Source organism: Euphorbia lathyris, chromosome 8, assembly GCF_963576675.1.
Source record: "Euphorbia lathyris chromosome 8, ddEupLath1.1, whole genome shotgun sequence".
In the NCBI taxonomy this organism is placed as follows: Eukaryota; Viridiplantae; Streptophyta; class Magnoliopsida; order Malpighiales; family Euphorbiaceae; genus Euphorbia; species Euphorbia lathyris.
In genome coordinates, this window is record NC_088917.1 from 68,181,187 (window position 1) to 68,253,275 (window position 72,089).

At 36.8% G+C, this 72,089-nt stretch overlaps 2 protein-coding genes across 3 annotated transcripts; one reads left to right on the plus strand and one right to left on the minus strand.

The window, feature by feature from the left end:
• Nucleotides 1-4,453: 4,453 nt before the first annotated feature.
• Nucleotides 4,454-6,457, plus strand: LOC136202176 (pentatricopeptide repeat-containing protein At3g14330). Of its 2 annotated transcripts, XM_065992678.1 has the most exons (2): nt 4,454-4,991; nt 5,220-6,457. In XM_065992678.1, the coding sequence occupies exons 1-2, from the start codon at nt 4,481-4,483 to the stop codon at nt 6,422-6,424; spliced, it is 1,716 nt and encodes a 571-aa protein (XP_065848750.1). In that variant the 5' UTR covers nt 4,454-4,480; the 3' UTR covers nt 6,425-6,457. The 2 variants fall into 2 exon arrangements, with proteins under 2 accessions (XP_065848750.1, XP_065848749.1); XM_065992677.1 differs by having other exon boundaries at nt 4,454-6,457.
• Nucleotides 6,458-12,497: 6,040 nt separating this feature from the next.
• On the minus strand, nt 12,498-19,233 carry LOC136203053 (plasma membrane ATPase 4). The gene is made up of 16 exons (XM_065994091.1): nt 18,998-19,233; nt 16,758-16,877; nt 16,420-16,656; nt 15,542-16,303; nt 15,337-15,459; nt 15,141-15,245; nt 14,904-15,048; nt 14,659-14,823; nt 14,319-14,557; nt 14,191-14,223; nt 14,011-14,092; nt 13,763-13,923; nt 13,507-13,680; nt 13,230-13,412; nt 12,948-13,132; nt 12,498-12,865 (listed from the first exon to the last, which is right to left on the minus strand). Exons 1-16 carry the CDS (start codon nt 19,049-19,051, stop codon nt 12,769-12,771), a joined length of 2,865 nt encoding a protein of 954 aa, XP_065850163.1. The 5' UTR covers nt 19,052-19,233; the 3' UTR covers nt 12,498-12,768.
• Nucleotides 19,234-72,089: the final 52,856 nt, after the last annotated feature.

A 72,089-nucleotide genomic window follows, 5' to 3' on the forward strand; every position in this document is an offset into this window, starting at 1 on the left:
ACTCAGTTTTGCTCAGAGCTCTCGGCCAATCAGATTTGAGTATCTTCTATCCTCGGTCAGTGTTGAGTAGCTTTTAGTCAGCTCGGCAGAATGTCTCTCCATTTATGGTAAGGTCAACTAGACAGTGTTCTGTGTCTTCTAAACTTTACCCAAAGTGGAATTACTTTGTCTGAAAGTTGTTCTTGCTCAGCTGTTGTCTCGTACTCTTTGTCGATTCAACTCAGCGGCTTCACTCCGAAGTTGTTCAACAAAGGTCTTCTAGATCCTTCTCTTGCTGAGTTGCGTTTTGATCATAACGACAGCGTTTTGTGCACGCGGGCCGAGTTGTCTTGATCTGTTTGACTTGGGCTTTGACTTCCGTATTGGGCTTTGGCCTTTTACTCTTTATGTCTTATAAATAATTTTAACTCAACATTGAACAAACACATTAGTATAATAAATCAAAGCATTTAAACTTAGTGTGTTTAGAATATATTTAATTTTACTTAAATAATTTTGTCAAATCAAAATCATGTGGAAAGGTGTTTCAACAAAAGAGAACTCAGTATTTGTATTAGCAACAATCGAAGACAACGGCTATCAAAGACAAGCTGAGTGATCTTCAGGACAGCGCGAATGATCCGTTTGCTAAAAGACAAGATCCGACAACTGTCTGCACCAATAATAGAAACCTTGGAATTACGCAAAAGCCAATTTCAAGATGCATGGGTCAACTGCTCTTTTGTTAAAAGACAAACTGGCACAAAAAGATGAAACCTCCGAGAAGAAGACAAACCTGACGCCTGCGAAATTCAGACGACAGGATTGGCCTGCAAATCTGAAGCTGACCAGAGTCTTGTCGCAAAAAGGAGCCGTTTGGATTCAACGGATAAATCCAGAATTCAAATGAACAAGTCTTCAGAATACAACTATAAAAGGACAAGTATACTTCTTGGATCTTTTGCCGATCAACGAAATACAAGAGAACAAAAAGCATACATACAAAGCACACTAAAACAAGAAAAAGATCTTACAAATGCTAGAGTGATTTTCTTTGTAATCATCTAAAGTGTTCTTTGTCTGAAAAAGAACAATCTTGTATCAATCATAGTATTGAGAGAGTGTGCTGAGTACTCGGTTTGGTACTCAGTGGTAGAGAAAATCTAAGTGCTGGGTTGTAGCGCTTAGTGGAGTTGAGTAGACGAATAGAGGACGATACTCTTGCATATTCAACTGCCTTGTAAACGGTTTGTGCTCTACCTTTAAAGAGCTCAGTATTGGATTTAAAAAGTCCGGAGGGATTCTGGGGACTGGACGTAGGCGAAGAGGCCGAACCAGGATAAGTCGTGCTGAGTAATCTCTAACTCTCTTTCAATATATATATCTGTATGAGTTGCTTGCTATATTTACTCAGCATATAAATTGCTTAAGCTGACACTGAGTAAATCAGAGTGCTGAGTTGGAAGCTGACTACAAAAGTGTCATTTTCCCAACTCACAAGTAAAACAGTTCTAGTCAGTATCTGACTAAAGCCGTCTTACGCCTCACTCGGCCACACTGACCAAAACTGAGTTGCGAAACTCAAAGAATTAAATTAAGTCAGCACAATTAAAGAGAAAAAGTTACATTAGTTCCTACCCCCCCTTTGGAACTAATCACAAGGGACCAACAATCTCATCCACAAATTTTTGTTGATTCTCCCCTTGCAGTTTCCACCACTTAATCTTAGTCTCCACTTGTGGTGTTCGTTTTCTCATACATCTCCTACTTCAAAAATCAAGCACCACTACTATATGTTGGGTTGTCGTACTCTCACCAAGGATCACCTTACAATTAATATAACTCTTTCTCCAAGCACTTCTTACTAGGAAAAAGTCAATTTGGCTCGCATTACCGCCACTCCGATAAGTCACTAAGTGAGATGTTCTTTTCATAAACCATGTGTTTATGATACTCAAGTCATAGGTTGATGCGAATTCCAAGATATCATTTCATGCTTCATTTTTATCTCCAAAACCATACCCTCTATGAACACTCTCAAACCCATCTCGCCTAGAATCTACGTGTCCATTGAGATCACCACCTAGTACCATATTTTCATCGCTAGGAACCTGTTGCACCACTTCCTCCAAGTCCTCCCAAAAAGCTTATCTAATAGAGACATCTAATCCTATTTGTGGCGCATATGCACTTATGACATTCACAACCCCATCTCCTATCACAAGCTTAACACTCATAATCCTATCGCTCTTCCTAGACACCGCTACTACATCATCAATATACTCCCTATCAATAATAGGGATGGAAACTGGTAGGGTACCCGCGGGTAATGCCATTCCCAAACCCTTACCCTTTTATTTTTTAATTACCCGTACCCGTCCCATTACCCTAACGGGTATACTTTTTGCATCCCATACCCTTCCCATTTAATTCGCGGGTATCCGCGGGTACCCTTACCCATTAAGAATCAATAAATAAATAAAAAAATATTACAAATTTAACATACTATAAATTTAATAAATCATCAATCTTAAAAATTGAATAAATTGAACCTTAATTAATAAGAATAAAGTAGCTTAGTGGTATCACTCAATTGTTGAAAAATAAATGGTTGGGGTTTAAATTTCATGTCTTACATCTAAAAAACAATGATATTTATTAATATAATTTTTTTATGACGGGTAACGGGTACCGGGTACCCTAAGGTTTATTCCCATACCCGTCCCATTACCCTAACGGGTAATGATTTTGATCCCATACCCGTCTCATACCCTTTTATACAGGGTACGGGTAGTCCCATTAGGGTCGGGTAGTGCCGGGTACCCGCGGGTACACTACCCGTTGCCATCCCTAATCAATAAGAATACCTACTCCATTTCTACCATTATCTTTTCCTGAGTACCACAGTTTATAACCCCAATGAGTTATCTCTCTAGCCTTAGCTCCAACCCACTTGGTTTCTTGTAGGCACATTATATTTATTCTCCTCCTCTTCATAACATCTACAATTTCAGCTAATTTTCATGTCAAAGAGCCTATGTTCCATGTCCCAAAGCATAATCTATTACCCCTACCCCTACCATTACCATGGACTAGCTTATTTACCTGCAACCTTTGCATATTTGACACCACCCCCGGGTCTTGGGATGGCGCGCCGCTTCGAGGCGACGACCTAGCAACCCTTGCATATTTTTCACTACACCCGGGTCTAAGAAGTGCAGCGCGTCGCTGAGTAGGGAACGCCCCCACGATATTCATATTATGGTTCATGTCATAAGACGTGGCTAAGTTTTACGCTGGCCACCACAAACCTACCGCAACCCTCCTCCTTTGTCCGGGCTTGGGACCGGCTGTAAATGCCACCAAGTGACCCTCACAGGCGGAGTTTATTTTTTTTTTATTGATCGGCTTGAGGTTTTTTTTTTTTTTTTGACAAAGGATCAGTTTGAGTTTGTTAATGTATTTTTAAGATCATCTCCAATGTAAAGTGTTTGGAATGGTGTTTGATGGCATGAAGAGTGCTTAAAAGCGCGCCTTGCATTGGAGTAACAAATGTTGCTTAAATGATTATGATAACATTGCTAATTTTTGATACCCCTTTGACACTTATTTTTTTTAATATAAAAAAAATGATTTTAGTTGCCTATTATTGGTTTAATTTTATGATAATATTTATTATTAAAATATTAATAATCAGCAACGTCTTTTTAGTAGTTGAAGCAGTGTCAAGTTTAGTAGGCAACCGTCGGAATCAATAAGTACCCTCAGTTAGAACTGTCGGGCTCAGAAAGTTTGTATGATCGTAGGGTTAGTGTCCAAATTCAAACGTGATTTCCTTTTTCTTATGGGTGAAATGTAATCGAAAAATAGTTGAAATGGTAAAAAGGAGAATTGGTTACTCTGGTGTGTTTTTTTTGTTGAGCATGTTAATCTAAGGGGAACCTGTTTTTTAGCAACACGATAACTTACTTGAGTAAATGGAAGCAGACTTAAGCTTCGCTCTTGGTTTCTAGCTTCGTGGATGCCCCCATTAAGTGAAAGCCCCACCGTCGAACATGTTGAAGTTAAACATCGACGTAATAACCTTCGACGAATTGGGCTGGTTTCAGAATGGTGATTAGGAACTCGTCTGATGAGTTAGTATCTGATAGAAACGGCTTGATCCCTCATGGTAGGAGCACTTAGCTGTCGAAAAGCGTTGAGCTGACTGAAAACATCTGATCTCTCCAATGTTCAATTGAAATCAGATTCACAACTTCTAATTTTTGCACTTAATAGTACTAATATATCGGTCTCCTTTTATCATTTTTGTGGATGATTGTAAAACTCGTCTAAAAAATCAGTATTATTCTCTAATTTTAGGAAATATTTTCGTGTAAAAGAAACTACTCAAAGTAAATATACCCCGAATATTCTCCAAATTTAAGTCAACTTTATAGCCATTTTCAATTTTAACCGTGCGGGACTAGGAGAAGCCAAAACAGAAGTTGAGAAGAAGATAATGATTCCCGCCATTTCCCTTTTAACCAACAAAACCCGCCCAATCGAAGCAACGGCTATTTCCTCCAATCAAATTCCTAAACCCCAAAAGCTTCACCTCAATCAAACTCTCAAATCTCTCTCCAAATCGGGCAAACTCGAAGAAGCGATTCGTTTGATCGAATCCTCACCCCCCAATTTCATATATCCCGATTCTTACGCCACTCTTCTACATTCTTGTATTTCTCATAAATCATTAGATCATGGCAAGAGAATCTATCAGAAACTTCTCCATGAGAACCAACAAGGTCACAACCTAATTCAACATCCCACTTTAAAGAGCAAGCTAATTACTCTTTTCTCCATTTGTGGTCGTCTGCAAGAGGCCCGCCGAATTTTCGAAGAAGGACTTCAAATTGATGCCGGAATTGAGTCCGTCTGGGTGGCAATGGCGATTGGATACTCCAAACATCAGTGCTTTAGAGAGGCTATGCTTGTTTACATTCAAATGTTGTGGCATTATATTCTACCGGGTAATTACTCGTTTTCAGTGGCTCTGAAATCGTGCATAAATTTGAATGATTCTAGGTTAGGTAGAGGTGTTCATGGACAAGTGGTGAAGTCTAGTGAAGAGGCTGATCAAGTAGTGAATAATGCTCTCTTATCGTTTTATGCGCAATGCGGATGTTTTAGTGAAGTGTTAAAGATGTTCGATGAAATGCCTCAGAGAAATATTGTTTCTTGGAACACTTTGATTGCAGGTTTTTCTAAGCAAGATCAAATGCTTGAGGCATTGAATGTATTTCGGAAGATGCAGAGTGAAGAAGGAGTGGAATTTAGTTGGATTACAATCACAACAATTTTGCCAATTTGTGCACGGTTGACTGCACTTGCTAATGGAAAAGAGGTACATGCTCAAATTATTAAATCAGAGAAAACTCCTGATGTTTTTGTGCTTAACTCACTCATTGATATGTACATGAAATGTGGAGTGTTTGATTACGGGAGCAGACTATTTCGTTCGATGATAATTAAGAACTTGACATCTTGGAATACTATGTTGAATGGATTTGCAATTAATGGGTTAATGGGAAAAGCAATGGAGTTATTTGATGAAATGGTTTTATGTGGTGTGAGGCCAGATAAAGTTACCTTCATTGCATTGTTATCAGGTTGTAGCCATGCTGGGTTAACCGAGGATGGGAAAACGCTGTTCGATAACATGGAAACACATTTCGGAGTCTCGCCTTGTTTAGAACATTATGCTTGCTTAGTAGATATTATGGGTAGAGCTGGAAGAATTGAAGAAGCAATGGAGATAGTTAAGAACATGCCTATGAAGCCAAGTGCTAGCATTTGGGGTTCATTGCTTAATTCGTGTCACCTTCGTGGCGACGTCTCTATTGCAGAGGCGGCGGCAGAAAAATTGTTCGAGCTTGAGCCGAATAATCCTGGGAATTATGTGCTACTCTCGAATATCTACGCGAATGCAGGAATGTGGGAGTCTGTGAATAAGGTTCGAGAGAGGATGCAAGTAAGAGGGATTAAGAAAAATGTTGGTTGTAGTTGGGTACAATTAAAGAACAAAGTTCACTCTTTCGTGGCGAGCGGGGGTTCTCAGTTTCGAAATTCTGCTGAGTATAAAAAGATGTGGAGTGAATTAACACGGGCTATGGAAGAAAATGGTTATGTCCCTAACACAAGCGTTGTTCTCCATGATGTAAATGATGAAATGAAGGCAATGTGGGTATGTGGGCATAGCGAGCGGTTAGCAACTATGTTTTCTCTCATAAATACAAGCAGTGGAATGCCGATACGAATTACGAAGAATCTTCGTGTTTGCAGAGATTGTCACAGTTGGATAAAGGTTGTATCAAGAGTAACAGGAAGAATGATTGTTGTAAGAGATACAAATCGCTTCCACCACTTCAACGACGGTGAATGCTCTTGTAAGGATTACTGGTAAATTTTATGTACAATTCATCATTTTTTGAACCTCTGTTATCTGTTGCTATGCATTTTCATCATTTTGTTAGAATCTTACATGAAATAATGATGGTCAATTTAAGAAGAAACAAGAAACCAGCTAGGTGTCACGGGTCAGACTTGAGCTATGCCAAAGTCCGGGAGTGTCACCGTAGGCCTTCGTATTGATATCGAGGAGATTTCTCCCCTATAAACATGCCGTTAAGTCCTACTTCTAGAGTATAGCCGAATCTAAGCCAATACTTATAAGTCACTTCTGAATAATGTCCCACAAGAATCCCATGTGTATCCAATCTCAACTCTCGTAGGAGTGGCACTATGGGCCCAATAGCCAACTGATACCGAGGAGATTTTTTCTAGAGTATATTCGAATCTAAGCCAATACTTGCACACTTTCGAATACTGACCCACGAGAATCCTATGTGTATCAAACCTCAACTCTCATAGGAGTGTGCACTATAGGTCCGATAGTCCTATAGTGTCCATAGGGCTCCTTCTCTGTGGAGACATCTGCCTATCTTTCCTAAGGTTGGATGGACTCCCAGTGGCGGAGCCAGCCCAGGGCTCGGGAGGGCTTTGGCCCCCGGCCCCCAGCTCCACCCTTGAATAAAATCGGTTCGATAGTTGATAGTCCCCCTAATTTTAGTATATTAAGACGTGTTTGTAGCATTATTTCAAGATGTTAAGATGGTTGGGTTGGTTAAGAGGTATGTTTTGTTGTAAAAGGTTATGGGTTCAAAGTACAAAAGTAAAATTAGCCCTCCCAAGTCTCAAATCCTGGCTCCGCCACTGTGGATGCCTCCTAGTTCCCGATGGATTAGAGTGAATCACTTAGTTTAGTGTATGTTCACTAGTACAGAGGTGGCGAAGATCCTAGACTGCGGAGTCTCTGTCCTCTATAATAATGTTTATACCAATTCGTTTTGAAAGATACAACCATTGATATGTTACATTGTTCAATGCTTGAGGCTAGTTTACCTATGAGCTTACTGCCTCCCCTTACACTAAGCTGGTTGATTTGAAGGACAGGAAGGAACACAATACCAATATCATTATGTGGTCAAGTGAATACATTGAAGGGTATCTTTGACATTTTTACAAACGCAACCCTGTGGTTTGCAAAATTTTCATTTTTTTATTGACCTTGTTACTATGGAACCACATTTTTTATTTTTCAAAAGCATCATTTTTGGAGTTTTCTCTCTCTAAACATTAACTTTCTCTCTCGTAAAAAAACAACACCTAAATGACCTCAAACCTAAAAAGTTGAAAAATTAAAGTTGCTTAAAATATCATTTAACTCTTGAAATTTTTTATTTTGAGGTTGTTATCGGTCAAATTTGGCAAAGTCAACAAAAAATGAAAATTTTGCAAGCCAAAGGATTGCGTTTGTAACGAAAAATACCACGGGTACCCATCTGCAAATCCATGAAACCACATAGCATCTATTTGTAATTAACCCTACATTAAATAAGTGTTAGAGAATAATATAAATGTTATTATTGAAGTTTAACTATCAACTTAACTTAAGCTTTTGACTTAAATGGTTCTTTAACATGTTATCGCAGCCTCTTACCAAGTGATCAAGGGATCGAATCCTAACAACCCTAATTTAATAATGGAATTCCAACACATGATAAGATGGGTCTTTATTATAAGCGTTGATAAAAAAACAAAAGAAGATTGAAACTACCAAACAATAGTCTATTAGATTGAAGAACTCAAAGAACTATCACACTGCTAATGAAATGAAAGACAAAGATAGAATAATGAATTGAGCCTAATCTCAATCCCCACATGAAGACATTCTTCTCTCCCTACTGAAAGACCAGAGCCTAACTCAAATGAGCCAAACAACATGATTTTGCATACCCTTTCCTTCTCTCTCTACTGCTATATATAGATACCAACTACCACTCTCTCTCTCTTCACTAATCAGACCCTAAACCATGTGTCCCTCAATAGTCAATTCCCATATTACCCTTATGCCTATCAGCATATTCTCTATCACGCGCTTCAATCCCAGAAGGTATTCATGTGCGGGAATGTATCATCAGCTATTATTGGATCTTATTTATCAGTTTAACGTCTTGCTTTTACTGCTATATCGGGAGTTGCTCCACGTATTGCTTGACATAAAATTGATAGTGGATTTGTTTCTATCTTTTGTTGAATCTTTTTCATGGCTCCATAGATAATTTGATAAGCCAATGATTTTTTTCGTGTTTCAAAATACTGTTAACCAACATGTTAACTAATCGATTACGATAAATTGGATCGGAATTTGCAGTTTAAGCTTTTTGATTTAAATGGTTTGTGCACATGAGATGAGATTAAGAAAACCTTTTTTTGACTAGATAGCCATGTGAAGCCATGTGGCTCCTTCAAATAGGGTAATCCAATAATGTGCATGTGAATCTGTTAATATTTGTTCTTTGGTAGGGCTAATACCCTATAATTGCCTAATTTGCTTCAAATTTCAAATTGTTTATCCAAATGGTATCAGGTGTTTCACTTAAGTACAATTAAGCTCCTTGTTCTTTTCTGGACAACAGAATTTAGATATCCATACTTTTCTGCTTGTCTCCTGATTGCTTTGTTTATTATTCCCTTTTCACCCTTTTGGAGTTTTGTAATAATTTTATTATAATTTTATCCTCCTTCTGTGCCAATTTTACTTGTACGGACCTTTATTTGTTGCACGAAAAGTGGGATGATAGTAGATGACAAAGGGGGGGAGGATGATAATTGAGTTAAAAGAAGAGACAAAATGTGAGACATAGGTGCTTATTCTTAGGCACCAGTAGTGATTTTATATGGGCATGAGAACATGTGCTTTGCTCATCTCAATCATATGGTCACAGATTGTTCGTACCATTTTGATGATTTGAAAGGTTGGTATAGTTGCCAAGTTGTACACTCCTTTATTCTGAGCTCTCTGGTCCGGGCCGGGACCATCTTATCGAGAGATGACACTGTCACTCGATTATAAGTCTATGAGCATGTTCGTAAGCAAGTTTAATTTGATTTTTTTTTTTTAATAATAGTATCTTTATAAAAGGGAAAATGTAAAATTACGTAGTTTTGTGTGGAATTTTAATTTTGTAGATTTTAAAATTATGTATTTTGTATTAAAAAAATTTCAAATGGATATGATTAATGAGTTGTTCGGGAGCAAAATCCATGAATATAATTAATGAGATGTTCATGTTGTGAACAAATATTTGGATTTATTAGTAGCTTTAATGAGAAGTAATACATTATTAGTTTAAATGTATATACGGTCCTCCAACTTTTTGATTATAACATAACACATAATCATTTAATTAGGTTATACGGTCTTTCAACTTATCGATTACAACATAACATGTGTTATTGTTAAGCTTAAGCTTAAGGACCGACAATATGTGTCATTATTAACTCATAAAGTAAAGAAAATTGATTTTGGTTGAACTGCAATTTTAATGTGTATAAACCCATAATAATAATAATAATAATAATAATAATAATAATAATAATAATAATAATAATAAGTGATATGGGAGAAAATTGATAAGTGTCATGTAAATACATAATAAAATTCTAAATTAAGAAATAAAAAAATATAGAATATTAGTTTATAAAGTTGTGATTATTATTCTACCAAAAAAAATAAAGTTGTGATTATTTTTGTTAAACAAAATTTAACGTCAGTTTTCTTGACAAATTGTGACAAAGCTTTTTTTTAGTGAATCTACTTTCAAAGATTTTTTAGTTTACTTATTTATATGAGTGAGAATTTTTTAATCCTATGTTCTTGAAATATGTATGAATGAGATTTTAGTATAAGATTTGAGTGTTAAAGACTTGGATAAATAATAATATTTTTTTATTATTATACTAATTTGCCGAATACTAATTGATGAAGTATTTGGACCCAAAGCCCAACCATGACATGTTGGCCGCACAAACCCATGGTGCCAAGGCACAAAAAGGGGCCTCCGCAGTCGCCCTGGAAAACCACCTTAGGGACTTTTTAAACCGGTAGAAACTAAGAGTAAAAAGGTCATTTAGGTCTGAACCAACATGTTTACTAACTTGATCATCGAAAATTATTCCAGAGACAGTTCTCGACATAAATAAACAGTACCTGAAAAAAAAAACATTTCAGTTCTCTTTACCCAAAATTAATTGACCCACCTAAAATTTTTGTTTATATGGTTAAATATCTAGTTTTACTAGGATGGATTCGTATATAAAACTTGAATGTTGGTGCATAAAACAAAGGGACATCATCATTAAGAAAGATAGTTGTAGTTGGTGTCAATCTTATAAATGTAGCATCAATAAATTATAAATCATTCAACTTTCTCTTTCTCACAGTTAGATTAACTAAATCATAGTTTGTTCCATTCTAGTCCTAGATTCTAATTTTAAGGTCAAAAGCACAACTTTTTCCCCCTATTTTGAGCCAAATGGTAGATACAAAAATAAAGAAATAAATAAATAATGATTGCAGCATCCATGAGAAGTACTGCGTACTTTATCATTTGTTACATGTGAATACAACTTCCGCCATATTTTGACTATGGATGGTTCCTATTTTAACTTCTTAATTTGTTTATTAGCTTGATTGCTTTTTAAAAAAAAAAAATATTCATAATAAACCAGCAAGTAAAACCCATTCGATATGTCTGCAGTTTGCTGTTAGAAAAGTAGAGATTCTATGAATAAAAAGTAAACAGTAGTTCTCCAACCAAACATTTAAAGATGACGAGAAAACAGAGTAAACAAACACTTCCCTCAATGTAATTATGTAGGGCCTATTTGATGTTTATTATTACTGTTTGCTGTTTGTAAAAAAGCTATTTTTCATGTATAAAAGGTAAACATGAGATTGTTAACCAAACATCTAAAACTCGCTAAAGGCAAACAAGAAGAGAAAATAGGTAAACAAACACCTCCGTAATACTATATAGATATTGTCATTTTTTACTTAAGGCCCTGTTTGGGAATTAGCTGTTAGCTGATTACATTAGCTGTTAGCTGATTACATTAGCTGATTTGACTAGCTGATTTGATTAGCTGTTTGTGTAGACCTGTTTGGTAAAAATTAGCTGATTGATAATAGCGGTTTGTGCAAAAAGACGAATAAGGGCATTAATTTTGGCGCAGGAGAAGAGAGAGTCTATCTATTAGGGTTAAAGAATTCCATTAATTTTAATATTGCAAAACGCTAATTGAAAAAGCGCATTTTAAGAGCTTTTTCTAAATTAGCGTTTTCATCCCAAAACTCTCTCACAAACCTCTCTCCACCAAACACTCCAATTAGCGGTTTCAGTGGTCAAACCTCTAAAATTGGTCAAAACCGCTCTTTTTATCCCAAAACGCTCTTTACCAAACAGGGCCTAAGTTTCATTCTTTAGATTTCACGGTTTTAAAACGTATCAATATATTAGAAATACACCTTATTAATATACACCAGTTACTCTGTCTCCATTTCCAATATGAAATTCAATTCATTTTTGCCCTTGCCGTCTTAGAACCGCTCATTTTTCGAGCATTCCACCTCTACTAATCATCTTAGGACCGCTCATTTTTCGGGCATTCCACCTCTACGTCACCCCTTTAGGATCAGTTTGTTACACACCCACCAACTTTCGCCTAGTTCCTTCTTCACCTTCGCCTAATTCCTTCTTGAACCAACACATTGTACATAGCAAATCAGCTCCGATACTATTATCATAATAATCTAGTCTAATATCATATTGGTATTGTCCACTTTAGCTGAAGTCTCATTCCTTAAATATACAACTTTAAAACTCATCTACGTGTATTTAAAACACATCTTACGAATATAATACACTCATTGTTTTCTTTTTCGATATGAAATTAATTCATTTCTACTACCATCTCATCCTTTAGAATCGCTTCTTGCTTAAACCCTCCACCATGACACCATCCTTAAGATCGGGTGGTTACAAATTAGTTTTTAAATGGTTTAGAGATTAAATTCATTCACATATGCATTCATTAGGAATAAGAATCAAGAATAGAAACAAACACCAAGCAAGTAACAAAAAAAAGAAGTAACATTAAAACTTGAAAATTTGTTGCAAAGTTACATCAATTGCTCTGTAAGAGCAAGCTGGGTGAAATGCAGACCCTTTTTTTCTTCCACCAGTCAAACTTTAAAATTTAAGGATAAAAGAAAAATAGATTAGGAGAAGTATTAGGATAAACATTGATGATTGTCCCTATATAGGGACCCTTTTTTCTTCTTAAACTAATTCTAAACTTTTCTTCATTCTCTTGCTCATACTTTTGTATTAATCAACTTCCTTCTCACACTGTGTAATGCTGCTGAATTGTCTCAATGTCCAACCCCTTTAGCTTCACCACCGACTCGACGTGCCCCTTCAGTGTGTGAAGCTCTCGAAGCCTACAAGATCAAACGACAAAAATGTCAAAATACGCTCTAGTTTACTCTCGAAAATAGGGTGGAGAGAACGATAACCGCATACCTTGCAACCTCCGCTCGTCTCTTTGCCTGCTCAGCAATCTCAGTCAGCTCCCTGTAGCTGCTCTTTTCGTTGAAGATACCACCGGTAGGCTCTGGTGGTTGAAGTCCATGTAATGTCCTTTGAGCAAGAGCCCATTGAGCCTCTCGCTCTTCTTTTCCGTAATCTTTCTTCGTTGTGAATGCAGTCTGTTACAAACAAAAGATAAGCAGATTTGAGTTCTTCTGATACTCAACAAGTACTAACAAGTTCAACGTTGACATGTATCGAAAACACTTTTCTTACCCTGTTATCGAGCATGCTGAGCCACGCCTTTCCACTCAAAACGTAACGAATGGCGAATTTGAGCAAGTCAAGTGGGATGTAGAATACTATACTGTAAAGCCAGATAACACCGGCCCAACCCCAGCCGATTCCCTTGATCCTTGCGAAGCCCCAGTTGGCATATACAGCCACAAGTGTTGCAACCTGAAAATTTATAACCCGAATTTAGCGACATAATCTTCGTTTGTCTGTCGATATTTACATAAAGATGAGGATATGTAGGATAGGAAATGCATACCAGTTGTGCAATAAAGAAAGCAGTAATCAACAGCAGACCCGGGCGTTCCACAAAAGACCAGCTGCGAGAACGTGTCACGAAAATGAGAGCTTGGCTTACAATACTGACTTGAAGGTATAATGCAGCCATCAATTCATCTTCGTTGCCCCTTATAGATCTTACGCTGAACTTGTCCTGCATTTGCGGAAAGCAGAATATCAAAACGCAATCAAATCTTTCGGTAAGTCACCGAAGCAAAATGTAGTGATGTTCTTACTGAAAAGAAGTCGGTATCATGTATGACCCAGAAAAATATAACAGTCATCAATGCCAAGTAACCACCAAGCACAACTCCGGTGGCGAATATCTCTTTTAGTTTCCAGCTGTCAGGTAATGGCGACGGCTTCACTCTATCCTTTGAGATTGTCATAATCGTTCCTACGAAACACGAGTTACAGTCAGACCAGTATTCAAGCTGTGGAAGACTATTAAAAGCATCAACAGTGACGGGATTCGAAAACTCACCATCATTTAGGATGGCAATAATCAAAACCATGAAAGGAGAGAAGTCGAACTTCCATATTAGCGCAATAAACAAGAAACCGAACTGCAAAATTGGCAGAAGATCGAAAGCATATTGGTATATAGTTTGAAATCACAAAATAATATCATCACATTGCATGAATGGATCCACCGTTTACTCACCACAATACGGATAGTGATGGAAACTGCATAGATCTGGAAGAAAGAAAAGCATTGAATTCATTAGTTTCAATCACGAAAACATAATAGAATTCGATGCAAGTAAACGATATGAAGAAAATGCAACTAACTGTGTAGTTCTTCATCCTTTGGAAAATAGCTCTGCTAGTCAGCACGGCACTGATAATAACACTCAAACCAGGTTCAGTTAGAACAATGTCAGATGCACTTCGTGCAGCATCCGTAGCATCAGCAACAGCAATACCAATATCTGCCTTCTTCAAAGCAGGCGCATCATTAACACCATCACCGGTCATTCCAACAATGTGCTTGCTTTCCTGCAACTTCTTAACAATTTCGTATTTGTGTTCTGCAGAAAAAAGGTGAATAGGCGTTAGAGAGAACAGCTCAGGCAACCGAATCAAGATACATAAGCACATGTTTCTTGTTTGAAAAAAATCACCGACTGACCTGGGAAAACGCCAGCGAAACCATCTGCCTTCTCAATCAACTCTTCGATGGGAAGGGCAGCAATGCTTTCATCCTTGTGTTGGCCAAGTAAAGAAGCGGATGGGTACATGTTAGTTCCCATTCCAAGTCTTCTCCCGGTCTCCTTTGCAATGGCAAGTTGGTCACCTGAACAACATAATAACAGTAAAGTAAGCAACAAACTCAATAGGCCGAAAGGGAAGTCTACGCGTGAATGAGTAAGTTACCAGTAATCATCTTGACATTGACACCAAGGTTGAGAGCCCTGCGGATGGTTTCAGCACTATCGTGCCTAGGAGGATCGAAGAGATTCAACAAACCGACAAATTCCCATGGACCACCAGGACTATCCTTGTTTTTCTCTGGCACAACCTGTAAAGATAGAACAGCAACAGAGGTGAATTGTTTTTCCATTGAAATAAAATCGAAGAGACGGCATTCTATGTCAAGTTTCAGAATCAAACCTGTCTAGCAACACCCAATGACCTTAGCCCACGCTCGGCAAACTTATCGATAACAGAATGAACTTTCCTCTTAAGATCTTCCCTTGCATTGCACAAAATCAAGATCTATTCACAAAATATGACAATCAAGTTAGCAACCATTCAAGTCGTATATGTTATATTGATTGGTGCGAGGAAATATAGACCCAAAGGTTACCTGCTCAGGGGCACCTTTGCTAGCTCGGTGCCAGTTGCCATCAGTATCAATGTAAGTCAAAGCAGTTCTCTTGTCAACGGGATTAAATGGCAAGAAGTGCACCTCTCTTATACCAGCTCTTGCCTGCATTTACATGAATGAACTCTAAGTTAAGAGCACATTCGGTGCTTTCCTGTCGCAGAATGCTCAAGGAAGATGATTTTACCTCTTTCGGGTCAGCAAGCATTCCAACCATGGCAGCATCAATTGCGTCTTGATTTTCAACTCTAGAGGCTCTAGCAGCAAGCAGGATCACATGATCTTTCTCTACGCCTTTAGGGAACACCTCGATCAAGGCTTTGTCGATACTCAGCTTATTGAGGGTCAAGGTTCCGGTTTTATCACTGCAGAGAACATCCATACCTGCCATTTCTTCAATGGCAGTCATACGTTTCGTGATAGCTCCTTGTTGAGACAGCTTGTGAGACCCAATAGCCATTGTCACGGACAAGACCGTTGGCATAGCAATCGGGATACCACCGATCAAGAGAACCAAAAGATTGTCAATTCCATCTCTATACTTGCGGTGTTGAATCGGGTACATCACTATGATTTCAACCAACATACCGACTGCTATGGAACAGATACAGAAGTTCCCAATTGCTGTTAGCACCTTCTGGAAGTGACCAACTTGGTTTGTGCTATCGACAAGATGCGCAGCCTTTCCGAAGAAAGTGTGAACACCAGTAGCTATAACAACAGCCTCAATTTCTCCTTGTTTGCAAGTTGAACCAGAGAAAACTTCATCCCCAGGATGCTTGGTTACCGGGAGTGATTCACCAGTGAGGGCAGATTGATCAATCTTTAAAGGATCACCCTCGAGAAGACGAGCATCAGCAGGGACGATGTCTCCCAATTTGATACTGATGATATCTCCTGGCACCAAAATTGAAGCTTCCTCCTCACACCATTTACCGTCCCTTAGAACCTACACATATTGTGAAAAATCAAAACATTAACAACTTCTACCTTTATTCAAGGACCTTAATCATTTCCTGGCGTCTGTTTCCGTGCAACATACACATAACAAAGATATTAGATTACCTTGGTTTTAGGCGCCAGACCAGCCATAAGAGCTGCAGCAGCGTTACCGGCATTGTTTTCTTCGATGAAACTGATAGTAGAGTTGATAACCAGCAAGCAAATAATACCAACGAAATCCTGCCAATCCGGGGGCTTTCCATCACCGTTAGCCAAGGCAATTGCCATGATAGCTGCAGCTTCCATAACCCATGATAGAGGATTCCACATGAACCCCAAAAACTTGAGAAACTTGCTCTCCTGTCAATTACAAAAACAAGGTAGAACACAAAATAAGAACATAACAGAAAAAACAGAATCAATTTGATGAAAATAAGAGTATTAGTCCTTAAAGAAAGAACCTTTTTCTCTTCTAGTTTGTTGGGGCCAAAGATTTGAAGCCTGTTGGCTCCTTCTTCCCCACTTAAACCTTCTCTGGTACATTTCAGTTGCTCAAACACTTCATCAATGGGAATTCGTTCCTACAAACAAATCATGTCATTAGAAACTTTAGTGCCCGTTCGTTTCCATTCTCCGAAAGTGCTTTTCAACTACTTAGCAGAAAAAACATTTAATATATACTCCTGTCACCAACAACAACAACTAACAGCAAACAGTAACCAGTGAAACACTGACTTTTAGCGTAAATTAAAATTAATTTTTAATTTTCATGTCTTTCATCTTTGTTCTTATTAAATTTTCATAATTTGTATAACATCTGATTATATGTTCTTAACAAGACTCAAACTTTGCCTTCCATAAGAAAGTAATTAACTAATTAAATTCCAACCTTGACCTTCCATGCAGTGTGAGATCAAATTACATAAATTCATTAGTAAACATGGCAAAAAAAAAAAAAAAAAGATCCGAGTGAGCCCTGGTGACTCGGCGGTAACTCGGACAGAGAAGCTGTCAGGAAAGAGCCAATCAGAATAAGCGTTGACTAAAACTACATGACAGAAAAAAGTTGCTGTGTCACATGTGATATTACCCCCCACACACAGACCCACCCATGTGATTATCGCGTGCATTAAACGCTCCAAACAGTTGATTATAAGAAAGTAATATTAAAATAAAACCATTTACTATAAATAAATAATTATATAAATTTTTTTAATTGTTTATATAAATATTATAAATAATTTATAATAATATTTTTAACTATTATTTTTTTTTTAATTACGTAAAGGCTAAGGGTGCAGTATTAATTACGGAAAGAAAGTAAAGAAAAAAATAAAATAAAAAATTAATTGGGGGAAGAGGTGCGAATTTCAAGAAATGAAGGGGCAATATAGTAAAAAAGTACAAAACAGTTTGATGAATCCGAGAAATTGAAAATACTAAATCAATATAAATCAGTGTGTCAGTACCGTTGAATGTGAGCGTTACTAGAAAGGAAACGGTTAAAACCAAAATTTTAAAAAAAACCCATTCTTTTATGCAAGCAAAAAAGCTTAAAGTACCACGGAATTGTACCCAAAATTCCAAATACAAAAAGCATATTTATATTTACAACATTTTATTTAATCAATATTTTTATTATCATTAAAAAAATTCTTTTTTTTCTAAAACAATTTCTTAACAAGTATCTTAATAGGGGATTTTTTTTATCCGCCGAACAATACAGCAATAACAAACAGTAATTAAACCAATCGGGTCTATAACTAAACTTGGAAAAAAAATCCACTATATATTATATTATTATTTATATATAAATGAATTAAATAAATTAAATCTGAAATATAACATGCAATTAATGACAAACTAATTTAAGTAATTTGTTTCTAAATACTTCTGTATTTAGCATCACAAATTATACAAACAGATACCAAATACCATATCTGTAAATTAAAATTAACTTAAAATTATAAATATCCTACTAACTTAACATAAATATAATTAAAATTATAATTATAATAAATTAATATTCACCCTAGTAAATTAAATAGAGATAAATTAAAAAAAATTTACTGTATTTATTAAACTAAGTAAAAAATAGTAAAGAGATATGTTATACATAAGAGATAAGGTTAGGTAAATACAAGATATCTATCTATTAACATCAAAATTTACTCTCTCAATAAATGATTAGTTAGATAGGATTTTTCAGATTTACAAATATCAATATCGTTTTAAATGTTTTTTTTTTCTTTTTCTTTTTCAAGAAAAAAAAAAAGATGAGGTAAGCATAGATTTTTTTTTAATTGAGGAAAAAGATTGAAACTTTAGCCAACTCTTCTTCTCTCTCTCTGTAACACTTTCTCTCTCTTACCTCTTCAACACATGCAAAGATCCATTTTGCTAACTATTGGTCTGTCAGGCTGTTTGGCTAGCGAGAAAGTGGGATAGAAAATTATTTTTGAATTTTCTATTCTCAATCAATCAATCAGAAAAGGGGGAAATGGGTTGGTGAAGAAAGCACATAAAAAGCTCAAAATTAGGGTAAATGACATTAAAAAGATGTAAATGAAAAAGCAATGATTTTTAATGAATCTAAAGCAAACCCAGTAATGAAAATAAGGTAAATCTGAGAGAGACCCATTTGGGGGAATTAAAGAAAGATCTGAAATTGAATTGAAGAAATTAAAGATTGAGAAAATACCAGATCAACAGTTTCATTCTTGATCTCTTCAAGAGTGATATTGGATTTAGCCATGGTTGAGAAAAATGGAGAAGATGACAGAGTTTTTTTGTTGTTGTTGTTGTGTGCTTTACTGGATATGAAAAATGAAGAGAGATTTCTAGAGAGGTGCCATTAAATGAGATATTGTATATCCCAAGAAAAGGCACAGAGGAAGGAGAAGAAGAAGAGGATTCTTTGAAAAGGGAAGGGAATGGTTCAGCTTTTTATATATAGAAGAAGGAAGAAGGGTTGTAGTAGTAGTAGGAGAGAGGCTGGGTTACATGTCCCCGCCGTTCACTATGTTGGGTCCTACTTTGTTTTTTATTTACACTTTTGACACTCTTTTTAATATGGATTTTTTATTTATTTGATAAAATGGATAACTCTTTTTTACATTTTATTTTGAAATTTTGAGTTTTGTTTCTTCAAGGAATCAAAGGATAAGGTAAAACATCTTTACCATTGACATTAGTGTCTGTTGTTTGTTTGATAAAATTTCAAAAATCAACTAACATCTATTACCAATCAGTAATAATAAATAGTTAATAACAACAACGAAACAATAAATAGGAATAGGTAAACTAAACGGGCCTAAAGGCCCGTTTATTTTATATGTTTCTGTTTATTGTTGTTGTTAGCTATTTGCTGTTGCTGATTGATAGTAGATATTAGTTGGATTTTTTATACTAAAAACAGTTGTTTTGATATTTTACCAAACATTATTTTATCTTCTGTTCAGAATTAAAAGACAACATATAGATTTGAGAAATGGAAAAAATAGACATTTAACATAACAAATTGTATATTTATACTTTTAACAATGACAAGTTAGATTAATTTTGTTCCTAAAGAAAGTTAAGACAATTCTTAGTCATTATTAACGAACACTCTGTACAGTTATAAATCTCATTGCTTTTATTTTATCTACGTGCCATTTTATCACTCGTTGATAATAAACCGAAAACACGTTGTAATTTTTTTAAATATTATGCGTATTATCTGCTCAAGTTTATAGATATGTGTACCCAACATATTTTTTTATTTTTTAAATATTTTCCACATAGACACATGTACTTTGGGTCAGTTATTGAGGAGTGATAATGTCGCGCACAAATGATGTGAGATAACGAGATTCATAATTGTATAGAATATAATTATAATTAGGGGTAAATTGGTCCAGCTTGTAAACGTTAAAGATATAATTGTATCATTTATAATGTCATGAGTAAAATTGTTCTTGACTGTCAATTCGAAATGTTTTTTCCACCTTACCCAATAACACGAAAAAACATTTGAAGATGCTTAATCATTTTGATTTTAATAAATTGAAGTCTTGATCTTTCATTTCTTGTATTAAGATATTGATCTTTTATTTTTTATCACATTAAAATCCATGGTAACAAGAGAAGTCGGATTTGACATAAAAATCAATTAACATAGTGTTATTTCTTTCACTTAAATTTAAAATTTACATTTTTAAAAGTTTAAAAACGGTTTAATATGGCATGTTTTAAATTAATCGATAAAAAATTATAAAAAAATATATAATACAAAAATTAATAAAAATAATTTATATAACTAAATAATAATGTATTGAATGAAATAAAAAAAATTATTCTTTCAACAATTGTATTATAAAGATCATCGACCTTTCCTTTTACCTAAGCGTTACTCTTTTTGAGCCTTTTCCAAACCTCCTCATTTACTACATATAGCTCAGGAAGAAGTTCTAAGGGATACTTTTATGAGTTAGCTGCCAAAGTGATAGAGTACGAGTGATTTGTTGATGGAAGAGAGTCAGAGAAAGAAAAGTGTCATAGGAACCTATTATCAAGAAAATCATAAGGTGGCAGTGGCATATCTTAGAAAGTACTAGGGTTCATGTTTGCGCTTTATTATCTCCTCCCATCGAAGGACATGAGACATCAGAGAGATCTCTTAATGATCCTCAATTCAGCTTTGTTGTGTTCAAGACTGATGCTCTCTTTGATTTTATCATAAAGGAAAAGTTTATTACTTTGCATGTAGGTCATATATTACCAATAAAGGAGGAAGAAAAAGGAAAGACATACTATAGATACCATGATTCGTGGAATCATTCAACCAACAAGGGCTTCAAGAATATTGTCTATGATAGGATCAACAAATGAATCCTCATATTCCTAGAGAAACAGAATAAATGCTAGTAGATGAAGGTCATTTTTCCCCTGTGGTAACTATGAACATGGTGGCTATAGATATGTGATAGGTCATCAACCAAAGGAAAAAGAATCTATATGTGAAGCTTATAGAGTCCAAGAATGAGAAGGGTAGAAGTTATCATACCTAGATCCCCAAGGATTACTTGAGAGGTCCCAAGGAACCTTAACCCAAGAATAATAGGCAAGGGAGGAAGACACCAAACATCCTAACAGAGGTAACAAACATCAAAAGAAATCATAGTGAAATGAGAGTTCATGTAGGGGCTAAATGCCTCTAACATTTGAAGTTCATAAAACTGTAGGGAAGGTTTCTTCAACATCCCACAAAAGAAGGCCCTAATTGTTTATCCCTCCATCATGTAGCACGTAATGACATGCAGTACGTCATAAAATTTTTTCCTAGTCTCTTACTAGAACATAGAGAATAAGGAATTGAGGAAAAAAAGCAACGATGGGATGTCAGGTCGAGGGAGAAGTGGGAGGAGAAGCTAGAGGAAAACTTGAGCCAAAAAAGAATATCAAAGTAAAAGTAATCAAAGTGGATGATCTTAGAGGTTGATGAGCATTCCTCCAATTGAGGAAATGATATATTAGCATGAAAGTGTCAAAAGGTTGACTCCATTTGAGTCATTTAAAGAAATATCTTCTGACACCTATAAAAGATGGTACCTCGAGTTTGGAAGAATCAAGCATGAAATTTTACATTCTTTAAATTCATGTTTGAGGGGGGAAATTGGTTGCACCAAAAATAGAGTTCTCTTTATGCACTCCCTGGTGTATATCTTTTCATGGGAGAAACTTTTTATGCGGGAACGTTTAGGAAATATATTTATAGAATAACTTTTTAGGAAACTTTTTTGGATGTTTTCCTGGTGTTCCGCCTTTCTTTCTCGATGAACTTCACGTTCATTATTTTATCTTTCTTATTGCATCTCTCACTTAGAATTTTCTAGAGTGAACCTCACCTTCACCTAAGGAACCCATGGGGAGACCTGAGGAAACCCATTTGAGAGAGATTTGAGGAAAACCTCTTGAGGCTAATAGGGGAAACCGATAAAAGACATGAAGTGAACCTAGGGGAAAATAATCTTTCATGAGGCCATTTAATTCTTAACACGTTTTTCATGAGCCAATTAAGAAGTAGATAAGTCAAAGATGTCGGAATCAATTCATCGTGGAGATCATGTGAACCACATGGTGGAGCAATTACTGAAGGCATGGTCGGTGGAGAACGTAACTTAATGGAAATTAGGGAATTACCTCCAACATCTATAAAATACAAACATCACGGAAAAAAAGTCTCTACTCACACTCATATCCAAAGATGGACAAATCTAGCAATTTGGACTTCAACAAAATATTCTGTAGTTTCAACATCCATCGTTCTTTAATTCCAGTTTATTTGTCTTTACCATTTACTTCAAAACTTTGTAGATATTCACTTGAATTCAATCAAGTACTTCATTTTTCCTTCAACCTCGGTGCAATTTATTTATTTTGTTTTTCGAATATTTCTTTAACACTAGTATCATTTTGATACTTAGAGCCTTTGAAATGGTAGGTCCTCTTTTATTCCTTACAATTGTTTTTATTTATTTCAGAAGTTAGTAGGTACATTTTAAGTTCACAGTTCGACAATACTAAAATTCTCAGCGAGGTTCACATTTTCATTAAAAGAGACCAAACAAAATACAAAACTTACTTAAGTCCACCATAACTACTATATATATATATATAACGGATAATACATAACACAATTACTAAAAACACATTTAATCTTATTTTACTCTTAATTCATATTATTTTCCTTTCACAAATAAGAAAGTACATGGTCAGAAAGGAAGTATATGGTCAGAGGGAGTGGGAACCAAATCGTAACACCCTAAAACAAAATCTATTTGCTGAGACAAGCATTGAATAAGTTTTTATAATGATTCAATATAGATTGCTCCGACTCCTCCTTTATATAAAACACCATGTGAGAGAGATTTAACTTGACCGGAATTTTCCTACCATGAAATATGTCCTCAACATAACACATATTGATTTTTTAACACTACCGCGTGAATTTTTTGATTAATTTAATAAAAATAATATCAAATTTAAAAACTAAATTAATGCTCAATATTTTTCTTAAAAAATAATTGATTTTAAAGAGTAAATTAATTTCACAGTGAGAACCAAATTCTGATACCAAATCCTAACACTTTAGAACAAATCTATTTGCCGAAACAAGCATTGGATAAATTTTCAGAATGATTCAGTCTAGACTGCTCTGGCTCCTCCTTCATTAAAAAAAACCCTTATGAGAGAGATTTAGGTTTACCGGAACTTTCCTATCATGAAATATGTCCTCAGCATAACATATTGATTTTTAATACTATCATGTGAATTTTTGCATTAATTTAATAAAGAAAATGCTATTTAATAACTAAATTAGTACTCAATATTTTTTTTTTGTTTAAAAGAAATTGATTCTAAAGCATTAATTGATTTCATAAATAAGGAAGTATATGATTGCGGGGGTGAGAACCAAATCCTAACATCTTAAAACAAAATCTATTTGCTAAAACAAGCACTGGATAATAAGTTCTTAAAACGATTGAGTTTAAATTGTTTGGGCTCCTCTTTTATTTAAAACACCATATATATAAGAGAGATTTAACTTGATCGGAACTTTCTTATCATGAAATATGTCCTCAACACATGTTTTTTTAATACTACCACGTGAATTTTTAGATTAATTTAATAAAATTAATGCTAAATTTTCAAAACTAATTTAATACTTAATATATTTTTTTTAAAAACTATTGATTCTCAAGAGTCAATTGATTTCACAAATAAGGAAATATATTGTTAGAGGGAGTGTGAATCAAATCCTAATACCCTAAAATAAAATCTATTTGCTGAGACAAGCATTGAATAAATTTTCAGAACGGTTCGGTTTAGATCGCTTCAACTCCTTCATTTAAAAACACCTTGTGAAAGAGATTTAGCTTGATCAGAACTTTTCTATCATGAAATATATCTTCGACATAATATATTGATTTTTAATACTACCATGTGAATTTTTGGATTAATTTAATAAAAATAATGTTAAATTTAAATTAATACGTAATATTTTTTTAAAAAAGTAATTGATTCTAAAGAGTTAATTGATTTCACAAAGCATATGAGAGAGTGAGAATTAAATCCCGACACTTTAAAACAAAAACTTTCAAATTCGAATTCTAATTTACCTCTCCTTAGGTGGGAGGATTAGCAGTTAGGGGGAGCCAATCGTTTGACATGATTGATTGCTGCATTAGGATCGACAACGAAGGTAGGTCTTATCGCTCACTTCGATACGGAGATCTTAGTTCCGACCGACTAACTCTTTGAGAACTCTTAGTTTAGATTTACACTAAGATGGGAGATTGCCCATTTCTTTTCTGAATCTTTTTTGGGACTCCAACCCTTATTACTCGAATTGGAACTGAAACTGGCTCGCTTGTAGAAGGAATGGCCAAGTACTCACTAGAAGGAAGAAAGATACGAAGTTCGCGTCATAGCCTTCCCCACTAAGACTAAGTATAATATCTTTCCTGGGCTAATCAGGGTTATTATGCTCTGCTATGAAAGAAAATGTTAGCTTCCTATTTCCTCCCCAACAGCATAGAGCTTGGGAAGCTCGGACCTGGGCAAGATCCGAACAACAAGGAACACTCAACTATTGCTAAAATAAGCATCGAATAAACTTTTAGAAGGATTCAATTTAGATTGCTTCGACTCTTCCTCCATTTAAAAACACTTTATCAGAGAGATTTAGCTTGACCGGAACTTCCATGAAATATGTCCTCAATATAATATATATTAATTTTTAGAGTTAATTACAAATAGATGTCACATGGTTTCGCCGATTTACAGAAAAGTATCTGAGATTTTTTTTTTTTTTTTTTTTTGCAAATGTAACATTGTGGTTTGCAAAATTTTACATTTAAACTCATATTGTTAGAATTTGACTAATGACGACTTCAAAATAAAAAATTTCAAGAGTGTTTATGATATTATTAAATCAACTATCCATAACCTAACACCAATTAGCCACCTCCCTTCTCCTCTTCCATCTCTTCCACACAGAACCCTGAAAGAGTTGAGACACTTGCTCAGTTTGTGAATCGATGGACCAAGGGGAGAAGCAAGAGTTGCCTTTCATAAAGACATAATCTCTTTGGCAGTGCATTGAGTCGCTTGAAGCAGGGCCGATCCTGAGATTTTAGAGGCCCAGGGGCGAGTTACCAAGTAAGACCCTAATAAACGATCTAATAAAAACATTACATATGAAAAAACATTTTATATTGCTTTAAATACTCAATTTATTATACAAAATGATGTCTGATCATTTCTAGATGCAAAATTCTCAAATTTAATAAATTATGAAATAGTTCTAATAGATTTTATGCTCTTCCGGACACAAAGTATGATAACATAAAAATGAAAAACCAAATTTGGAAATCATCTCACTTAACGGGCTTTAGGGGCTAAGTTCTTTGGAATTTGAAGATTTTGATGCGTTTCTCCCAAATTGTCTCTGAAGATCAAGTAAATCAGAATTTGATAGAATTTTTCAAAGACAAAAAAATGCTAATAGCAATTGGAAGTTTCACAATGAGGTGATTAGAGAACAAAATTGATTATATAGCTAATGAATTGAATATGAACTAAAGATGAAAGATAATTCGTTGGGATTGGAGTGTGAAGGGGAAGATAAATTAGAAATTTTGTTATGATTGATGAGTGAGAGAGATAAATATGGAAAGACTTTGAGATAAATTAGAGAATTGATGTTCAATATTATTATTAGGAAATTTGGAAAGAATTTGAGCTAAATTAGAAAATTTGGTATTTTTTTTTTGAAACTTAAAATTTGGTAATTGATGCCCATGTTTTTAATCAAGTATACTTTTTTTTTTGAATTTAATCTAATGCCAACGTTTTTAATTTGGAAAGAATCTGATAATAATATTTTTAATCAAAATATTTTTTTTAATTTAATCAAGTATAGTTTAAAACTCCTAGTCCTATATATTACTATAATTGGGCCCTCTCTCGTCCCTGGGCCCTGGGCAAACGCCCCTCCTGCCCATGCTCAGGGACGGGCCTGGCTAGAAGCTTTCAAATTCCCACCACAAAAACCACACTTTATGTTAAGGCAATTGTAGCCCGAATTAACAATTTATTGTCTCTCAAAATTAGGGAAGAATTAGCAATTTATTGTCTGTCAAAATTAGGGAAGAATTAGCAATTTATTGTCTATCAAAATCAGGAAAGAAGAGGTGAAGAACAAAAAATTGGAGGAAGAAGTTAGAAATGCAAGTGGAGAAAAAAGGGACAAAAGTTTCTGAAAGTTGGAAAAAAAAAGAAGAAAATAAGAAATTCTCGCTTTTGACGAGGGATACATGTTTTTTTGTGCGATATCGCGGTTAGGGTTGCTGCCATACCTGCGATCGCCACTCTCCCCTGTGGATTTTTTTATTGCGATATTGTGCTTCCATCCCTACGCTTATTGTTCTTGCCTTTTTAGTTTTTTTGCGGTGGTTGTTTCATTCGAATTGCGTGATGGATTTGGAAGAGGCTTTTGTTCATGCGGTCACAATTGAGGAAGAGAACCAGAGTCGGCTTGAGGTTCCAGATGATATGCCAGCAGTGGTAACAGGTTCACCTCGGTGGAGTTTTATTGGCAGATTTTACACGAATCGGCCGTTTAGGGCTCCAATTATGAAAAATACACTCGCTGAGTTATGGAGACCTGTCAGGGGCTTGTGCATTGTGGATATTGCTCCCAGCCTATTTCGATTTGATTTTTTCCACCCCTTAGAGCGTGACAGAGTTATCAGAGGGGGACCGTGGACTTTTGACCAACACTTGCTTCTTATGGAATGTATTCCCCCTGACCAGGATCCTCTTCTGGTTCCGCTTCGATTTACGGATTTTTGGGTTCAGGTATTCGACCTTCCCCCGGGCTTCATGTCTGAAAGGGTTGCTGTTAGTGTTGGTAATTTCCTGGGATCGTTTATGGAGGTTGATCCTAATAATTTTACTGGTGAATTGAGGTCCTATATGAGGGTCAGGGTTAGAATTGATGTTAAGAATCCTCTTAAGAGGAAGATGCAAATTGGTAAGACAGGATGGGCTTTCTCATGGATACTATTTCTCTATGAAAGGCTCCCAAGCTTCTGTTTTTTCTGTGGATGTATTGAACACCCTGAAAGGTTCTGATTTAAGTTGGCCGGAACTTTCTTATCATGAAATATGTCCTCAACACATGTTTTTTTAATACTACCACGTGAATTTTTAGATTAATTTAATAAAATTAATGCTAAATTTTCAAAACTAATTTAATACTTAATATTTTTTTAAAAAAAACTATTGATTCTCGATAGTCAATTGAGTTCACAAATAAGGAAATATATTGTTAGAGGGAGTGTGAATCAAATCCTAATACCCTAAAATAAAATCTATTTGCTGAGACAAGCATTGAATAAATTTTCAGAACGGTTCGGTTTAGATCGCTTCAACTCCTTCATTTAAAAACACCTTGTGAAAGAGATTTAGCTTGATCAGAACTTTTCTATCATGAAATATATCTTCGACATAATATATTGATTTTTAATACTACCATGTGAATTTTTGGATTAATTTAATAAAAATAATGTTAAATTTAAATTAATACGTAATATTTTTTTAAAAAAGTAATTGATTCTAAAGAGTTAATTGATTTCACAAAGCATATGAGAGAGTGAGAATTAAATCCCGACACTTTAAAACAAAAACTTTCAAATTCGAATTCTAATTTACCTCTCCTAACGTGGGAGGATTAGCAGTTAGGGGGAGCCAATCGTTTGACATGATTGATTGCTGCATTAGGATCACCAATGAAGGTAGGTCTTATCGCTCACTTCGATACAGAGATCTTGGCTCCGACCGACTAACTCTTCGAGAACTCTTAGTTTAGATTTACACTAAGATGGGAGATTGCCCATTTCTTTTCTGAATCTTTTTGGGACTCCAACCCTTATTACTCGAATTGGAACTGAAACTGGCTCGCTTATAGAAGGAATGGCCAAGTACTCACTAGAAGGAAGAAAGATGCGAAGTTCGCGTCATAGCCTTCCCCAGTAAGACTAAGTATAATATCTTTCCTGGGCTAATCAGGGTTATTCTGCTTTGCTATGAAAGAAAATGTTAGCTTCCTATTTCCTCCCCAACAGCATAGAGCTTGGGAAGCTCGGACCTGGGCAAGATCCGAACAACAAGGAGCACTCAACTATTGCTAAAATAAGCATCGAATAAACTTTTAGAAGGATTCAATTTAGATTGCTTCGACTCTTCCTCCATTTAAAAAGACTTTATAAGAGAGATTTAGCTTGACCGGAACTTCCATGAAATATGTCCTCAATATAATATATATTAATTTTTAGAGTTAATTACAAATTGATGTCACATGGTTTCACCGATTTACAGAAAAGTATCTGAGATTTTTTTTTTTTGCAAATGTAACATTGTGGTTTGCAAAATTTTACATTTAAACTCATATTGTTAGAATTTGACTAATGAGGACTTCAAAATAAAAAATTTCAAGAGTGTTTATGATATTATTAAATCAACTATCCATAACCTAACACCAATTAGCCACCTCCCTTCTCCTCTTCCATCTCTTCCACACAGAACCCTGAAAGAGTTGAGACACTTGCTCAGTTTGTGAATCGATGGACCAAGGGGAGAAGCAAGAGTTGCCTTTCATAAAGACATCATCTCTTTGGCAGTGCATTGGGTCGCTAGAAGCTTTCAAATTCCCGCCACAAAAACCACACTTTATGTTAAGGCAATTGTAGCCCGAATTAACAATTTATTGTCTCTCAAAATTAGGGAAGAATTAGCAATTTATTGTCTGTCAAAATTAGGGAAGAATTAGCAATTTATTGTCTGTCAAAATCAGGAAAGACGAGGTGAAGAACAAAAAATTGGAGGAAGAAGTTAGAAATGCAAGTGGAGAAAAAAGGGACCAAAGTTTCTGAAAGTTGGAAAAAAAGAAGAAAATAAGAAATTCTCGCTTTTGACGAGGGATACATGTTTTTTTGTGCGATATCGCGGTTAGGGTTGCTGCCATACATGCGATCGCCACTCTCCCCTGTGGATTTTTTGATTGCGATATTGTGCTTCCATCCCTGCGCTTATTGTTCTTGCCTTTTTAGTTTTTTTGCGGTGGTTGTTTCATTCGAATTGCGTGATGGATTTGGAAGAGGCTTTTGTTCATGAGGTCACAATTGAGGAAGAGAACCAGAGTCGGCTTGAGATTCCGGATGATACGCCAGCAGTGGTAACAGGTTCGCCTCGGTGGAGTTTTATTGGCAGATTTTACACGAATCGACCGTTTAGGGCTCCAATTATGAAAAATACACTCGCTGAGTTATGGAGACCTATCAGGGGCTTGTGCATTGTGGATATTTCTCCCAGCCTGTTTCGATTTGATTTTTTCCACCCCTTGGAGCGTGACAGGGTTATCAGAGGGGGGCCGTGGACTTTTGACCAACACTTGCTTCTTATGGAATGTATTCCCCCTGACCAAGATCCTCTTCTGGTTCCCCTTCGATTTACAGATTTTTGGGTTCAGGTATTCGACCTTCCCCCGGGCTTCATGTCTGAAAGGGTTGCTGTTAGTGTTGGTAATTTCCTGGGATCGTTTATGGAGGCTGATCCTAATAATTTTACTGGTGAATTGAGGTCATATATGAGGGTCAGGGTTAGATTGATGTTACGAATCCTCTTAAGAGGAAGATGCAAATTGGTAAGACATGATGGGCTTTCTCATGGATACTATTTCTCTATGAAAGGCTCCCAACCTTCTGTTTTTTCTGTGGATGTATTGAACACCCTGAAAGGTTCTGATTTAAGTTGGCCGGAACTTTCTTATCATGAAATATGTCCTCAACACATGTTTTTTTAATACTACCACGTGAATTTTTAGATTAATTTAATAAAATTAATGCTAAATTTTCAAAACTAATTTAATACTTAATATTTTTTAAAAAAAAACTATTGATTCTCGATAGTCAATTGAGTTCACAAATAAGGAAATATATTGTTAGAGGGAGTGTGAATCAAATCCTAATACCCTAAAATAAAATCTATTTGCTGAGACAAGCATTGAATAAATTTTCAGAACGGTTCGGTTTAGATCGCTTCAACTCCTTCATTTAAAAACACCTTGTGAAAGAGATTTAGCTTGATCAGAACTTTTCTATCATGAAATATATCTTCGACATAATATATTGATTTTTAATACTACCATGTGAATTTTTGGATTAATTTAATAAAAATAATGTTAAATTTAAATTAATACGTAATATTTTTTTAAAAATTAATTGATTCTAAAGAGTTAATTGATTTCACAAAGCATATGAGAGAGTAAGAATTAAATCCCGACACTTTAAAACAAAAACTTTCAAATTCGAATTCTAATTTACCTCTCCTAAGGTGGGAGGATTAGCAGTTAGGGGGAGCCAATCGTTTGACATGATTGATGCTGCATTAGGTTCACCAATGAAGGTAGGTCTTATCGCTCACTTCGATACAGAGATCTTGGCTCCGACCCACTAACTCTTCGATAACTCTTAGTTTAGATTTACACTAAGATGGGAGATTGCCCATTTCTTTTCTGAATCTTTTTTGGGACTCCAACCCTTATTACTCGAATTGGAACTGAAACTGGCTCGCTTGTAGAAGGAATGGCCAAGTACTCACTAGAAGGAAGAAAGATGCAAAGTTTGCGTCATAGCCTTCCCCACTAAGACTAAGTATAATATCTTTCATGGGCTAATCAGGGTTATTCTGCTCTGCTATGAAAGAAAATGTTAGCTTCCTATTTCCTCCCCAACAGCATAGAGCTTGGGAAGCTCAGACCTGGGCAAGATCCGAACAACAAGGAGCACTCAACTATTGCTAAAATAAGCATCGAATAAACTTTTAGAAGGATTCAATTTAGATTGCTTCGACTCTTCCTCCATTTAAAAACACTTTATCAGAGAGATTTAGCTTGACCGGAACTTCCATGAAATATGTCCTCAATATAATATATATTAATTTTTAGAGTTAATTACAAATAGATGTCACATGGTTTCGCCGATTTACAGAAAAGTATCTGAGATTTTTTTTTTTTGCAAATGTAACATTGTGGTTTGCAAAATTTTACATTTAAACTCATATTGTTAGAATTTGACTAATGACGACTTCAAAATAAAAAATTTCAAAAGTGTTTATGATATTATTAAATCAACTATCCATAACCTAACACCAATTAGCCACCTCCCTTCTCCTCTTCCATCTCTTCCACACAGAACCCCGAAAGAGTTGAGACACTTGCTCAGTTTGTGAATCGATGGACCAAGGGGAGAAGCAAGAGTTGCCTTTCATAAAGACATCCTCTCTTTGGCAGTGCATTGAGTCGCTAGAAGCTTTCAAATTCCCGCCACAAAAACCACACTTTATGTTAAGGCAATTGTAGCCCGAATTAACAATTTATTGTCTCTCAAAATTAGGGAAGAATTAGCAATTTATTGTCTGTCAAAATTAGGGAAGAATTAGCAATTTATTGTCTGTCAAAATCAGGAAAGACGAGGTGAAGAACAAAAAATTGGAGGAAGAAGTTAGAAATGCAAGTGGAGAAAAAAGGGACCAAAGTTTCTGAAAGTTGGAAAAAAAGAAGAAAATAAGAAATTCTCGCTTTTGACGAGGGATACATGTTTTTTTGTGCGATATCGCGGTTAGGGTTGCTGCCATACATGCGATCGCCACTCTCCCCTGTGGATTTTTTGATTGCGATATTGTGCTTCCATCCCTGCGCTTATTGTTCTTGCCTTTTTAGTTTTTTTGCGGTGGTTGTTTCATTCGAATTGCGTGATGGATTTGGAAGAGGCTTTTGTTTATGCGGTCACAATTGAGGAAGAGAACCAGAGTCGGCTTGAGATTCCGGATGATACGTCAGCAGTGGTAACAGGTTCGCCTCGGTGGAGTTTTATTGGCAGATTTTACACGAATCGACCGTTTAGGGCTCCAATAATGAAAAATACACTCGCTGAGTTATGGAGACCTATCAGGGGCTTGTGCATTGTGGATATTTCTCCCAGCCTGTTTCGATTTGATTTTTTCCACCCCTTGGAGCGTGACAGGGTTATCAGAGGGGGGCCGTGGACTTTTGACCAACACTTGCTTCTTATGGAATGTATTCCCCCTGACCAAGATCCTCTTCTGGTTCCGCTTCGATTTACAGATTTTTGGGTTCAGGTATTCGACCTTCCCCCGGGCTTCATGTCTGAAAGGGTTGCTGTTAGTGTTGGTAATTTCCTGGGATCGTTTATGGAGGCTGATCCTAATAATTTTACTGGTGAATTGAGGTCATATATGAGGGTCAGGGTTAGATTGATGTTACGAATCCTCTTAAGAGGAAGATGCAAATTGGTAAGACATGATGGGCTTTCTCATGGATACTATTTCTCTATGAAAGGCTCCCAACCTTCTGTTTTTTCTGTGGATGTATTGAACACCCTGAAAGGTTCTGATTTAAGTTGACCGGAACTTTCTTATCATGAAATATGTCCTCAACACATGTTTTTTTAATACTACCACGTGAATTTTTAGATTAATTTAATAAAATTAATGCTAAATTTTCAAAACTAATTTAATACTTAATATTTTTTTAAAAAATACTATTGATTCTCGATAGTCAATTGAGTTCACAAATAAGGAAATATATTGTTAGAGGGAGTGTGAATCAAATCCTAATACCCTAAAATAAAATCTATTTGCTGAGACAAGCATTGAATAAATTTTCAGAACGGTTCGGTTTAGATCGCTTCAACTCCTTCATTTAAAAACACCTTGTGAAAGAGATTTAGCTTGATCAGAACTTTTCTATCATGAAATATATCTTCGACATAATATATTGATTTTTAATACTACCATGTGAATTTTTGGATTAATTTAATAAAAATAATGTTAAATTTAAATTAATACGTAATATTTTTTTTAAAAAGTAATTGATTCTAAAGAGTTAATTGATTTCACAAAGCATATGAGAGAGTGAGAATTAAATCCCGACACTTTAAAACAAAAACTTTCGAATTCTAATTTACCTCTCCTAAGGTGGGAGGATTAGCAGTTAGGGGGAGCCAATCGTTTGACATGATTGATTGCTGCATTAGGATCACCAATGAAGGTAGGTCTTATCGCTCACTTCGATACAGAGATCTTGGCTCCGACCCACTAACTCTTTGAGAACTCTTAGTTTAGATTTACACTAAGATGGGAGATTGCCCATTTCTTTTCTGAATCTTTTTTGGGACTCCAACCCATATTACTCGAATTGGAACTGAAACTGGCTCGCTTGTAGAAGGAATGGACAAGTACTCACTAGAAGGAAGAAAGATGCGAAGTTCGCGTCATAGCCTTCCCCACTAAGACTAAGTATAATATCTTTCCTGGGCTAATCAGGGTTATTCTGCTCTGCTATGAAAGAAAATGTTAGCTTCCTATTTCCTCCCCAACAGCATAGAGCTTGGGAAGCTCGGACCTGGGCAAGATCCGAACAACAAGGAGCACTCAACTATTGCTAAAATAAGCATCGAATAAACTTTTAGAAGGATTCAATTTAGATTGCTTCGACTCTTCCTCCATTTAAAAACACTTTATCAGAGAGATTTAGCTTGACCGGAACTTCCATAAAATATGTCCTCAATATAATATATATTAATTTTTAGAGTTAATTACAAATAGATGTCACATGGTTTCGCCGATTTACAGAAAAGTATCTGAGATTTTTTTTTTTTTTGCAAATGTAACATTGTGGTTTGCAAAATTTTACATTTAAACTCATATTGTTAGAATTTGACTAATGACGACTTCAAAATAAAAAATTTCAAAAGTGTTTATGATATTATTAAATCAACTATCCATAACCTAACACCAATTAGCCACCTCCCTTCTCCTCTTCCATCTCTTCCACACAGAACCCTGAAAGAGTTGAGACACTTGCTCAGTTTGTGAATCGATGGACCAAGGGGAGAAGCAAGAGTTGCCTTTCATAAAGACATCATCTCTCTGGCAGTGCATTGGGTCGCTAGAAGCTTTCAAATTCCCGCCACAAAAACCACACTTTATGTTAAGGCAATTGTAGCCCGAATTAACAATTTATTGTCTCTCAAAATTAGGGAAGAATTAGCAATTTATTGTCTGTCAAAATTAGGGAAGAATTAGCAATTTATTGTCTGTCAAAATCAGGAAAGACGAGGTGAAGAACAAAAAATTGGAGGAAGAAGTTAGAAATGCAAGTGGAGAAAAAAGGGACCAAAGTTTCTGAAAGTTGGAAAAAAAGAAGAAAATAAGAAATTCTCGCTTTTGACGAGGGATACATGTTTTTTTGTGCGATATCGCGGTTAGGGTTGCTGCCATACCTGCGATCGCCACTCTCCCCTGTGGATTTTTTGATTGCGATATTGTGCTTCCATCCATGCGCTTATTGTTCTTGCCTTTTTAGTTTTTTTGAGGTGGTTGTTTCATTCGAATTGCGTGATGGATTTGGAAGAGGCTTTTGTTCATGCGGTCACAATTGAGGAAGAGAACCAGAGTCGGCTTGAGGTTCCGGATGATACGCCAGCAGTGGTAACAGGTTCGCCTCGGTGGAGTTTTATTGGTAGATTTTACACGAATCGACCGTTTAGGGCTCCAATTATGAAAAATACACTCGCTGAGTTATGGAGACCTATCAGGGGCTTGTGCATTGTGGATATTTCTCCTAGCCTGTTTCGATTTGATTTTTTCCACCCCTTGGAGCGTGACAGGGTTATCAGAGGGGGACCGTGGACTTTTGACCAACACTTGCTTCTTATGGAATGTATTCCCCCTGACCAGGATCCTCTTCTGGTTCCGCTTCGATTTACAGATTTTTGGGTTCAGGTATTCGACCTTCCCCCGGGCTTCATGTCTGAAAGGGTTGCTGTTAGTGTTGGTAATTTCCTGGGATCGTTTATGGAGGCTGATCCTAATAATTTTACTGGTGAATTGAGGTCCTATATGAGGGTCAGGGTTAGAATTGATGTTACGAATCCTCTTAAGAGGAAGATGCAAATTGGTAAGACAGGATGGGCTTTTTCATGGATACTATTTCTCTATGAAAGGCTCCCAACCTTCTGTTTTTTCTGTGGATGTATTGAACACCCTGAAAGGTTCTGATTTAACTTGACCGGAACTTTCTTATCATGAAATATGTCCTCAACACATGTTTTTTTAATACTACCATGTGAATTTTTAGATTAATTTAATAAAATTAATGCTAAATTTTCAAAACTAATTTAATACTTAATAATTTTTTTTAAAAAAACTATTGATTCTCGAGAGTCAATTGATTTCACAAATAAGGAAATATATTGTTAGAGGGAGTGTGAATCAAATCCTAATACCATAAAATAAAATTTATTTGCTGAGACAAGCATTGAATAAATTTTCAGAACGGTTCGGTTTAGATCGCTTTAACTCCTTCATTTAAAAACACCTTGTGAAAGAGATTTAGCTTGATCAGAACTTTGCTATCATGAAATATATCTTCGACATAATATATTGATTTTTAATACTACCATGTGAATTTTTGGATTAATTTAATAAAAATAATGTTAAATTTAAATTAATACGTAATATTTTTTTAAAAATTAATTGATTCTAAAGAGTTAATTGATTTCACAAAGCATATGAGAGAGTAAGAATTAAATCCCGACACTTTAAAACAAAAACTTTCAAATTCGAATTCTAATTTACCTCTCCTAAGGTGGGAGGATTAGCAGTTAGGGGGAGCCAATCGTTTGACATGATTGATGCTGCATTAGGTTCACCAATGAAGGTAGGTCTTATCGCTCACTTCGATACAGAGATCTTGGCTCCGACCCACTAACTCTTCGATAACTCTTAGTTTAGATTTACACTAAGATGGGAGATTGCCCATTTCTTTTCTGAATCTTTTTTGGGACTCCAACCCTTATTACTCGAATTGGAACTGAAACTGGCTCGCTTGTAGAAGGAATGGCCAAGTACTCACTAGAAGGAAGAAAGATGCAAAGTTTGCGTCATAGCCTTCCCCACTAAGACTAAGTATAATATCTTTCATGGGCTAATCAGGGTTATTCTGCTCTGCTATGAAAGAAAATGTTAGCTTCCTATTTCCTCCCCAACAGCATAGAGCTTGGGAAGCTCAGACCTGGGCAAGATCCGAACAACAAGGAGCACTCAACTATTGCTAAAATAAGCATCGAATAAACTTTTAGAAGGATTCAATTTAGATTGCTTCGACTCTTCCTCCATTTAAAAACACTTTATCAGAGAGATTTAGCTTGACCGGAACTTCCATGAAATATGTCCTCAATATAATATATATTAATTTTTAGAGTTAATTACAAATAGATGTCACATGGTTTCGCCGATTTACAGAAAAGTATCTGAGATTTTTTTTTTTGCAAATGTAACATTGTGGTTTGCAAAATTTTACATTTAAACTCATATTGTTAGAATTTGACTAATGACGACTTCAAAATAAAAAATTTCAAAAGTGTTTATGATATTATTAAATCAACTATCCATAACCTAACACCAATTAGCCACCTCCCTTCTCCTCTTCCATCTCTTCCACACAGAACCCCGAAAGAGTTGAGACACTTGCTCAGTTTGTGAATCGATGGACCAAGGGGAGAAGCAAGAGTTGCCTTTCATAAAGACATCATCTCTTTGGCAGTGCATTGAGTCGCTAGAAGCTTTCAAATTCCCGCCACAAAAACCACACTTTATGTTAAGGCAATTGTAGCCCGAATTAACAATTTATTGTCTCTCAAAATTAGGGAAGAATTAGCAATTTATTGTCTGTCAAAATTAGGGAAGAATTAGCAATTTATTGTCTGTCAAAATCAGGAAAGACGAGGTGAAGAACAAAAAATTGGAGGAAGAAGTTAGAAATGCAAGTGGAGAAAAAAGGGACCAAAGTTTCTGAAAGTTGGAAAAAAAGAAGAAAATAAGAAATTCTCGCTTTTGACGAGGGATACATGTTTTTCTGTGCAATATCGCGGTTAGGGTTGCTGCCATACCTGCGATCGCCACTCTCCCCTGTGGATTTTTTGATTGCGATATTGTGCTTCCATCCCTGCGCTTATTGTTCTTGCCTTTTTAGTTTTTTTGAGGTGGTTGTTTCATTCGAATTGCGTGATGGATTTGGAAGAGGCTTTTGTTCATGCGGTCACAATTGAGGAAGAGAACCAGAGTCGGCTTGAGGTTCCGGATGATACGCCAGCAGTGGTAACAGGTTCGCCTCGGTGGAGTTTTATTGGCAGATTTTACACGAATCGAGCGTTTAGGGCTCCAATTATGAAAAATACACTCGCTGAGTTATGGAGACCTATCAGGGGCTTGTGCATTGTGGATATTTCTCCTAGCCTATTTCGATTTGATTTTTTCCACCCCTTGGAGCGTGACAGGGTTATCAGAGGGGGACCGTGGACTTTTGACCAACACTTGCATCTTATGGAATGTATTCCCCTTGACCAGGATCCTCTTCTGGTTCCGCTTCGATTTACAGATTTTTGGGTTCAGGTATTCGACCTTCCCCCGGGCTTCATGTCTGAAAGGGTTGCTGTTAGTGTTGGTAATTTCCTGGGATCGTTTATGGAGGCTGATCCTAATAATTTTACTGGTGAATTGAGGTCCTATATGAGGGTCAGGGTTAGAATTGATGTTACGAATCCTCTTAAGAGGAAGATGCAAATTGGTAAGACAGGATGGGCTTTCTCATGGATACTATTTCTCTATGAAAGGCTCCCAACCTTCTGTTTTTTCTGTGGATGTATTGAACACCCTGAAAGGTTCTGATTTAACTTGACCGGAACTTTCTTATCATGAAATATGTCCTCAACACATGTTTTTTTAATACTACCACGTGAATTTTTAGATTAATTTAATAAAATTAATGCTAAATTTTCAAAACTAATTTAATACTTAATATTTTTTTTTTAAAAAACTATTGATTCTCGAGAGTCAATTGATTTCACAAATAAGGAAATATATTGTTAGAAGGAGTGTGAATCAAATCCTAATACCCTAAAATAAAATCTATTTGCTGAGACAAGCATTGAATAAATTTTCAGAACGGTTCGGTTTAGATCGCTTCAACTCCTTCATTTAAAAACACCTTGTGAAAGAGATTTAGCTTGATCAGAACTTTTCTATCATGAAATATATCTTCGACATAATATATTGATTTTTAATACTACCATGTGAATTTTTGGATTAATTTAATAAAAATAATGTTAAATTTAAATTAATACGTAATATTTTTTTTTTAAAAGTAATTGATTCTAAAGAGTTAATTGATTTCACAAAGCATATGAGAGAGTGAGAATTAAATCCCGACACTTTAAAACAAAAACTTTCAAATTCGAATTCTAATTTACCTCTCCTAAGGTGGGAGGATTAGCAGTTAGGGGGAGCCAATCGTTTGACATGATTGATTGTTGCATTAGGATCACCAATGAAGGTAGGTCTTATCGCTCACTTCGATACAGAGATCTTGGCTCCGACCCACTAACTCTTCGAGAACTCTTAGTTTAGATTTACACTAAGATGGGAGATTGCCCATTTCTTTTCTGAATCTTTTTTGGGACTCCAACCCTTATTACTCGAATTGGAATTGAAACTGGCTCGCTTGTAGAAGGAATGGCCAAGTACTCACTAGAAGGAAGAAAGATGCGAAGTTCGCGTCATAGCCTTCCCCACTAAGACTAAGTATAATATCTTTCCTGGGCTAATCAGGGTTATTCTGCTCTGCTATGAAAGAAAATGTTAGCTTCCTATTTCCTCCCCAACAGCATAGAGCTTGGGAAGCTCGGACCTGGGCAAGATCCGAACAACAAGGAGCACTCAACTATTGCTAAAATAAGCATCGAATAAACTTTTAGAAGGATTCAATTTAGATTGCTTCGACTCTTCCTCCATTTAAAAACACTTTATCAGAGAGATTTAGCTTGACCGGAACTTCCATGAAATATGTCCTCAATATAATATATATTAATTTTCAGAGTTAATTACAAATAGATGTCACATGGTTTCGCCGATTTACAGAAAAGTATCTAAGATTTTTTTTTTTTTTTTTTTTTTGCAAATGTAACATTGTGGTTTGCAAAATTTTACATTTAAACTCATATTGTTAGAATTTGACTAATGACGACTTCAAAATAAAAAATTTCAAAAGTGTTTATGATATTATTAAATCAACTATCCATAACCTAACACCAATTAGCCACCTCCCTTCTCCTCTTCCATCTCTTCCACACAGAACCCCGAAAGAGTTGAGACACTTGCTCAGTTTGTGAATCGATGGACCAAGGGGAGAAGCAAGAGTTGCCTTTCATAAAGACATCATCTCTTTGGCAGTGCATTGAGTCGCTAGAAGCTTTCAAATTCCCGCCACAAAAACCACACTTTATGTTAAGGCAATTGTAGCCCGAATTAACAATTTATTGTCTCTCAAAATTATGGAAGAATTAGCAATTTATTGTCTGTCAAAATTAGGGAAGAATTAGCAATTTATTGTCTGTCAAAATCAGGAAAGAAGAGGTGAAGAACAAAAAATTGGAGGAAGAAGTTAGAAATGCAAGTGGAGAAAAAAGGGACCAAAGTTTCTGAAAGTTGGAAAAAAGAAGAAAATAAGAAATTCTCGCTTTTGACGAGGGATACATGTTTTTCTGTGCAATATCATGGTTAGGGTTGCTGCCATACCTGCGATCGCCACTCTCCCCTGTGGATTTTTTGTTTGCGATATTGTGCTTCCATCCCTGCGCTTATTGTTCTTGCCTTTTTAGTTTTTTTGCGGTGGTTGTTTCATTCGAATTGCGTGATGGATTTGGAAGAGGCTTTTGTTCATGCGGTCACAATTGAGGAAGAGAACTAGAGTCGGCTTGAGGTTCCGGATGATACGCCAGCAGTGGTAACAGGTTCACCTCGGTGGAGTTTTATTGGCAGATTTTACACGAATCGGCCGTTTAGGGCTCCAATTATGAAAAATACACTCGATGAGTTATGGAGACCTGTCAGTGGCTTGTGCATTGTGGATATTGCTCCCAGCCTGTTTCGATTTGATTTTTTCCACCCCTTGGAGCGTGACAGGGTTATCAGAGGGGGACCGTGGACTTTTGACCAACATTTGCTTCTTATGGAATGTATTCCCCCTGACCAGGATCCTCTTCTGGTTCCTCTTCGATTTACAGATTTTTGGGTTCAGGTATTCGACCTTCCCCCGGGCTTCATGTCTGAAAGGGTTGCTGTTAGTGTTGGTAATTTCCTGGGATCGTTTATAGAGGCTGATCCTAACAATTTTACTGGTGAATTGAGGTCCTATATGAGGGTCAGGGTTAGAATTGATGTTATGAATCCTCTTAAGAGGAAGATGCAAATTGGTAAGACAGGATGGGCTTTCTCATGGATACTATTTCTCTATGAAAGGCTCCCAACCTTCTGTTTTTTCTGTGGATGTATTGGACACCCTGAAAGGTTTTGTGATAAGTTGCTTGAAGTCTCGGACCTTGCTAGTGTTGTCCGGCTCTATGGGAGTTGGTTGAGGGCCTCTACTCGGAGATCGTAGAACCTACCACAATCGCGCTTCTTGTTGACTTCTCCTCCTGATAAGGCCCTTCAGGTTCAGCAGATGATACTGAACTCTCAAACACCTGAGGCTATTGGTGTAGGCGCTAATCAAGGTATGATGGTTAGGGGTGTCACGGGGATGCCGAGTACAGATAATGAGAATTTATAGGGCATGGGGAATATGAATTCTGAGGATTCATTGACAGTAATCTCTGAGGTCAAATGCAGAAAGAAGGAAGTTCAGGGTGATACATAGGGGATGGAGTCGGGTAATACATCAATGGAGAATTCTGATATCCTGTTTCACACTAAATAAGCGGGCTCTGAGGTTCAGACCAGCGGAGGGCCATGAGGCTTCTCAGTTGGAACTGCCGGGGTATGGGCAATCCCCGGACAGTTCGTATGTTACTAGACCTGGTGTCTAGATTTCACCCTGACTTTATTTTTCTGATGGAGGTGAAGTGCAACCAAACTAAAATGGAGGTGTTAAGAAGAAAGATGTCATTTGATGGGTTGTTTTACATGGCTCCAGTCAATTGTGGGGGGGGGGGGGGGGGGGTCTGGCCCTCTTTTGGCGGGAGGGGTGCTGCTAAGCTGTTGCATTTTTCCTCAAATTTCATTGATATTTCTGTGTCTCTACAAGGTTTGTCGGAGTATCGATTAACCGGTTTTTATGGCTTTCCTGAACATCACCGTCGTCGGGAGTCGTGGAGTCTTCTACGATATTTGAAAAATGCTAGCTCATTTCCTTGGATCATTGTTGGGGACTTTAATGATATGATGATAGTTGCTGATAAAATTGGGGGTAATCCTCACCCTCAGGCCCTTCTAAGTGGTTTTGTGCAAACCATTAATCAGTGTGAACTCTTTGAGGTAAAGACTAGAGGTCACCGCTTCACGTGGGAAAGAGGTAGAGGTATGACTAGGAGTATGGAGGAGAAGCTTGATTGGATGTTTGCATCTTCTGATTGGCTGGCTCTGTTTCCTGCGGCTGTGGCTGTCCACGAGGACGCTAGTGCTTCTGATCATATGGTGTTGGCTCTAATGGTTCGTGATCAGTGAGGTTTTCATCATAGAAGCTTTAGATTTGAAAATGCTTGGTTGCTTGAGAGGGATTTACAGGATAGAGTGAGTGTTGCTTGGGAGAATATGGCAGGAACTGATGTTGTAGAAACTCAAAAGAAATGTGGTTTTGCTCTGTTTGAGTGGGGCGAACAGCTGCGTCATCGATTTTGGGGGGAGATTCGCAGTTGTCAAGAGGAAATTCGTAGGTTGAAGATGGCTCAGAATTCTAGTTCACAGGGTAGAGTGCAGGTGGTAAGAGAACGTCTTGAGACATTGCTGCTGCAACGGGAGGCGTTCTGGCGCCAGCGCTCGCAACAGACATGGCTTAGGGCGGGTGATTTGAACGCGTGGTTTTTTCATGCATCTACTTCTAGCCGGCGCAAAAAGAATTCTATTCAGCGGCTGAGGGATGAGTCTGGTGTTTGGTTTGACTGGAATTCGGGACTAGCAGACCATATACTTGGTTATTTTCAATCGATTATCACTTCATCTGGATCGTCGGCTAATTTTGTACTACAGTATGTTAGTACTAAGGTGAGTAAAGAGGTGGCAGATGATATGGATAGATTGTTTGTGGCGGATGAGGTTAGAGCTGTCGTTTTTAGCATGCATCCGGATAAGAGCCCTGGGCTGGATGGGTTTAATCTGGGGTTCTATCAAAAGTTTTGGGGAATTGTTGGTACGTCAGTCACTGAGGCTTGCCTTGGATGGTTAAATTCGGGGCAACTTCCAGAAAATATACATGACACAACTTTTGTACTCATTCCTAAAGTATCTAAACCAGAAAGGGTGGCGGATCTTCGTCCCATTGCTCTTTGTAATGTCATTTACAAGATTGTCTCCAAAGTCATTGCTAATCGACTTAAGGAGGCCATACCCCTTATTATATCCCAAAATCAGAGCGCTTTTGTTCCGGGGCGGTTAATTTCTGATAATGTTATGCTAGCATTTGAGGTTAATCATTACTTGAATAGAAAGACACAAGGAATGGATGGTTATGTGGCTCTAAAACTTGACATGGCTAAGGCGTATGATAGGGTTGAATGGGGTTTTTTGGAAGGGATGATGCAGAAATTAGGATTTAAGGAGAAAACGATCGCACTTAGTGTGTGTCTAAAGCTAGTTACTTCATTATTAATGGAAAGCACAAAATTGGACCAATCATTCCACAAAGAGGTCTTCGCCAAGGTGATCCGATTTCTCCATATCTTTTTCTTCTCTATGCGGAGGGTATGTCGGCCATGCTTTCTAATATGGAGAGTCAAGGGAGGATCCATGGGTGTCGTATTGCCAGGTCAGCACCCCCGATTTCTCATTTATTTTTTGCCGATGATAGCTATCTTTTCTTCAAAGCCTCCCAGTCTGAAATGTGTACTGTAAAGGAGTGTTTGCACTTCTATGAGCTTGCATCTGGTCAGAAGATCAACTTTGAGAAATCATCAATGACGTTTAGCAGAAATTGTTCCCGTGAGGTGAGGGATAGCTTGTGTGCTTTACTTGGGGTGACACCATCTGTTACACCTGGAAAATATCTTGGCCTTCCTTCTTTGATTGGGAGAAGTAAAATTCAGGTTTTTAACTATCTGACTGATGCTATCCAAAAAAGGGTGAGGAGTTGGAAGCCTAGGCACTTATCGAAAGCAGGTAAAGAGGTATTGATTAAATCGGTTTTACAATCTATACCTTCTTATGTTATGAGTCTGTTCCTGGTCCCTCAAATGCTCTGTGCTGATTTGGAAAAAATGATGAATTCATTTTGGTGGGGTCTTGAGGGGCAACAATCGAAGGGTATCAGATGGAAGTCTTGGGAAAGACTATGTGTGCCTAAGAAATTTAGAGGGATGGGATTTCGGAGACTTCACGAATTTAATTTAGCCCTTCTTGCTAAACAAGGATGGAGACTCATGACAAATCCAAATTCCTTGGTAGCACGGGTTCTCAAAGCCAGGTATTTTCCAAACTCTGATTTTTTGGATGCGCAAATTGGGAACAACCCGAGTTTTATATGGCAAAGTGTGGTGTCTGCCAGAATGGTGCTTGGCCCTGGTTTGCGTAGGGCGGTTGGGAGTGGGTCTGATACATTTATTTGGAAGGTGCATTAGTTGCAAGATGTGAACCCTTATGTTGAAAGCCCATGTCCGAGTGGATTGGAATCCGCTAAAGTGGATCAATTGAGGTGCATTGATTCTAATCAATGGGATGATGATGTATTAAGTGATCTATTCTGCGAAAGGGACCAACATTTAATCCGGAAAATGCCTATCTCGTTAAGCCCGAAGCCTGACAGATGGTATTGGTTGTATGAGAAGAACAGGATCTTCTCGGTTAAATCGGGCTATGTTCAGGCTGTTGGTAACATGTTGGGGCCTCATCTCGGGGTCTCAATTAGTTTTTGGTCGTCAATTTGGTGTTTACAGATCCCGCCAAAGGTTCAGAATCTTGTTTGGCGAGCTGTCTCTCATTGCCTTCCCACTCTTCAAATGCTGCGATCTCGGTTTGTGCAGGTGATTGACTTATGTCCAAGATGTGGAAGAGGGTCGAAAACACCATTTCATGCGTTGGTTGAATGTTCAAGTGCACGGGAAGTGTGGCACTTTTCTTTACTTGGCGATATTAGTGCACTCTGTTCTGATATTTCGGGGTTCTGGGATCATGTGGCAGCTATTCCGGATTGCAAAGTTGCAGAGCAGGCGGCAATGGTATGTTGGTCCATTTGGAATGCGAGGAATGATCTTGTCTGGAACCAACGCCTTATTCAGGCAGGGATGGTGTTTAGTGGGGCGACGGCTTTCCTGTCTCGTTGGAGACAAGAACGGGCAAGGGATGATCTTGTGTCTACTGCGTCAACTTCTCCCTCAATTTGGTTACCGCATGCAGCTGGTCAGATAAAGATTAATGCGGATGCGGCGTTGTTTGATGTGGAGCAGCGGGTAAGCTTTGGGATGTTGGCGCGGGATGCGGAGGGCGGATTCATTGCTGGCGCGAATGGTTGGTTGGACTGTCCCCTGGATGTTCTACAGGCGGAAGCAATGGCGTGTAGGGAGGCCTTACGGTGGGTTCAACAACAAGGTTGGAGCTCAGTTATAATTGAGATTGATTGCTTGCTTGTTAAACAGGCGTTGTCTAGTTCTATTGAGGTTTGTTCATATTTTGGTTTTATCATTGAAGATTGTAAAGCTCTATTACAAGCTTTAGAGTCTTGTTCAGTTGGATTTGTGAGACGTTCAGCGAACTTGTCTGCTCATGTTCTGGCACAGGCGGTGAGTTCTTTGTCTGAGTCCGGGAGTTGGGACTCTGTTCCCCTCCCTTCTTGACCGATTCTTTGATTTCTTCTTAATAATATTTTCGTATTATTCTTCAAAAAAAAAAATCAACTCTCCATCATTAATTATTGATAATATTTGACAATCTAACGGTTATATATAATATATAATATAAGTGATTTATTACCAACTAATTCACATGTTTTACTGTGCAAAAATATCATATTAAACTCTAATACATTTGAATAATTAAATACTAAAAAAATACATATAATTAAATAGAAAAAGTTATATTTATATTAAAAACTTTATAAGAAAATTACATATTTATGTAAGTATTTATTATTTAAAATACAATGTCACTCTTCTTATGCCTTAGGGGTGGAAGCTGCCTTCTTTTATGCCCTTCATAGTGGGAGTGGGCAAATCACCTACTTTATTACTTATTTTATTTAATATTTTACTTAAATAGTCAAAAGAATTTATCAACCAACAAGAAAAAGTCAATATTCTTAATGGAAATCATTTCTTAACTATTTACTAAATTTCTTTTTAGATTCTTCTTGTGCTTGTTTCCCTTTTTATGTAAAAGAATTTATTGAAAAATCCTTAGGATCCTAATGCATATAGATACAAATGTTCTAATGAGAGTAAAAATTTCCATGAAATTTTGGAACATTTTATTTTTTTTAGCAGAAGAGCGGTTTTCTTTTTCAAGTATTGTTCGATCGGTTACGTACTTATCAATATTCGATTGACTGATATGAGGTTATCGACAAAAAGATTGTCTAAGATGTTGTTTGATAAAACTGAAAATTAAGTACTGAAAAAATAAGTACTGAATTTTAAGTGTTGAACATTATAAGTACCGAAAATATTGAGTGATATAATTATTATAAAAATATTAGTTGATAATGTTTAACTTAAAATGTTAAGTTAAATATTTTGAATTACCAAAATAAGTGTTTTTTAACTTAGTTTACTAATTTAAGTGGTGGAGAAATAATTGTTATCAAACGCACTTAAATTAAATAAGTGCTTAATATTTTAATTTAAATCATTAAGTGAGTTATCAAACAAGGCATAGTCACTATTTTTCTCTCTGTTTAAGTTATTTTTGTTTGTTCAAGTTTCTTTCTTTTTTTTTTTTTGTCAAACTCACTTTCATTTTTCTTTGTGAGTTTTATGAATATCCTCATTCATAGATTCGAAAAGTATAATTAAATATTTAAGTTATTTTAATGTTAACATCTTTAAATAAACTACATTTTTCATCTACAATTGGTTATAGCAAGATATTATCATTGGAGATATTATTTATGTTTAAAATATGTTATTTATATATATATATATAAAGTGATATCATAAAAAACACATCAAGATATATGCGCCCTCTTCTCAAGCTAGCAAGAATGTGCGAAGCAAAGAGGACATTCAGATCAAGCTGTGTTGAAATAAATAACATCCAGGACACATGGACCATTGAGATGCATTCTAAATTCTCTTTGAATTGTGACCCATAATTCATCCATATGATTAAGGAATCATAATGCGGGTTTATTATTAACTTTCTGAAATACGTCCACCATTTGGGAGTCGACACTTATCTCCCAAAGAGGCTATGACATGCACCTTACACTAACTACCACATTTGCTCCTAGTATCATGTAAATAGAATGTGACTTTATAGTCAAGTACATACAAACATCTATTGCAATTATTACTCGATTGCTTAACACTCTCATCCTAAACTCTACTAACTTAGGCATTAGAGCGGGGTTGTCAGTCAACAACCTCTCATTGGAAATTTTTCTATCTTATTTTAGGCATAAAAGGACCCATCATTAGAGCATTATCACACATATTCAGTCGTATCAAATTGGTGTGGTGACCGTGGATGAACAAATACGCAACAATGACTCGCCAAAATAACAAAAAAAAGCCCATCATCCTCGCGCCAATCTAGGAACCCAGGACACCCTCAAACGCTAGTGGCAATTCGCTAGGACTCTTCCAAATCACTACAAATCTGGATAGGTGCATCGAGGAATTCTAGGTTCGCTAGACCCTTCAAACAGGGAATTCATTAAACTAAGAAACTCTTTTATAATGTTAGCAATATACAAAAGTCACTAACATGAATCCAACAATAATGGCTAAGTTACAAAAAAAAGTTGGACACCACCGATGAAGCTATTAGGTTGGCAAAAAAAGATTTTATAGCATGCTCAACTAGGTAGCACACGATCCGTAGCTACCCTCATATGAGGAATATGTCACCACACTCTCAACGAGAAGATGTAAAGAGGAAGCTGAGAGAGAATTAGTGAAATCCTCACAGACACTGAAAGTATCGCTCTAGGTCACTCTCTTCCTCCTACTATAAGAGCAGTTGAAAGGATTCCTACAGGGAAGATCACTCCCTCCACGCATGCTATGGAAAGGTGCGACTATATCTAACTTCGTGGCATACCAAAGAAGGCATAGAAAAGAATTTGAGTCCTTATGAACCATCATAGATCACATAAATTTCCGGATGTGTCAAGGTTCCCAGTTCACAAGCACAAGGCTTGGAGATACCTAGACAAATTGCAGTCCCCACAGGGTAGGGGTAAGGAACTGAAAAGCTCTACAAGATCCAGATATCAAGAAAAACACTAGCGGGGGAGAAAAATGACTATACTAATATCTCCTAGAGATCGACAGATAACTCTTCAGTGCCCATCCTCTGATAGGGAATATTATTAAGGGCATGTGCAAAGGGAATCAATGTCAGACATCATTCAGAGAGAGCTGGAGAACACTATGGCTAGGTATAGACATCCATATGCTAGAGGTAACATATTGTGTGCTTGTATCTTGCGTGAGCCTATGCCTAGAGGTTTCAAATACCCCGTCCTGAAGAAATACGCTAGGGTCGGAGATCCAACAACCCATATGAAGAACGCCATAAGGGCTCTAAAAACTACTACGACCACTGACACCATTATGCACTGTATCTTCCCAATCACCCCGAAAAAGGTAGCTTCCTAATGGTACAAGCAGATACTTCCCGGATCAATCAAAAGCTTCAATTAGATGGAAACCCAAAAGTAAAATGATCTATGATCTCAACTACCTGGTGTAGGAACTTGGAGAAATCTTGTGGAGAAAGGTAAAGTGGTTCTAAAAGATCATAATCCAAATCCGGCATCTCCGCATTAATGTTATGGGATATACCAATGCATCAAATTTCCAAAGCTAAGTCTTGTCCCAAAAACTAACTAAACGACATCCCAAAACGTTCTCCAAAATCATGCAACGGGTTAGAGACTTCGTCAAATGGACAGTAAAAAAACTCAATCCCCTACTTAAAAACACAAGTGTAAAGGACCATTTGGGCCTAAAAATAGTTAAAAGCAGCACCACAAGGGGGAAGAGATATGGATAGGGACATGGAAAGAGATGAAGATTGTAAAAGGTTGAAGGAACATTTGGAGCATAACTTCATACCTCTCAACTTCCCTTAGGAATGAGGTGTTGTACTTGGTAGAAGAAAAAAACAAGCAACATATTGAATACCCCCCAAAATTGAAACAATTAGGCACCCATAGCAATGTATCATATTATGATTTCTACAAGAGTGAAGGTCATTACACCAAAGCTTTTAGGAAATTGGAAATTAAGATGGATAAAATGGCAGAAAGAGGAATATTAGATCGCCCCTTGAAGAAGTCATCAAAGGCGCCTACTACGGAATTAAAGAACTCACTGACTATGGAATGCGCTCCCTGAGGTGTTAGTAATATGATTGTTATAGGACCATAAGAAGATCGATCAATAAATAGAAAAATGGCATATAAAGATAGGTAGAGGCTTTAGGATTTTAACTATTGTTTCTTGTTTGATAGTTTGAAAATCGCGTCCAAGCAAGCTCTAATCATTGAGGTGGCCATCAATATTTTTTTCCTAAAGGGTGTTCATTAACATGGATAGCTCCGTAAATATCATCACTAATAAGGCCTAATAAGCTCTAAAAATAGAGTTGAATAGATTGGTTCCAACCCTACTCTCCTTGTTGGAATCAGTGGCCACACAATAATAAATTGAAAAAAAAACAAATTTCATATATTTTAAGTTTAAAGATCTTATGCACTAATATAACCAATTAAAATTGGTTTGATTGAAAAATAATAATAATTGTTTGACTAGCTTTTGAGACTCAAATATTTCGTAGAACTTTCATTCTCATTCCCGTAAAGAAAATAGATTAATGAGCCTTATAAGAACAATAGTTTACATAATAGGAGTAACAAAAATCGAAATAACACTATAAAACTTGGAATAAGAAATAAAAGAAAAAACTGAAAATAAAAGTGTCCTGTATATATGTAGTCGAAAATCTAATAATTATCACTAAGATAATTACTAATTACCAATAGTTAGTAATTATCTCTAACAGAAACAAATCGAGAAAGATTCGTTAATACTTAAAAGAGCCATGCAAGGAAATAAATCTTCTAACAATTACTTCTCCTACTATTATTATTATTAAAATTACTACTATTATTTTAACATGATATACATAATAAATTGAAAAAAAAAATCATATATTTTAAAGTTTAAAGACCTCATGCACTAATATAACCAATTAAAATTGGTTTGACCGAAAAATAATAAGAATCGTCTAAGCTAACTTTTGAGAAGAGAATAATAAGTATAGGAATTTTTTTAATTAAAAGATAAGTCACTTAAAATTAGGATTGTAAATGAGAAGAGAATAAATGTCTTTCATACCCTCATATATTTCAGAGAATTTCCATTCTCATTCCTGTAAAGAAAATAGATTAATAAACCTCATAAGTGCAACAATTAACATAACATGAGTAACAAAACTCGACATAACACTATAAAACTTAGAATAAAAAATAAAAGAAAGAACTGGAAATAAAAATGTCCTATATATATTTGTAACTGAAAATATCACTAAGGTAATTACTAATTAGTAATTATATCTAACAGAAACGAATCGAGAAAGATTCGTTAATACTCAACAGAGAGATGCAAGGAAATAAACATTCTAACCATTACTCCTACTCTTTTTTTAAAGGAATTATTATTATTGTTGTTGTTTTAAAATTGGTAGTTGTGTAAATTTCATTGGTTGGTATCTTCTCCCTATGAGATGCTATTGGGATCGATGAGAGACACTCTGATATCAAAGTTAGTATATTACTTGAGAATAATAAGAATAATTGACTAGAGTTTCAGGAGAATCGGTAAGCATACCTAGAATACCTCAGAGTGAATGTATTTAAATAGGTTTTTGTAACATTTGGCATTAATGATGTTGTATTCGGATAGTTATGTTCTTACCCCTTTAATGACTATTAATTGCCATTAAATTGTATTTATTCTCATTCATGGATGACTGTAAAAGCCCCTTTGGTATTCTTAGTACCGCCAAGGCATATGTACGCTCTCCGTGAGAATAATGACGAGTCTCTTTTATCCGCTTTCATCGGGATGTATCTTATTATAGCGCGTCTCATCATGGTCCACACGGCATGGCACAATGCTAGAGACTCCTTCATTTTCTTCATTATTGCATATTTATTCATGCATTAATTCTGCATTAATTATCATTAATTCTACATTAATCATGCATAAAACGTCATTAATCCTTCTTCTAGAAGGAATAACGGTTTGCTATTATTTCTATTAATTTGGTATTATATATTTTTTCATCTAGACATTCGTTGTATAGGGCTTTATTTTCGCCATCTAGGCATTCGCCTCGTAGGGCTTTATTTTTTCTATCTAGGCATTCGCCTCGTAGGGCTTTATTTTTGTCATCTAGGCATTCGTCACGTAGGGCTTTATTTTTACCATCTAGGCATTCGCCTCGTTGGGCTTATTTTAGCCGCTCTTTTCGCCATTTGCATCCAATAGGCTTCATTCAGGCGCACTTTTCACCATTCGCCATTTAATAGGCTTTATCTAGGTGCTCCTTTTGCCATTTTCCATTCAATATGCTTTATCTAGGCGCTCTTTTCACCACTTGCCATTCAATAGGCTTTATTTTCATTCGCCACATCAGGCTTTTCATTCTTCATGCCAGTGTTTGGTGTTGGTTGCAGTATTAGCAATTCCATTGTTCTTATGACTGAAACAACTCCAGAAGTGGGGCCATACCCTTTCCATTATTAAAAGATTGTGATAAAGGCATAAAAGCTATGTTTACTTACCTTGGGGATCAATGGCTTGATCCATGGAACAGACTTCATGGCGGAAGACTTTGTTTGCATTGGCCATGTTGGCAAATATTGATTTTGTTGTGATGACTCTTTATAGAGTTTTTAGTTCGTCTTGGGCACATCAGTTCCTGACTCTAGAATGAGCTTAGTTAAAGGATAAAACCGATTAAATATTATATGTCAAAATAACCCATAATAGAACTTTAATTGTGCTTATTTTAATAATACCACATATAACGGTCATAACTATAAAGGTTACTATTGCACATAAATATTATTCTCATAATGAATTTTTAATAAATAACCATAATGACAATGACTTAAAAACAATGTATTCAAGATAATATTTAAGCATCATAAATATTATGGCCTTCTATATCGCGTAAGATATCTTACACAATTACTATTTATTTGTAGTCAATATTGCGCATCCATGCACTAAGGGCGTTCGGAGATCATTAAGAAACTTTTATGTATGTCCTCAACCATGTATAATATGTAGATTCACATAAATTCATATTCTCATTTGAAACCAACACTTGCACTTATCATGCATAAATACGTGACGCATATTAAGCATGCACGTTTTAATGATAATCCGTCTCTATGACTTTATCTTTCACAGTTTGTTAGATACATCATAATAACATATATGATATTTATAGCATTTCACAAGGGTAATGAATTTCAAATTTCTTTAGTTAAAATGGAACAAGAAAAAGAAAGAAACTTATATTGTTTATCATAAAAAAATCCGATTAATGTCTTTAATCTCTTTGGCTTAAAGAGAGATACGCCATTCAAAGGGGATATACGCTAGATAAAGTCAGCTAAATAGGATCCGCAACCTCCAGATTTATCCTTTAACCTATTTCAGAGAATTCTGAAGGGCATTACCGTACTCACCGTTTATAACAGAAACATACGAACTTAAAAGAACAACCCCCCGCCAATCAACAGAGAACCCTTTCTTTGAATAGATTCTTTTGGTACTGATAGAGCCAATGTTTGAGGTCGGAGTTTCTACTCTGTTAACTCTGTTGTTTTGTTCATTGTAAAACTCTATACAATCAAGATTTCGAGATCTTATATTTGTTAGAGTTCCACTCTATACAATCAAGAATCATATGTACGCTCTTCGTGAGAACAATGGCGGGTCTCTTTTACCCGCTCTCATCGGGACGTATCTCGTCTCTCACCGTGGTCCACTCGACGTGATATAATGCTAGAGACTCCTTACTTTTCTTCATTATTGTATATTTACCCCTGCATTAATTATCATTAATTCTATATTAAGTATGCATTAATCGTCATTAATCTTTTTTCTAGAAGGAATAACAGTTTGCCATTATTTCTATTGATTTGTCCTTATTTCTCACTCTAGAAAGAATAATTTGGGATGTTATAAAAAATAAAACATCAAATAATAAAAAATAATTATATTAATTTCAAATTTTGATTAAATACAATACATTTTTGAACTAGTATTCTTTAAGTATAAAAATTAAAATTAATATATGTATATATAAAAGAATGTATCAATATATAATTTTATTGGTGATACTAAGGGCCCGTTTGTTTTACATGCTGTTTGCTGTTATAGTTTCCTGTTTGTAAATGCTGTTTTTTCAAAAAGTAGAGATTCCCTACTTTTATAAAAAGCTAATTTTCAACTACAAAAGGCAAACAAGGGGTTTCTAACCAAACACCTAAAACTCTACTTTTCAAAGTGAAAAGACAAACAGGAAGTAAAAAAGTAGTAACCAAACACCCACTAAGTTGGAATCGAAACTCCACGAGGCGGAGAGGGCATTCCCGCATGCTCATCTCCATTTCAATTTGGGGAATAAAAAAATCCTCGCTCCCTAGGAAATTTTATTCCAGTCGGAACGAATTCCCAACAGTAACAAATAATTATCATCTATAGATCAAAAAAACAAATAATTATTATCTCATTAACAAGCCTACTTAAAACATGCACATGTGTTTGGTTATCTACTTTTCACATTCAGTTTGCCTTTTCAGTTTAAAAGGCAGAGTTTGAGGTGTTTGGTTAGACATGTCCTGTTTGCCTTTTACAGCTAAAAATTAGCTTTTCACAAAAGCAGAAAATCTCTGCTTTTTGAAACAGCAACCTTTTCTAAAGGCAAACAGCAAACAGGAGCAGGAACCAGCAAACAGGAACAGTAAACCCATTGTTTGAATAGAAATATTATAAAAAATTTGTCTGAAAGTGATCGAGTTGATTGAATCCATAAAAAATGAGTTGGCATAAAAGTTTAATACATTTGGATTCATATCAAGATTTTATTGCTAATAAATCATAAGCACTGTATGAATTAGATTGGACTTACAAAGAAATTCAAGATTCCAAATCCAAAAATATCTCCTCATTGTATGTTTTTTGTTAAGTAAAAGAGATAAGATTTCATTTCTATTACCGATGGGATTAGGATAAAACATACTTCATCCACTGCATAACTAGAAGTTTATGATCACAAGAAGTTTGTGGAATCATTGTATTCTCGTTGTGATTTATTTTCTATGATACAGGAACTATAATCAGGTTTCTCTATTGATATCTATTATAGTTTTCAAATGAATTAAATTAAGGATTAAAGATATTTAATTTCTTTTCTATCCAAACGCGATTAAGTTTTCGTTTCCGACCAGTAGATGACTGCTCGAACCCTCGACCGTTTGGTCCAAACGTCTCTGATACCATGTTACGGAACCCATTGAACTAAAAGTTCGAACTGATAGTTAAGGCACAATCATAGATCTTATATTAATCTCTGACAGTACTAACAACTTTAATTCTTGGAGTTTTTCATTTTATGGTCGTTAACGGTCATTTTTATAGTGTCAAATTAAATGATTCTCGTTTTTTAACAAAACAAAAACTTCAGTCCCTGTTTGGACAAATAAATTATTAAGAAATCTAAGTATTTTATTAAATAAATAAATTTAAGTAAAATAAAAGACATATATAAAGCCAACATCCAAGAAAGCTGGACAATTTAATCTCGAAAATTTAAAAAATAATTGTTGAGTAACTTTAAGGTTTAGAGTGTAAGTACCAATCAAAGCTCAAGACTCCACCCTCAAGCATAAGATTGTCTTTGCATGGAAATAAATACTAATAGCATTATTTGTAGTTGAGAACCAGGTAAAACTTTTGTTAGAAAGTATGCTAATTGTTCTTCAGTTTGTACATAGGGTGTTTCTATAACAACATGACAGTTAATGTCTGATAACATCGAGATATTCTCCACGGGATCAAAGAGTATATTTACCAAAACGATAGCGTATTGGGAGCGTCAGGGAAGCAATCGCGTATCAAGCAAGTCATCCGAGTGGCAGATCACCTAGACTCTGCCACACGAGATCCGTAGTCAAAACTACGTGAGACCCGCCATCATGCCTCGATCCGCCTGGCGAACGGTTGAGCCGATTCCCCATAAAGACAATTAATGGACCGTTAATGAGCTAACGGCCACACATAAAGGAGATCCGTAACCGCCATTAATGAGGCATTAATGGAGACTTTCTGGTTACTGGGAGTTACGATCACATGACTATAAATAGCTTGCACCCCAAGCTATTGAGGTACACATTCATTCTCTCTCTTAAACTCTACCTTGTCAATATAGTTTATTCTTCCTTTTCCATACTGACTTTGGCATCGGAGCTTCCCCCCGTCGAACCCAACGACGCCCCCACAGGGAAGGAAGTTGATCGGAAATTCATCACAGGTTATCAATGTCATTGTGTTTAGTTTTTTGAAAAACAAGATTTGTTACCATATAAATTGTAGCTTGATTGTCACAACATAATAAAATAGGCGATTGCAGTTTTAACTTGAATTCTTTAAGTAGGTAACTCAACCATTTCAATTTACACATTGTTGTGGCCATAGTTCGATATTTTGCCTCAACAAATAAGCGATGAGCGACTGGCAGTGTTTTGCTTCTTGGATTTTCAAGAAACCAGTGAATTCCCTAGTAATACACAATATCATGTGACTGATCTCCCTGTCTCTCTACATCTACCCTAGTTTGCATCACAATAGTTAAAGAGTTTAAAATCATTCTGTTCAGCATAGAACAAACCCAAAGTTGCAGTTCCTTTGAGGTACTGCAAAACATGAAATGCAATATTCATATGCAATTATGTTGGTGCATTAGGATACTAACTCAGTTGTATGCAATTATGTTGGTGCATTAAGATACAAATTTCCATGGAGAAATGCATTTGACACATCAAGTTGATTAATCAACCACCCATTGGCTGCAACAATTGTGAAAACAGATCTGATAGTTGTAAGCTTGACCACAAGACTGAACGTCTCTTTGTAGTCGATTCCTGATTGTTGAGTGAATCCACGTGCGACCAAACGAGCCTTATATCTTCCAATACCCCCATCAGACTTCTTATTTGTTCGAAATAACCAACAAGAAGTAATGATGTGCCTATTGGAATGATGAGGAACTAACTGCCAGTTGCCATTATCTAGAAGTGCTTGAATTTCTTCAGACATTACCTTGCGCCATTCTAGAAGTTTGTTAGCTTTGCTGAAGCATGTGGGATCAAGCGAGCCACTAGGATGAGTAATAAGCAAAGCCTCAAAACTCCCTCTACAATTCAAGGTGGATTATCGGAGCTACATGTTATTATGTCGAACTGAGCAGCCAATAATATAAATGTGGAATGAGACAGTATACCAACTGTAGGGAATGGAGTGGTGGATGAAGTTGACACAACATCGTGTACTATATGAGGTGTCATGATATGTATCACTTGTGCATATGAAGTATTCAGTTTAGGTGTAGCAGAAGAGTCAAGTGTAGCTGATGATGTGAAGTCCGGAGAATTTGCAAGCTGGCAGTCATATGATCATACCCATTGAGTGGATATGTGTGGATGGCTCAATAGGAGATGAAGTTTGTATTGGAACCAGAGGATCAGTGTCCGTGTTATCATAATCTAAATAGGTGTTACGAGTAGTAGAACCCAAGCTGGAGTCCATAGGTGTAGTGGGATATGAAAAAGAAGAAGAAGAATTAGAAGAATAAGGTGTAAGATTGGGAATGGAGAAATCACTTGGATACGAGCCGAGTAAAGATGGTAGTTGACAGGATGTGCTTTCCAATGGGATGCTAGGAGATGCTGTTGAGGGAGCGGACAAGGAGGCATGAAACATATCTTTGTTGAAACACAATTTCCATGAGTTTTTTTATTATGACAAAAACAATTAATAAGGAAATTAGATCCCCAAAATATTTAATTTAAGAATTAAATTAAGTTTGATTTATTCTAATGAGATTGTTGAATAATGATTATAACTTACGCATAAGATCAAAGATAACTTAAAAGGCTCCAATTCAATTAAAGGCCCAAGCCTTAAAGCCTTAGCGCAGAATCTGGAAACTCGGAAATGAGAAGCAAAACTCAAGAAGGCGTTGACATTTTGTCAACATCAAGCCGCTTCTAAAATGGAAAAAAGGACAGATGCTAGAAGCCTTGTCCCCCAACGTCTCTTTTTTGTTACCTAAAATGGAAAGATTGCAGACTGCAAGTCTGCTACATCAGAAGTCAGAAGAATCTGTGGCTTAAGAGACAGAAGCCATGCTTCGATAATGGTAACCTTTTGGATTGCAGGCATAGAAGTCAGAAGCTGATAGTGACAGAAGTCGTTTCCCTCCAACTACTAGTTTGAAATTCAAACGGATCTATGCCCAAAGTTTCCACTATAAAAGCCAAGTCCAAGCACATTCACAACTAGCGAATTATCAAACACTGAAAAGAGATAAAAGCCTTCAAGTGAAACTAGAGCAATATTCTATGATACACATTCATTTCAATCTTTGTTTGAATCCAATAGAGAGATTGTACTTCAACTGTGTTCTATATTAGAACCAATTTTCTATTTGTAAATATCAGAAGCTCTATTATTTTCTTTGGTTATAGGCAAATAACTAGAGAGATAGATAGCTGAGTGTGAGTGTAAAAGAATGTACTTTACAAAAGCTTTATCTATTCTTTGAAGGTTTGTGCTTTACCATTGAAGAGTGCTTTAGTGGATTAAAACTCAAAATAAGGTATTCGAAGGACTGGACATAGGTGAGAAGCCGAACCCATATAAATCTGCTGAGTAACATATTTCTTAACTATATCTTTATCACCTCTGATTATATTGCTTGCTCTAAACTTATTTATATCATATATAAGTTTTGACCATTAAGCGCCTACTAAATTAATCTTAAGAAGTCAGAAGCTCTACTAAACGAGTTCTTCTCTGAGCGCATTTATCATAAGCGGAATCAAACTCAGTAGACTGATTAACTCAGTAAACTGAACTTGTTTCTGACTCCGAAGCTTGCCTCTGTGCTAAGCCATTTAAATGCCAAGTGAGAAATTTTATAAAAAAAATTAAAATTAACCAATAGTTCCATTTACCCTCCTTTTGGAACTAATCTAACCTCAGAAGGGACCAACAATCTTCATTGTATTGATTTTTTTTTCATATATAGACTCAACCAATAGTAAAATCAAGACAAAGATCCCTAAAGGGATTTGTAGGAGGACCCAAATAAACACACAACTTGGATCTGAGATGGAACTTGTGCTTGTTATATGGATGAAGTAGAGAATAAATTCCACTTCCAAAGATGCGCAATAATGAATAATTAGGTCGTCTGTTATAAAAAATGAGATATGGTGATTTATTTTTTAGAACTTTTGTAGGTAAATGATTGATTAATCGCATACTATGAAGCATAACATAGTTTCAAAATTTCAATGGTAGAGACACACAATTTTCCTTTCAACAATGCCATTTTGAGCATGAGTGTGAAGACACATAATTTTGTGCACAATGCCATGCTCCTAAGGAAGGGTTGTAATTTTTGGAATTCACCCCCAAGATCAGAATATGAGTTCTCAACTCTAGCACTATACTGATTAGAAATCATGGCATAGAAATCACGAAAGGTGGAAGCAACATCACTTTTATTTTTTAATCAAAACACCCACCCAAAACAAGTGAATTCATCAATAATAATTAAAAAATAACAATGACCAAGATAAGATAACACTAGAGCTGAACCCCAAACATTAAGGTGTAAATTTTCAGAGAAAAATGTACTAGAATGAGTGATAAAAGGTAAAGAAGTTCTAGCTAGCTTTCCTAATGGAAAAAAAGAACACCTACTAACTGGTGTTGAAGAGGATAACTTGTATTCTTTGAGAATTGTGCTGACTGTCTGATTCTGATAATGTCCAAGTTGTGCATGCCACCTTTCAAATGACACATTCTCTCCTACATAGCGCCTCCTTCAAGGTGGTTAGAAGCACACACATCTCATCTTTACTCGGGTCGCATAACAGGATTTCCCAAGTTGTTTGGTCCTTTACAAGAAAATGGTTAGGCCAAAATTCAAGGAAGCAAGAACTATCACATGAGAATTTTTGAACAAATAAAATAGATTTAGGAAGTTTAGGAAGAAGCAGAGCATTATTAATTTGGAGATTATTAATGTGAGTATATCCAAAGTGAGAAATTTTCAAACCTTGACCGTTTTCGAATTGCACAGTGTCATAGCCTTGATAAAGGCATGCCTACTAAAGCTGGATGAGATTGGCCGTCATATAATTAGTGGCATCAGTGTTTGAGGACCAGGATGGAGATTCTGAGTAGCATAACCCTTTGGATGTTTGCATTTATCAGTCGAGTGGTTGAGATCTCTATAATTGAAGCACTTACCATCCATTCTCTTCCTCTACTTCTGTCTCAATGGTTCAGATGATGCAACTGTAGAAACATTAGCTTCATGAGTTACAGATATACTAGTAGAAGCCACTAATTAAGATTTCCTCATGGTATGAAGCATGCCCTCAAGAGTTTTCAAACTATTTATAATTTCATAGTTGTCAATGTTTGTGCCTTTCTAAGTAATGAGATTTTGAATGGTAGAGCGATATTCTTCACCAAGATTTTTGAAGAGCACAACAAGTAAAAAATGCATAGGATATGGATTACCAGAAGCATCAAAATCATCTAGAATGCCTTTTAGCTTTTGCATATAAGTAGTGACAGACAACTCACCATGTTTTAAATCATACAACTCAAGACTTAACTGAAACTGTTTAGTTCCTGAGATAGTACCATATGGACGTTCAAGAGCAATCCAAATATCCTGAGAAAAGCTATAACGTGTGATGAGAGGATAGACCTCTCTAGTAATGGAATTCAAGAGCAACGTCCTAACCATGTTCTCTAAATCGTCCCAAGTAGTAAAAGATGAATTCAAAATTAAATCCGCAGATAATGTCATATAACCACATCATGAAATATATTTTAGTGGATGAGGGTTGGTGCTAGTAATGTGATCGAAGAAGTGGTGTAAAGTAGATTCAATGGTCATTCTCCATGCTTTATAAGTATGAGGGGTTAATTTAATGTTAATGGTAATGTTGATAGTGTTGGTCCCTTGTAAGGTTGCAAGTATAGTTCCAAGGGGGGGGGGTTAGGAACTATTTTACCTTTTAAAACGATTAGGGCAGATTTCTTTTCTTTTAGAAAAGATTATATGACAGCGACGCTGATCAATCGACAAGACACTGGCTTAGTCAACTAGTGACTAGGTCAGTTTCGTTGCTTAGGTTAGGAAATAGCACTCAGAGTCTATTCCTGACTTAATTCGTTGGCAGCGCACAACTCAGCTTGACCTCTTTTACTTGGTCAGTTTTAGTTTGTTTTAAGCAAGCAATATAAATAAGGAGTTAAGGTTTAGAAATACTTCACTCAGCAGATTTATCCAGGTTCGGCTTCTTCTAAGCCTACGTCCTGTCCCCGGAACACTTCCGAGATTTCAAATCCTCTACTGAGCTCTTTAAAGGTAGAGCCTCAAACCTTTTACAATATCAGCAATTGAGTATGACAAGAGTACCTTCCTCTATACTTCTACTCAATCATAATCTCTCCGCTGAGTACTTAAAACCGAGTACTCAGCCTCTCCTTTCTATTCCTATAAATGATTAAGATTTGTCCTAAACAACAATTGCTAGAACACCTTAGATGATTGAGAATCAATCACTCTAGACTTTTACACAAATGAATAAGCTTGTAGTGTAAGAATTTGCTTTGCTTTTGATGGAGAACTTTTGTACACGTTTGATCAGCGTAACGGCTTTTGCTCAAAGTTCTCTGTGGAATGTGGATTCTGAATGCTCTATTTATAGAGAGCTGTGAGAGCTTCTGGTTATTTTGAATTTCGAAATAACCGTTGGAGGGAAACGGCTACAGGTCGCTTTCACTCAGTCTGTCAGCAGTTCTCTTAGCCAATCAGATTCCAGCATCTTCTGTTCTTCGGTCAGTGTAACAGTATGTTCCTCCATTTTGGGTAACGTCAACCAGACAGCTTGCTGTGTCTTCTGATATTTACTCGAAGAGGAAATACTTTGTCTGGAAACTGTCTTGTGGTCAGCGGCTGTCTTGTACGTTTTGTCGAGACAGCTCAGCAGCTTCATACCGAAGTTGTCTACGTGGATCTTCTCGATCCTTCTTTGCTCAGCATGCGTTTCATTACTTCAACGGTAATGTTTTGGAGATACACGGGCTGAGTGATCTTGGGCTTGTTTGACTTGGGCCTTGACTTCCATATAGGGCTTGGGCCTTATGATCTTTATGTCTTATAACAATTATAAACTCAACATTGAACAAACACATTAGTAACAATAAATCAAAGCATTTAAACTTAATGTGTTATAGAATATTTAATTTCACTTAATTAATTTTGTCAAATCAAAATCATGTGGAAAGGTGTTTCAACAAACTCCCCCATTTTGATGTTGGCAAAACTAATCAGCAAGGAACTCAGCTTTGAGCTCCCCCATGATAGTTGACCTTTTTAATTAAGTGAACTCCCCCGTAAGGGCTGAGCTACTGACTTAGTTTTATTCTAAACATTCTAAGGTTTAATTGAATAAGTCTAAGATCAGTTTTCATGTATAGGTCAGCTTATGGGACATATTCTATTTTACTCAGTATTCAGCGGAAGTAATGTATAGTGACAGAGCATAGCGCTGAGTAATTTATTTGTTCAATGGTTTATATTTGACAAGTTCAAACATTTATACGCAGCATGCATTTCATATAATACTTAGCATTTGAAGGACGGATAACAGAAGTTATGATAGAGAGATGCAAGTATTATATTAGATAACATAGAATAGTCAGCATACAAAAGAAGAAAGAAATAACTAAGTATAGACTAAGTTTTAATGGACTATCTATTTCTTCTTCTTTTGCTGACTGCCTTCAGCCGGAGTTCTTCGCTGATTTTTCTTCTCCCCCGTTTTGCCAGCACCAGGTGGAGGCAACTTGAAAGAATCCAAAAGAACAGCTCGGGAGAGCTCGGCAGAGAAGGTCTTCAAACGATCAGCACTTTCGTCTAGGCCATCAAAGATAGGAGCACCGTTGCTGAGGACCTCAGGACTAATATGGATATCAGCAGCACTGAGCATACTGAGTACATAAGCTTGTCTTTTTCCCAGCCATGTAATTATGTCTGTCAGCGCAGCAAAGGAGTTGTGGAAGGTTTTTAGAAGTGAAGTATCGTAGTGCTCGCGCTGAAGATTCGTATGTCTAACATGATCAAATATGTTCTGGGAAGTGGTCAGTATTTCATGCTGTTTGAGTTGATCGGTGTCCATTTCTTCTTTGTGAAGGTTTAGTAGACGAACGGCCTCACTTAATTGCTCCATCGAGCATTGAGATGTGTTTGCAAGCTGAGCATTAGTCTTGTTCTGTTCAGTGTGAAGCTGAGCAAACAACATCTTTAACTCAGAAGAAGTGGCGAGATTGGGATTCACAGCTGACAGGTTCTGGAGCTGGGTAGATAGAGTAGTGAGGTATTGAATAGTGGTCAGCTGGATCTCTGCCAGTTTAGCAATCGAATCCTGCCTAGCTTGCTGGGCTTGCGAAGATAGGAGACTACTTAGCAGATCTTTAAGTTCCTTAACTTCATTGAGAAGTTGAGTTACTTGAGAAGGCTGAGCAGACTCAATGGGAGAAATGGCAGCAGCAGGAGGAGTCGAGTGTTGAATGTCTCGAATCAAGGCCTGCACTGAGTCAATGATTCTTTGACTAGACTCAGTGATATGTGTTGGGGCCAGAGAGATATCAGTTTGATCAGGTAAAGAAGAGGTTGCTGGGTCAGGGACTGGAGTTAGTGTTGGGTTCTGCTCAAGTGTTTGTTGTCCAGATGTTTGGTGAGCAGGGTCAGCTTCAGTTGAATATTCAGGTTGGATAGGTTCAGAGTTGACGGGTGCTATGTTTTCTTCTTGAGTTTGCTCGGTGTGGATTGTTGGATTGACAGGGTTAGGTTGTTCGGCATGTTCCTGTGTAGAAACAGAGGCTTGTTTTTCTAAGGCCTGGGAAGGCTGAGGAGTTGGTGCAGAAGGAACTGGCTTCCTAAAGAAGGTCATCTTTACCTTGGAAGGATCATGTAACGGTGCGCTGACTGGTTGGTCTAAGATGTTGGCCTTTACCAGTCTTCTTCTTCTGGGCTTTTGTACATGAGGAAGATTAGCTTGATTCTCATCAGCTTGAGATGGAGAGCCTTGTATGTTCTGATCGGTAGGTTGCTGGTCAGTTTGTTTGTGATGTTGTTCAACTCCATCGGCTGACTCAGTAGTAGCTTGATCAGCTTGAGAATTTTCACCAGCTGTCCTTTCAGAGTCAGCTTCCTCCGTTTGCTCCTGTGTATTCCCTTCTTCCTCAGTATCGTCATTCTCAAGCTCTTCCTCGAGCTGAGTGACGAAATGTTCCTCTAGGTCCACCGCATCTTCATGTTGCTCAGTTTCTTCAGCACAATGCTGAGCATAATGTGAGTCCGACGTGACCACGAAGTCAAGTGGAAGAGCATGGATGGGTGAAAGGGTAGAAGTCGTTTGCTTCTTCTGAGCAGCACCAGCGGTACCCTCAGTTGCAGGCTCATCTTGCCTGCAGTGCTTTTCAGCTGACTGAGTAGTCTCTAAGTTTGACTCAGTAGCAGATTTGGATTTCTTGGATTGAGGCTCAGTTTCCTTAGATGGGGTGCCAGTAGGCTTCCTTTTTCTGATAGCAGGAGCTTTTGTTCTTTTGCCTTTTGCTGGAACAATCACCTCAGCAGGTAGTTCTTCTTCGACTTGATCTTCGGGCAGCTCAACGAACTTTCCCTTCTTTAAGGGCTGATTGAATTTGAGAGCACGTAGTGAGGCTGCAGTGATCTCCGACCCCTTAATGCAAGTTTCTCCTTGAAGGTCAACTTTGTGATCAACTAGGATCTTAGTGATCAATGATCCGAGTCGAAGATTGTTGGTACTGCGCAGAAACCCAGCTATGAGAAACACTGGCATGTTTATTGGTTTATAGGTCAGCATGTGCCAGATAAAGCACATCTCGAAGTGTGATGCTGAGCTGGTGCAGTTGACCTTTTGGTAGATTAGTTGAACCAGCAGAAAGTGGGCCATCTTCTGATGCTGACCCATGGACGAGCTGGATACCTCTCCAATGTACCCAGCAGGCTTACAGAAAGTTTGATCATAGTAGATGTCCTCCTGGTCACCGTTTCTTCTTAATTCGGCACCTTCAGTCTTGAGGCTGAGTAGGGATCCCAAGTACGTTGGGTTTATGAAGATAGTTTTTCCTCTAACTTCGATGACTAAGTAGTCATGGTCTTTTTCGTCAGCTTTGAGGTTATGGTAGAATTCCATAACCAAGTCAGGGTAGGTGGGAAAACGCAAGGAGAACAACTCGGTCCAGCCGTTGTTCTTTATCCATTCATAGAACGGTTGTTCTGAATCGATGAAGGTTTGAGAAACCCAGCGAGAAGCTTCCACTTTCCATTCTCGTACGTTCTCGAATACTCGAATGTATTGTCTAGGTTCAGCTGGTTTCCCCTGAGCTTGAATGGCTTTTTCTTTGCCATGACCAGCAGCTTTGGAGGGTGAAGGCTGAGTTGGGGGATTACTGGTTATTTGTTCATCAGTGGTGGTCTGGGAACGACCGGCACCGGAGACGTTGAAAGATGGTTTTGTCATCTTGGGAAGTTCTTAGGTGCTTAAGGAAATTCTGAAGCGTTCTAAAGTTCAGTGCGTGTAAAGAGAAGGTAGTGAGAAATACCTACTATTTATAGATTTTTTTTTAATCTAGGGTTCCGTTTGAATTTAAGTCGGTTTTGCCCTTGGGTTGTCCAGTCGGCAGAAACCCTGACATTTATGACACTTTTAAGACGTATTCGGCGCATGTGCAGTACATGTGTCATTACGCGTGTGGTGGCATTAAATGCTAATAATTACTTTTACTCAGTGTTTGATGATATAAACGTTTCGTATTCTGAGTAGTCAGTTTTGTTCAACGGATAGTTGTAGAGGTTTAGTTACTCGGCATGAGATAACTCACTCAGTGTGAATTTATTTCTGGGCATGTGATTTTGACAGATACTCTTTAAAATACTCAGCATGTTAACATTCATTCAGCATGCATCATATCACATTTTTACTTAGGAATTTAAGACAGTGGATTAAACATACCAATGGCTTCTCTCAGTATGCTAAATTGCTCTCGTGCTAGAGGCTTTGTAAAGATATCAGCAAGCTGCTCATCTTCTTGTTGACTGTAGCCCTGAGCTACAAGTCTTGCATTGTTTCTGACTACGTTTCCTTGTTCATCCAGCTTGTTCCTGAAGACCCATCTCGTTCCAATGGTCTTTTGGCTCCTAGGATGTGGCACTAGTTCCCACACATTATTCCTCCTGAACTGATTAAGTTCCTCTTGTATGGCATTCATCCAGAATTCGTCATCCTCAGCTTCGGCAAAGTTCTTCGGCTCATGTACTGAGACAAAAGCTACATTGCCGAGATACTTCCTTAGTTGATTTCTTGTCATCATCGTATTTCCAGCTGAGTCAAGAATTGCATTTTCTGAATGGCCTCTTGGGACTCTTATCTCCTTGGGTAGATTTATGTCTTGTTCTATCTGTGTTTCAACATTCTCTGCAGAAGTAGATTGGTCAGTGAAAGTAATCTTAGGTTCACTCTTACTCTTGGTCAGCCGTTTTGTGAAGGACTCAGTAGCTGGTTCTTGATCAGCAGGTGCTGAGTTTGGTTCATCTTCTATCAGCGGCTGGTATCTTCCTGCAGGGTCAGTTTCATCGAATTGCACATGTATAGATTCTTCTAATACTTGAGTTCTCTTATTAAAAACTCTGTATGCTTTGCTGTTTGTTGAGTAGCCTAGAAAGATAGCCTCATCAGCTTTTGAATCAAATTTGGCTAAGCTATCTTTGGTATTTAAAATAAAGAATCTACAGCCAAAGGCACGAAAGTATCCAATGTTGGGCTTTCGTCCTTTCCAAAGTTCATAAGGGGTTTTCTTAAGTATAGGTCTAACTAGAGCCCTATTCAGAATATAGCATGATGTGTTAACAGCTTCTCCCCAAAAATACTTTAGAAGCCTATGCTCATCCAGTATTGTCCTGGCAATCTCAACCAGAGTTCTGTTCTTCCTTTCAACAACCCCATTTTGCTGAGGCGTTCTAGGAGTAGAGAAATTATGGTCAATGCCGCTGGCTTCACATAATTCAACAAACTTTTGGTTTTTAAATTCTCCACCGTTATCACTATGGATATGAGCTAATTTTAGGTCTTTCTCATTTTCAATTTTTCTAACCAAGTTTGAAAATGTCTCAAAGGTCTCGTCCTTACTGGTCAGCAGGATAACCCATGTGTACCGAGAGAAATCATCTACAATAACCAAGGAAAACCTTCTTCCACCCAGACTCAGCGGCTGGACTGGACCAAAGAGATCCAAGTGTAGCATTTCTAACGGACGCTTAGTTGAGACAATGTTTTTACTATGAAAAGATTGCTTGGTTTGTTTTCCAGCTTGGCAAGCATGGCATAATTGATCTTTTTGAAATTTAAGTTCAGGCAGTCCCTCAACCAATTGCTTTCTTGCTAATTTGGCCAGGAGGTCCATGCTTACATGACCAAGTCTCATGTGCCATAGCCAGGAATTTTCTTCCTTTGTTACTAAGCACACAGTTTTTGAAAACTTTTTCTCTAAGTCTAGCATAAAGACATTATCTATCCGAGGGGCAGTTAAAATTAACTCATTAGTTTTACCCTCGTATATTTTACATCCAGTAGTATCAAATATAACTTTTCTCCTATTGTCACATAGCTGAGCTACGCTGAGTAAGTTATATTTGAGTCCGCTGACTAGGGAGACAGATTCAATAGTAGGGTTACCTCCGATGATTCCTGAGCCTACTATCTTACCCTTCTTGTTGTCTCCAAAACTTACACTCCCTCCTCGTTTACGTTCAAACGTGATGAACTGAGTTTCATCACCCGTCATATGCCTTGAGCATGCGCTGTCAATATACCACATCTTTGACTTCTCGGCACATCTCAGGCTTACCTGCATTGTAACTAGTTACTTTTAGGTACCCAATTCTTTTTGGGTCCTGACTTGTTAGGTGCAACAGGTATAGCATCATATTTTATTTTATGGCGACATACATGGACAGTATGGCCATTCTTTCCACAGAAGTCACAACTGACCTTCTGTTTAGGATTTTTTACTGACTTGTCAGCACCCCAGTGCTGAGCGTGCCAGCACACTTTAGTAGTGTGACCTAACTTCCCACAAAAGTCACATTGGACTTTTCGCTGGGGATTTCGTCTCTGCTGAGTACCTTGGTACTGTGTACCTTGATACTGAGTTCTCAGCGGAACATTGTTTTTGTTTGGAACCTTTAATTGGTTCTGAATGGTTGTGACATCCTTCCTCAGTTTCTTTGAAACTGACTGGACTTCAGAGACAGACTCATGAATGATTTTCATATTTTCATGCAAAACTGAGTTGTCTTGAAGAATGTATCTGAGGTCACTCAGTTTGACCTCTTCTACTTCATCACAACGCCGACTGAGTGCTTTAATCTTCCTGTTACACTTTTTAACAAGTGTATAGAGATCACTCAGGGCGTTACCCATTTCATTTTTGAGTTGAGAGAGTGAGATTACCTCATTAGATTGCTCTTCATTATCTGACTCATCAGATTGGTCAGCATGCTCAGAAATGCATGGCTCAGCAAGTTCGTCAGCCATAAAGCATATCTTCGCTGACTCGGTGGCCTCAGTTTCTGTTGATGAAGATTCATCACTGTCACTCCAAGTAGCCACCATTGCCTTCTTCCCACTTTTCTTGTCTTTCCTCAGCGTGGGGCAGTTTGACTTAATATGGCCATCTTGGTGGCACTCAAAGTATGTAATGGGCTTTGAGATGTCCTTTCTGTATTTGCTGTCGCTTGAGTCAGCCTTATACTTATCAAACTTTTTGTAAGGCTTTTTAGAATATTTGTCGTTCTTCCTGAACAGCCTCTTCATCTTTCTTGTGAACATAGCCATCTCCTCATCATCAGTTGAACTCCCGTCAGTGGAGTCAGCCTTCATGACAAGTGACTTCTGCTTCTTGTCATCAGATTTTTCCTTCACCTTAAAGTTTTTAATGGATATCTCATGGGTCAGCAATGAACCGATGAGTTCGTCATATTTGTAGGTGGTTAAATCCTGAGCTTCCTCAACTGCTGTCTTCTTTGATTGCCAGTCTTTTGGAAGACTCCTGAGTATCTTTTTGACTTATTCTTCCTCAGTGAAGATTTTCCCAAGTCTCTTGAGCTCATTAATGATGTTGGTGAACCTTGTGTTCATGTCTGAAATGCCCTCATCATTGTTCATCTCGAACAGCTCGTACAGTCTCATCTGCTGATTCACCTTGGATTCTTTTACTTTGTTTGTTCCCTCGTAGGTGACTTCCAGCTTTTTCCAGATCTCTTGTGCCGACTCACAACCTGAGATTTTGTTATATTCTGCAGCATCGAGCGCACAGTGAAGCATATTGATAGCCGAAGCATGGTTTTGAAGCTTCTTAAGATCATCCTCTGTCCATTCAACCTCAGCTTTAACAACTGACTGGCCAGCAACAACTTTCACAGGTACAAACGGGCCTTGGCCTATAGATAGCCAGACACTCATCTTTGTAGCTTGAATGAAGTTCTTCATCCTATTCTTCTAAAAGGTATAGTTTGACCCGAAGAATAGGGGAGGCCTGGTAATGGACAGCCCCTCAGGTAATATCTGAGTTGTCTGGTTTCCAGGGAGAAATCGAGTGCTGTTTTCGCCCATGGTATGGATCAACTCAAGGTTGTTAGACCTTTAGTAATGAGCTTTTAGGCTCTGATACCATTTGTTGGTCCCTTGTAAGGTTGCAAGTATAGTTCCAAGGGGGGCGTTAGGAACTATTTTACCTTTTAAAACGATTAGGGCAGATTTCTTTTCTTTTAGAAAAGATTATATGACAGCGGCGCTGATCAATCGACAAGACACTGGCTTAGTCAACTAGTGACTAGGTCAGTTTCGTTGCTTAGGTCAAGAAATAGCACTCAGAGTCTATTCCTGACTTAATTCGTTGGCAGCGCACAACTCAGCTTGACCTCTTTTACTTGGTCAGTTTTAGTTTGTTTTAAGCAAGCAATATAAATAAGGAGTTAAGGTTTAGAAATACTTCACTCAGCAGATTTATCCAGGTTCGGCTTCTTCTAAGCTTACGTCCTGTCCCCGGAACACTTCCGAGATTTCAAATCCTCTACTGAGCTCTTTAAAGGTAGAGCCTCAAACCTTTTACAATATCAGCAATTGAGTATGACAAGAGTACCTTCCTCTATACTTCTACTCAATCCTAATCTCTCCGCTGAGTACTTAAAACCGAGTACTCAGCCTCTCCTTTCTATTCCTAGAAATGATTAAGATTTGTCCTAAACAACAATTGCTAGAACACCTTAGATGATTGAGAATCAATCACTCTAGACTTTTACACAAATGAATAAGCTTGTAGTGTAAGAATTTGCTTTGCTTTTGATGGAGAACTTTTGTACACGTTTGATCAGCGTAACGGCTTTTGCTCAAAGTTCTCTGTGGAATGTGGATTCTGAATGCTCTATTTATAGAGAGCTGTGAGAGCTTCTGGTTATTTCGAATTTCGAAATAACCGTTGGAGGGAAACGGCTACAGGTCATTTTCACTCAGTCTGTCAGCAGTTCTCTTAGCCAATCAGATTCCAGCATCTTCTGTTCTTCGGTCAGTGTGACAGTATGTTCCTCCATTTTGGGTAACGTCAGCCAGACAGCTTGCTGTGTCTTTTGATCTTTACTCGAAGAGGAAATACTTTGTCTGGAAGCTGTCTTGTGGTCAGCGGCTGTCTTGTACGTTTTGTCGAGACAGCTCAGCAGCTTCATTCCGAAGTTGTCTACATGGATCTTCTCGATCCTTCCTTGCTCAGCATGCGTTTCATTACTTCAACGGCAGCGTTTTGGAGATACGCGGGCTGAGTGATATTGGGCTTGTTTGACTTGGGCCTTGACTTCCATATAGGGCTTGGGCCTTATGATCTTTATGTCTTATAACAATTATAAACTCAACATTGAACAAACACATTAGTAACAATAAATCAAAGTATTTAAACTTAATGTGTTATAGAATATTTAATTTCACTTAATTAATTTTGTCAAATCAAAATCCTGTGGAAAGGTGTTTCAACAGATAGGAGGAACCCGAGGTAAAGCAAAAGAAGATGCAACATGACCTGAGTAGATGAGAATAGTGTTAGAATGATGAAATAGGTAAGGTTGTGTAGGAATGAGGTTAGATTGAAATTGTGCAGGAGGGAGAGGATTACTAACCATATTAGAAAAGAATGATGTAGATGCATAAGGATTCTGAGCTGTCTAGAGTTGAAAGTTGTGGTATGACAGAGGTGGAATAAAATTAGGTCGAACTAGATTTGTAAAAAAGAACGGAGATGAGTCGATTGTTGAATTAAATCCTACGGCTGCCGAAGGTCGGACTTCGACCCTTGAACTGCTGATTTGCAGGCGTGAAGGCATAATCGAGTTGGTGGTGCTCGGTAGGTCAGATGGCAGCGTTATTAGTGGCCTATTGCGCAACTTGGACACAGGCGGGGGAGCAACGACTGTTAATCTAATGGTAGGGCTGCGCAAAAGGCACCAAAACCAGTTGCCGATATCGACGATTGCTCAACCGAAAGACGTTGATCGGTTGAATTCATGGTTTGATTCTGATGTGCGGCTATCGTATTATTTGGATTGAAGGGAGACTCAAAGCGCCAGTTGGAACTTGGTTGAAGAGAGGAAGTTGAGTCCGTGATGTATGTGAAGGATGGTGCGACTATGAAAGGGGTAGCGGTGGAGCCAGATTATAGGATGTAGACGCTTGTAATTCAGCCGACGAAGAAGAAGCGGAAACAAAAATAATTGATGCCGTGTTGAATATACGATGAAGATAGATAGAGCGATATTTGTGTTTAACGAATTCATTTCATTAGAGTTGGGTATAAAGTCTGTGTATATATATATATATATATATATATATATATATATATATATATATATATTTATATATATTGAAATATAAGAGATTATTTTATGTGACAATTTATTTATCAATTGAAGGTTTAAAACCATGACATATTGACAGTTTGTTTACAGTAAATTGAGTTTGAACTATACATATAACCGGATTATCAAGAAGGGATTATTATGTTAAAAAAGAAAGGCAAAAAGCATCATTAGGCCTATGATCTTTTCATTTTTTGATTTATTAAGTTCTTGATTTTTTATTTGGATACATTAAACATCTGATCAGTGTATAACTAGGATTGACAATAAATATTATAGACAAATATAAACACTAATGACAAAAATTCAAATTAAAGGATAAAGTGGTGAATTATCTCTAACACTCTTAATTGTTTAATGTGTGAGAAAATACATATATCATGAAAGAAAAAGGAAAGAAAGAAAAATAACAATAAAAATAAGTAGTAAAACTTTAACATTTTCACATAGTTTTTATATATATATAATATATTTTCATATAGTTTTTTTTTTTTTTTGAACCAACATTTTCATGTAGTTAGTTACCCATAAAAAAATAAATAGGATAATATTTAGTTTAAAAGTGAGATTGACTTTAAATTTTGGCAGGTCCCAACATTTTCAGAAGTCCAAAATTATCCTATTAACATAATTTTTTAGTAACAATAATTGAAAGAGTGGTGTGGTCCCTTCACCTCGGTAACGGTTAGACTTCCAACACCCCAAAGGAAAGAGCTAAGCCAGATAGCTACTCAGCCAGCTCTAATCCTGGCCGTTGGATTCTCTTAAAAGCTCTTCTAACCTTTCTTTTTTTTATTATTTTTTTCATTAAAAAGACATTTTAGGATTCTTTTAAAAAACATTTTAGGATTCAGAATTTCTTTTAAATTTATTTATTTATTTATTATGATTAAGTATATTCCAAATAAAAAACTAACCGAAAGCACATCGTTTAAGTTACAGTTTTATTTAAGCATTAAACCTCTAATCTATTTGAGACTCTAATTCATTAATTAATGAAGCTCTTAATTTTTAAATTGATACATCAATCCTTTGATTAATTATTGACTATATATTAAGCTCCTATTTAATGCGTGATG

What these genes read in the sequence shown, in the direction of transcription:
- LOC136202176 (XM_065992677.1), top strand. Translation starts at nt 4,481, where the DNA reads ATGATTCCCGCCATTTCCCTTTTAACCAACAAAACCCGCCCAATCGAA.
- LOC136203053 (XM_065994091.1), bottom strand. Translation starts at nt 19,051, where the DNA reads ATGGCTAAATCCAATATCACTCTTGAAGAGATCAAGAATGAAACTGTT. An exon ending in CCATCACTATCCGTATTGTG is followed by an intron (nt 14,093 to 14,190) that starts GTGAGTAAACGG and finishes CCAATTTTGCAG; the next exon opens with TTCGGTTTCTTGTTTATTGC. An exon ending in CTTTCTTTATTGCACAACTG is followed by an intron (nt 13,413 to 13,506) that starts GTATGCATTTCC and finishes ATAAATTTTCAG; the next exon opens with GTTGCAACACTTGTGGCTGT.